We start from the raw sequence: 72,089 nt of genomic DNA, 5'->3' as shown, positions 1-72,089 counted from the left end.
AGATTTATATGATTCCTGGTGTATAACCCCTTACCTGTCGGCTGTGTGATTTTTCAGTGCTCCTTCCACTGTAAAAGCTAATCACAAGGTTTATTGCCCTCGAGGAAGAGAAGTAAATAAACCGCCTAGAGGTAAGAAGTTTACAAGATACGGAAAATGAGGGTATAACAAGACGAAGATCTTATCGGACCAACTGTGCAAGGCAGCGAAGAGTAAGACGCAAAGGAGGGGAGATGTAAAACCTGGTTCTCGGAGAAGCACCGCATCCACCTCTGTGGAGAGCAAGAAGGGAGGAGGAGAAGGGGGAGGGCGGTGAAGAGGGGGAGGAGGAGAAAAAAAGAAGTCAAAACAACAAAGGAGAGAGAAGAAAACAAGAACCCAGATAGTACAAAGTGTCAATAAAGGTAAAAGGGACCTTTTGTCCATTTTCTGTTTAGAAACTGCTTAGCAGGGTGCCCTCAGGCTGACATTGCAGGCATGGCGGAAGACGTTGGTGATGTGCTATGTTCCATTCTTAAGCACACATACCAGGGCTTGCGGGGAGCTGAGAGTTGAGCATCACAATATCTGGAAAAGGCCGTGAAGGCCAGAGGTGAGGGACCCTGTGACAGAGACTGCGGGGCCCACAGAGTAGGCAGGACAAGATTTGCACGCGGAGAGAACTGAGGTGAGACCAGCTTTGCTGGGTGGAGCGGGACCCACGGAGTCCCCTCTCTGCTGAGAGGAGAGACCCAGGCACACCAGCCACAGGCACTTCCTTGGCAGGCCCAGCGAGGACGAAGAGCAATGCCCACAGATGTGCAGCGTGTCTCCGTGGGAGGTCGTAGGTGCCCGCAGAAAGGACAGCGTGCTATGGTTTGTTCCCCGCTGATGCTAGGGGAGCCGTGGAAATAAACGAAGGCCAACTAAGTGAGGGAAGCAAATGATAATTTCTCAGAGCTTGACGTAGCAAAGGAGTCAGCCACCGCAGGCAAAGGAGGAAAGCTTTATAGTGAAAGAAAGAGAGGGTTCAGATGGGCCCAGATTGGAGGCTGCTGGCATGGAAGGGGAGGAGCAGAAATGGGTAACTATAAGTGGGGTATCCTACGTGATTGGTTAGGGTACATAGCTGACTCTCCAGTTGGTTCTAAATTTGAAGCAGGGACAAAAACGAAGGAAGCTTTTGGTTGTTAATCAAGGTCTGGCCATTTTGTGTAAGAGAGTTAATAGAAGCTGTCGTTTCGCTTCTTGGATGGCCACTAGAAACAGTGATGGGGCTTCCTGCCGGTCTCATGGAAGCGGCTGGCTTCCCGAGCTGGTTGCTGGAGATCAGGGGCTGGGCTCCTGGGCCGCTCGCTGCAAGCTGTGGCTCAGGGTTCCAGTTTTAACACGTGGTTATTGTCCTTTTTTATAGTCAGGCTCTCAGAGCACACGATGGTCCCCTGTCACCTAGGCGGAACCTTGGAAAGAGGAGTGGGGAGGGAAAACTCAAGAGCAGAAGAGCAGCCCTTTTGGAGGGTTCAAACTTTGGACAGATTTGAAATGAGACAGGGTTAGCTCATCATTAACGAGGAAGTTTAATGTTATTGTCGTTGTTGTTGTTGTTGTTTTCTTGCCAGCAACGGGATTGGATCTCGTGAAAGAATTGGATTTGGAAAAAAGAAAACATACTATTTTGTACTTCCAATATGTAGGTTGCAAATTTCACCCCTTACTGGTATTGATGCGCATACTTTACAAATTAGGAATCAAACACTAAGAAATATTCAAAATGATAATAAACATCAAAACCATGTATTTCAATGTGTCACTTTCTTGGAAAAAAGTAGGTCCTTCCCAGGACACTTGGACAGAGAAAGTGGCAGTTCTGCCAAGAGAAGGCCAAGTCGTGATGCAGATAAACACAAACCCAACAGACTATGGGTTGGGAATGTGGAGAAAATACTTACCTACCCGAAGGAAACTCATTAATAGATTTTCCTGGATTGTGACATTTCAGATGTGTTCTCACAAGGACACATACAGCAATTCAAGAATTCCCGCATTTGACCCAGGCGACATGGTCCTCAAACCCCAAAGGCTGAGTAAGCACACCGGGATTAGGTGTGACTTAAGCTAGGAAGTCACTCAGAAAAGCCAGAATTAGAATTTGGGGCCAGGTCACCCAAGTGGGCTGCTCTAGGCAAGTGTCCTCTGTGACCGAGACAGACAGGCAGCCCGAGGACCAAGCACCTCTGCCGCCCTCCTGCTCCACAGGTCCAAACGCCACAGCCGGTGCCATGGGAGCAGATGTCACAGAAGTAAAATGAAATAAGCTGCTTTGGGCTCACTGCAATGAGTTAGAAAATACAGTGAGATTTCATGAAGCAGCTTGTATTCCAGAACTCCACATCACTTCTCATTATGAACATGGGATAATACAAGTTGAATATCAAGTAATGAGTGTTCATTTTGAACACATCTCTGGGATTCTGATTCTTTAGAGCCTGTCTTAAAAAGTCTTCCACTCTGACAGCCACATTCTCAAATGTTCCAATGCCACCTAAAAAGTCTGTTTCATAAATTTCATATTGATATTACAATAGCAAGGCAGAATAATTTTAAGGGTTTTTTTCCATTTGATAATTGCCCTATTGCTTTTGAAAATAATGACTCTCCATCTTTTCAGTGTGAGATGCATTCATTTTATTACATTATCTAAATTTGTATAAATATTACAAGGTTTATGCAGCCCCTGGTAAAGACACAAAATGTTCCTGTTTCACTCAATTATACTTTTTTCATATTAGTTTGCACATACAGTGACATTTTCACTCATTTTCTTGTTCACTACAAAATAAGCATCAATGTGTTGCTCTTAAGTGTGATATTTTTACATTTATAGTCATGATTTTTCTTTTACTCTATCAAGGCTGGAGGGAGATAATTATAATAAATATTTGACTGCTAAATTTTCTGCTGTGTGCCACTCACTGTGCTTATTATCTTAATTCTGCAGGGTGAATGAGGCTCGGAAAAGGTAAATAAGTTGCTCAGGATAACATAGTACTAGTAAGTGGGAGACAAACCAGGTTTATCTTACACACTGTATCTTACTCCCACTCCAGGGAAAGTTTGGTTATCTCCATTTTCATAGCAAGTTAGCACCCTGATTCTTCCCCTTCTTGTCCTCTCTTTTCTGATTCAGAAAGCTTCTTTTCAAGAGCATGGACAAGGAACCCAGGAGTTCTAGGTTCCAGTCCTGTACCTATATAGATACCAGCTGTTTGATAGTGGGTACACTAGTCATTGTCATTCACACTACCTTCAGTGATAAATAATTTCCTAAATCTCAAGGACTCAGCACAATAAAAGTGTAGTTCTTGCTACCATCACAATGTAATGCTGATATGGCGGCTCTCCTCCAAGTGGTGACTCAGGGATCCAGGCTGTTCCCCTCTGATGGCTGCATGGATGCCTTCTCATCATCCAGGTGAATAGGAAGAGAGAATGTGGTTGAAAACCACTTCAGATGTGTACACATTAGCCACAAGTAATCACTTTTCATCAGCCAGCAATGTCCAACCTTATTGCAAGGGAGGCTGGGAAAATGTAGATGAGCATGTAGACATCAGTGGATATCAGTTTCTGACACATGGAACTACTTTTTATTTGTTTGTTCGTTTAATCTGTCTAGGTCCTATTTTCACTTATACAAAGCATAGATAAAGCACTTAGCACTCTACCTGGCATATAATATGCATATACTCAGTGTTTTAAAATGTAACGTAGTACATAAATATGTATATAGGCCCTCAATGGAGACAGAAAACTATCTTCCTGAGGTCTTGAGAAGAAATCAAGAGAAGAAAATGAATTTTTTAAACCAAATCTCAATAAAGAAATATGGAGAAGTCATATTTTAGAACTCCTTATGCAAAATTCTCCTTATAACATTACATGCAGGAAAAAAATCAGAATCTCGGCTGGAGAATAAGTAAGCTCTTAGAAGGAAGAAAGGAGGGCTGTGGAGTGGGGAGGAAATACAGGGTGCCTGAGGGTGGGTGTATTAGGAGAAAGAGAAAATTATTTGTTTTTGTTGTTGATATTCTTTCTTCTCAAGATTACAAGGCTGAGGATAGTAAATAAGCAGAGGAAAATCCACTAATAACTATGGTGTCTTTCAGAAAATACCAATTAGAATTGTTTTTATTTTTAGGTCCCTGAATCTTTTTTTACATCAGGAATCAGTTGTTTGTTGAACAAACTAAGGAGATACTTGTCCTAGCTTCTCAAATCTCCCCTCTGAGTTGTATCTTTCAACTGCATATTTTACATATTCTGACATTTTGGAATAATTTTATTTTTTAATGTCTTTTTATATCTCAGTCTCTTCCTTTTTCTTCACATTTCCTAAATCCTGGAATATATTCCTAGGCTTTCCACCTCTGTAAATGATCCTTGTGTTGATGAGCATGATGTGGACTCTACTTTGATAAAGTTATCGAAACACGCCTTTTCTATGGCTAAAAAATATAATGTACATTTCTAAAGAGTCTACTTTAAAACCACAAGAGTAGAATAAGTTGAGAAAAAATTGCTCACATCTCAATAGCCTCCTTCTCCTTTTATAATTAATAGACATTTTTGTTTGCTTCCTAATTATTTTGTTTTTAAGATTAATACCTTCATTACTTTTGTGTAATTATGCATTCATTATAAAACAAATCACAATATATTAAAAATGTACAATAGAGAGCTAAAATACTCATGTTTTACCACCACATTATCATTGAGATGTTTTTCTATTCTTATTTAAAATAAACAGATAAATTGATTTAACACACACACACACACACACATACACACACACACACACACACACACACAGACTCAAATGGCCTTCTAGTCTACTTGCTACTTTTCAATTAATGACTGTATTTCATCAACTCTAAAGCACACTCTTTTTCTTATGTCAGCATCTCTGAAATTGGGACACATCTTATAATAGAAGAGTATCATATCACTGTGGCCTGTGGCAATCCTGATGTGACATCCATTGCTCGACCTGCATGAACTTGATTGCTATTCCCGGTGGTCTGACTGGCCAAACACAGCTTTTCAAAACTCATGTGTTGATGAAGATGAATCAGTTGTTTCCTAAAAACCACTCCTTGACACCTTCTGGTTAAAAAAAGACACAAATGTCCCCAAGTGAGTGACACACACTGATTACCTCTGCCTTTTTTTCTCTGCATATTCAATATTTCCAAATTTTCATACAATAAACAAATATCGTATTTGTTTTTAGGAGATAGTATAAATCTATAAAGTTTCTGGATGGCTCTGGGTTGATGGTAGCCTCAATTTTTGCCTCCCAACTATTTTCTGAATCATGGGCAATTTCTCTATGGTTTAAAAAGAAAAAAAAAATGGAGGGTGGGTCTGAGACACAACTTCTCCCTGTGTCTCCAGGGAAAGTATGCATTGCAGCCTCAGGGGAAGGCATCCCTTCATGGAGGCTCAAGATAAAGACTTCTTACTTTGCTGAGGCCTTGGTTTGTCAGGACCTACAGCCTTTTCTGGGAGAAATAGATTTTGCTTACTTTCCAAGAGTTCTGGGAACAAAAAGATTGTCTCTCAACAATCACTGTCTCAATATTTTCTTTGTAAAGTGGACATTAAATTATGTCTCTTGCCAGATTGTTGAAAGAAAATTTGAGAATGAGGATTCTAGACTACTTCCTGGCATGTAAGAGGTTTGCACTTGTTGGAGTTTGTTGCCACTAACAGCCCTTGTTCTGTTTGCCTGTGCCAAAACTAAGTCATGTCAATGGTGTGTGTAAAATCTAATTAATGCACACAGTGCCCTGGACAGCATATGCACTCAGTAAATATTTGTTGAATGAATAAATCAATATACATGAGAATGACTGCTAGGTGCTAGAGGCTTTTTTTCTATCATATTGACTGGCCTATTTACAATGAAGTGATCTTTCTGGTTAGCTGTCTCCATAGAGAATTCTATTTCTGTTTTAATTGAAGAGTAGTTGTAAAAACTAATTGACTATGTGCATTCACAGAAAACTAGTCCCACCTCCCATCAATTCCAAATACGGGGCAATGTTTAGAGGTAAAGCTCAAGATAAAGGTATATAGCTTGTCAGATATGTACTTGGGCATTTTTTAATGAATCTGACTATGGCAAGACAGTAATTAATGCTATAGAATTCAGCTCAATAGAAACTCAGTTGAAAAATGAGAACAACATAATAGAGAAGTCTATTGAAGAAATGATTAACGAAGGTTGCTGTTTTTAAAAAGTAGTTCAAGGCACTTTTCTACTTGAAGGCAAAGATACAGGCACATTGTATTATATATAAACATAAAATTTTTCCAAGTGTTTTCAGAGCTATATCAATATGATATATTAGATGCATATAATGCTTAAGAAACATGCTAAAAGTTATTCTGAGGGCAGGATATTAAGATGAGACAAAGAAAAATAAGTAAATTTGTAAGTTTATAAGCATAATACATTTATATATTTAAGGGATAAAAATATTAAACATGTCAATTATTAAGCCAATTACTTAAAAACATAGTATAAGGAAAACAAGTTATAAATGGATATGAGAGAAAACCTTTATTAATTTCCAATTTGTTATTTTTTATAATATTATAAAAATTTACCTATTCCCCTCCTTAGGAAAAAAGAACTGGAGATGGAAGAAATAGATTACCACTAACTTAAAATGAGATAATTCCACAAACATATTAGTTACAGAAAATTATGTTTTATTGAAAAAAATGTTATGTCAAATAGCATAAAAATATGTAGGAGACAGACACTTTAACATATAAAAAAGATAATTTTAAACTCAATGTAGACTAATTGGTAAGCAAATAAAACATAAATATGAGTTTATATAGTTCAAATACTAATATTTTAAGAAATTGATTATTATTTTACACATCAATGGCATTCTCCTGTCGGTCACTTGTAATTTTGTGCATCTGTGTGTGTATCATATTACTAAAATATTTTACAAGAAATGAAAGTATTAGGAAAAGTAGAAACAAATCTAGATGCAACTATTTTCATATAAAAAATGAATCAATGCTTATTTTATACAGTATTTCCCAGATTCTGGTTTACTAAAACAGCATCGGTTCTGTGAGGGAGTAAAAATAGCTTTTTCTACCTTTCTAAGTTCTTCGGGATAGTATAATATCAAATGTACATGAGACAGATTAACAGAAGATAACTAAATTTGTTGTGTACATACAGACGGGGGCTCCATAGAAACATGGGAGTGGAGGATAAATCGGGCAGTTGAGTCTTACATGCCATCTTGAAGTAAGGAGAAGAGCAGGGTAAGTTGTGGTTTGGGACTTCAAAGAGGAGAAAGGTAATTCATGTGGAGATAGAAAAGCAAATGTTTGGTAGACAGATGTTTGCTGGCCATCTTTAACAAACGCTGTAAGGATATTTAGCAAAGACATTGATCAAATGGGCCTTGCTAGGTCCTTCCCGGTCTATCACACATTTGTTCATATTAAACAACAGTTATTGATGATGATACCTCCCTTCCTGGAGCAGCTCCTTGATCTAAATTCTTCTAGGCAATTAGAAGGAAGGTAAAAGGTTGGTTTCCACTCCCCCCTGCCAAGTCTTTCATTTCTTACAAATAAACAGCTTAAAATAATTAATATTCCAAAACAGGCATATTTGGAGGTGGCAAAACTCTGCTCTCCCTGCCACCCTGGGTTCCAAAATGTGTTTTTCTAGTTTCATATTCAATTTTTTAAGTAATATTTGTAAGTTTTCCTCCAAAATGAAAGCGCATGCAACTCCGGTTCCACTGACACGTTTGGCTCCCCCGCCTTGCCTGCTGAGGATGCCGTGAGCATGTCAGAGCATAACAGTGTGTTTCAGTCCACAAGCTGCAACAACTCTTCTTTTTTATTACATGGTCAAGTCAAAATTTGAAAAAGGCAATATTCAAGTCTTTCTTTAATAAGACCTTCTTTTACTTAGCCCTTAAAACAAAACAGTATCAGACACAGACTTATCTCATTGCCTCACGCTCACCACACAGGTCATGCACCCTCTCTTCACCCCCCAGGCCCAGTGGTCGACGTCCTGCCAACGTGGTGCTCTGCCCCTGTGGTCTCTCTCCAGTAACGATGACCAACACTGCAGGACTTGCAGCCTGCCCTACATTGTCCACTGATTGATGGCTTGCTGTCTTTATTTCTCTCTCGTAGATATAGATAGATAGATAGATAGATGATAGATAGATAGATAGATAGATAGATAATAGATAGATAGATAGATAGATAGATAGATAGATAGACAGATAATAGATAGATGATACATACATACATACATGATAGATTTGATAGATAGGTAGATAGATAGATAGATAGATATAGATATAGATATACACTCATGAACAAATTCTTATATTTACAAAGTTCTTTCTCACTCAGTCAGATTATAAATTACCAAAACAGAAATTTGAACTTTAGCTTCTTTAGTGTCTTATATTTATTAAAACAATAACAACAACAAAAACACTACTGTTAATTTTACAACTTGATAAATATAGTAATGTTTTTCCCTGCCAAAAAGAAAAAAGCTTCTATTCGTTGATAAGTTGTTTCTGGTTGCCAATATGGGGGTGGGGAAAATGAAACCCAGGAAGGGGATAAAAATGTGTGATGAGCGGATGTCAGTTTCATGAATATTTTTTCACTCATCAAACATTTATTTAATGCCACCAATGAACCAGGAATTGTGGAGGGTTCAGGGGTGAAATATCTATACTTGCATGTACGAAATTCATATGCTCGGATTCTCTTGAGTGAGAGCAAGAAATCAATATTTATAACCTGGTGGGATTAGTGCTACATTACGTGTTTGCACAGAGCGTGATAGAGACTTAAAAGAGGGAAGAAAAATGAGTCTGACTGGGAGGAAGTGTTCCGAAGAAAAACTCGTGGAGGTGACTTCTGATCTGGATCTCGAGGATAATTGGAGTTAGCTAGTCTCACGGGGAACAAAAGGGAAGATCATATGCTTGAGAACAGAGGTAAGAAAACACAAGATGTAGTCAGAGATTCACAAGTAGTTCAGTACAGCTGGGGATTATAGTATCTACAAGAGAGTGAGAGGGGAAAGTAGGAGGGGAGTGAGACAGAGGTCAAATCGTCGCATGCCGCGGCATTTAGAGTTGACCTTCTAGAGGATAGGAAGCCATTGGAAGATTTTTAAATAGGGCAATGATGTCATTATGCTATTTTAGATCATTTCGACAACCGTGGCAAGAGTAGATCAGAGGAAGGGGGAGTCAGAAGGCATGGAGATAATTTAATAATCCAGAATAGAACTGATGGGGTGGGGGTGGGGGTGGAGGTGTTAAACAGGCAAGAGCAGCAGTGGAGACAGAGAGGAGTGAGCCAATATAAGTAACGCGAGAGTATGTAATGGATAGCACCCGGCGACCTTGTTCTGGGAGGTGAGAGGGAGGAGCCTGGGTTGACAGAATGGATGAGAGTGCAATCCATCAAAGGAGAAACTCAGAAGGAGTGCCGGGAAAAAGTTATGAGGACATGAGATTTGCAGTGTGAAGACTGGAATGGTCATTTGGCAGTTCATCAGGATATTATATGTGTCTTGAATACAAGAGAGACCTTTGGGCTGAGTCAGCCACATGTGTACGGCTGCTAAGGCCAAGATGTGAATGAGATTTCCCAAGAAGATTAAAAAGACTGGGGACACGAGGGCTAAGAACAAACCCTGACTAATCCTATCATGTAAGATGATAACTAAAGAGAAGACTAGAAAATGGGTCAACCACCATGAAATAATGGCGGGGAAGCCAAAATGGGGAAAAGAAAATAGAGAAGGAAGAAGTCAGTCATATCAAATTGGCAAATTGTGCAAAAAATCAGGATAATCTAAGGACAAAAAGATGCCTGTTTAATCTGGCGGTTATGAAGCCATTGGTGACTTTGGTGGAGCCATATAAGAACAGCGGTTGGGAGAGAAGCAGGACTTCCGCAGGATGAGCTAGAATCAGAAAGAGTGGACTTACACTGCCCTTTCAGGAAGCGTGACCAAGGAGAAGGCATGTGTCATCTTCTGTGGCGAGCAGCCTCTCAGGAGACTTCCAATGAGCCCCAGATTCTGGTACCCACACCCTGTGTAATCACCTTTCCAGATGTGGGCTGGACCTGATGACCTGCTTCTAATGAATGGAATATGATAAAAGTCATGAGTTGCCAGTTTTCAGATTAGGCTGCCGGGAGACTGCAACTTCCGTCTTGCTTTTTCTCTTTGTCCCCTACTGCTCTGGGGGAGCCGTCGGCCACGTTGCGAACTAACCTATGGAGAGGCCTATGTGACAAGTAGCTGAGATCCTAAGTCCGATAGCAGGTGAGGTCTGCTTCTCACATGAGGGAACATGGAAGAGGCTCCTTTCTTGGCTTCAGATGAGAAGCTCCACATGTGACACCTGGATGACAGCCTTCTGAGGAATCCTAAGCTGTATCTGGATCCCTGACTCACAGAAGGTGTGAGATAATACACTTTTTGTCTTGTTTTGTTTTGCTTCAAGCCACTAAGTTGGGAGATGATGTGTTAACAGCAGCTGATAATTAATATATCGTTATGGTCTGAATGTGTGTGTCTCCCCTCACCCCCAAACTCATATGTTGAAATCCTAATGCTCAATGCGATGGCATTAGGAGGGGAGGCCTTTGAGAGGTGCTTAGGTCATGAGGGTTGAACTCTCAAGAACGGGATTAGTGTTCTTATGAAACAGACCCCACAGAGCTCCGTAGCCCCCTTAGCCATGTGACGACACGGTGAGAAGTTGGCAGTCTGCAAACCAGAAGAAAGCCTTCATCAAAGCACAGCCTTTATAACCGTGAGAGACAAATTTCTGTTGTTTATAAGCTTCCCAATCTCTGATATTTTGTTATAGCAGCCAAGAGTAAGACATAGACTTTCTGAGAAAAGAATATGATAAACATAGAATGGCTAAATGTATTGGATATAAAAGGGCTCCAAACAGATACTTGGCTGAGAAGAAATGAGGTGAAGAGGTTAGCTTTAAGGAGATGGAGATGCATATTTTTCTTGATCTTGAAAAGGGAGAAGCAGGTAGACAGTAATTATTTTCTAATGGGCCCTTTACTTCTTAAAACAAAGTGGGCATCTACTGAGAACAAGAAAGTTGTAGAGTAAGGGATGTGTGGGAACTGGTACTCCTAGCCACTGAGGGGAGGGTAAAGAAAAAAAAATAGGTGAGAAAGAAATCAAAGTACAATTGAGCAGTGATCAGGAGCTATTAAAATTGAAAAGAAGAAAGAATGGGAGGATAAAAGAGGGGAAGAATGAGAGGGCTGACGAATAGATGGATGGAAGAGTATAAGGAAAGAACATGAGAAAGTTGGTTAGGCAGTGAAGATTATGGTGCAAATATTGGAGTTAGCAATTCCTGCAGTGTAAAAATTCTAGATAAGGACAAGAAACAGAGCATGGTAATGACATTGAATTGATCAAACAGAATGGAGATGAAGGCAATTGGAATTCAAAATTGAGAAAGGATATTTGAATTATCGATCCACTATATGAATAATGTTTTTCCATTATGATGGCAAAATTGACAGTGCAGAAAAATATTAATATAAGTAATATTTTAAATATTATTTGATAATAATAGCAACAGTTACTAGTTATAATGTGTCTATGACATGCCCGTCACTAGGCTGGGAATATGAATTTAATTCTTCTATTCTCGTAATGGCACTAAAGACTATATATCTCCTTGTTTTGTAAGAGCTGAATACTTCACCCTCCATCAGACAGTGTACCCAAGGCTGCTGGTGATCTCCAAACATGTATTCTTTCTTTCTGATATAGCTATAGATTATCTGGCATGCCCACTCAGATAAAGACTATATTTCTCGGCTTCCTGTGATGATGCTGTGTTTGTGGCTGTGCTTCTAGATTCCAGCCAATGGAACATGAATGGAAATAACGTGTGCAGTTCCCTGGTCATGTTCTGAAAGGTGACTCGCGTGTACAAACCTTCCCCTCTTCCCATCTCAATGGGCAGGAATGTGAATGCGATGGCAAGAGCCAGAGCAGCTGTACTGGACCATCCCGTGCACACTGCTAATTGAGAATGGCACAATTGCAAGAGAGGAGAAATCCAGGCCCCAATTTTGTGTTTGTTCAGCAGAGTGTAGGATCAATACCCTTCCTCTAAAATTGGTTCAGATGTCAAGTCCAATGAGGTCACAGACACACACACACACACACACACACACACACACACACACACACACACCTACAGGACATGAAAAGGTTTATTACTCATATAATGGGGCCTTCTGGGGAGAGCAGGGCAGACACTTAAGTAGGTCCAATATGGCTTCAGCAAAAAGAAGACTAAGTGGCTTTGTTTTGATTTTAGGATTAGGACTTGGTTCTCAAGCTGGCCAGAGCTTGTATGGCTTGAACATCCTGCTTGTGCCAAAAGGGGGCAGGGCGAGTTGCGAGCTGAGGCTTTCTTACTGGCTTGTCCAGATATGTGGCAAAGGAGGAAAAGGAAGGGGTGGAGCCTGAAAGCTGTCGGTCACACATCTAAAATGGAATTGTACCCTATTATATCCTCATCTCTATTAAGCTCCATGCTGGCCCTGCACCACCTACTCAGATATTTCCATGATAGAACTAAACTTCAAACTTATTTAAGACATAGTATTTGGGGATTTCTTTGTTACAGGAATCTAAACTCTAAACTCTACTTAGCCTGATATAGTGAGTGATGTCATAAAACTGTGAGGGGTGAAGTCCTTGAAATCTATGGGAGAGAGATGACAGCTATGTGACAGTGATCAAACGAGAGAGGAAGAAAGTGAAGGTTATAAACACATGTCATATGAAGGGGTGGGGAGAGAAAGAAGGAAGGAAGGAAGGAAGGAAGGAAAGAGACAGAGAAAGAGGGAAGGAGGAAAGGAAGGAAGAAGAAAGAGAAAAATCTTATAAAGGATGTGGGTCCGATAGTAGGCCTAGGAGGGAACACACTCTAGCCCCTGTACAAGCTGCAGATCTGATGTGTGGGGAAAGGGACAAGTGTCCCTTGAGAAACTGGGACAGAGCAGCCGGGAAGCAGGACTATACAATTTTACTTAGTCGAAATGTTATAATTTGTATAAAATTTACACATTCACTTGATAAGAAATTCAAATTCTTCTTCTGGGGTTCTGAAGAACTTGTTTCTGCTGTAATTATAGCACTGAACCAAATTGTATTATGCCTTTTCCGTTTTCATGTTTTCCTTCCCCATCGACTGAGAGGCCTTTCCAAAGCCATGCAGTCTTTTTCATATTTCTATCCCCGGGGCGCAGTCTGGGCCAGACACAAGTAGGCATTCTGCAGAATGTTGCTGAGTGAATAAATAAATGAGAAGCTATTGGAAGATTTAAGACCTGTGCTAAATAGGCCTCATAGCCAAGGAGTGACAGCAGAAATAGAAGGACAGAAGCACATCAGAGGCAATTAAAAGAAACAACCCTCAGGACATGGTGACTGAATGAAGGGGCCCATCAGTGAGAACCACAGCATCCGGACTGAAAGATGCGTTGGGCTACACAGGCGCATTGATTCAACTGGGGACAACAGGGACAAGCAGATGTCTAGGTCTCCGTGCAGGAACCTCGCCACTTCCTCTCGACAGCTGGTGTTTGTTGGGTCCTGGGAGTGGAGTGAAGAGCAGGAGTTGGCGGGGGGATCGGGGGGAGCAAGAGATAACTTCTCATACTCCAACATGAGAAGAATCGTAATGTTCAAAAAGGCACGGTCACCTGCAAGCCCATTAACAAACGAGAAGGTTTAAGAAACAGATTAGTATTTGAAACTAGACTAGTTATTGATGCTCTGGCAATACTTTTAAGGAGGTTTCTTATTCTCGAGGTCTGTGAGATTTGAATTAAAGCCTATGTCATATGCAAAAATGTAGTTAACATCACTTATAGGACGCCTTCAGAAAGCATGTGTATAAAGTTTGCTACATGAATGTGAAAGAATTTTGTGACCAGCTATTTCAAGGATACCATCGTCTGGATCTCAACTAAAGCAGAGACAAAGGCAAAGGTTATAAACACAGTCAGAGTGAAGTGAGTATTGAAACTTTCCAAAATAACATGGACTAAACGAAAGTTACAGAAGGAGCAATGTCAATATGAGAAATATGCTGGTAATAATAAAACTGATATTCTGTACCAGAGGGGGAAATACTATCAACATAGTCCTTTAAGAATGTAAAAAACCCAAAACACACATCTAGATATTTCGTAGAAATTATTTTATTCTTTCCTAAGGGAAAGGTTATTCATAAACATTGAGTGGCTGGCACATAAGGAGATGATATGCTGAATGTTTCTGAAATGCTTTAAGTTAGAAAGAACAATGATGCTGTAAATAAAGAGATGCATTTAGTTTAGCAGATGACTGAGATTGATCTACGCTATACAGTGGCTCAAAGGAAAGATGATTGGCCCAGCCAGACACTGACCACAGGAAAAGCCACCTCTAAACATGGGAAGCTCTAAATCCTCTGTTTCTCCTAAAGACCAGGAAATGCTGAACGGTATTTGGAGGGAGCTCAGTCGAGCTGCCTACTCAACAGCCTGCACTGTTAGCAATGCCCAGAAACGTTCTTCACAGAGGATAACCGGGGTCTAGAACCTTGCCCTTTGCGTTAAGGTTGGTATCTAAGGAATGCTGGGAAAACACTTAAGGAGGTGAATATCACTCTTATCATTATCTCAGAGAAAGGATAATGCTGCTGGGCATTGTTCTGCAGGCTTTTATTTTGGCCGAAGCTTGTTTCCAGGCACCAGCTTTTTACCATTCAATCATCCTAGTGAGATTAATGCCTGTCAGATGTCTGAAGGCATCTTTAATCGAATCTGAATCCGCTTACCTTAACTTACGGACAATGGTAAAAATTCCCTGGAAAGAATGAGTATAACAAGAGAGTATCTATAGAAACAGGACGACCATGAGCACAAAATATGTAGACAATTGGACAGAAAGCCCTCTTTTCCAGTTTTTTTGCTTTAGGCAAGCTTGTTTTCCAACTACTAAATCATACAAATATCAACAGTAAAACAATAGAGACTTATGTGGAGATGATTTTGAAACAATGAAATGTTTCAATGCATTTCCCCTGAGCCAGTTCATGTGAATGTGGCATCATGTGTATGCATCAATTCTTCTAAGATATGGGGTCAGAAGTAATTGAGTCTCACTTCTGTCATACAGTAAACCTTATAAGGTGTCCATGGGCTTCACCAGCCACAATTCGTTTGTTCTAATCTTGTTCTCTGGGGGAGAGAACGGCTACTCACAGCTGAGCCAGAGGTCTCAGAGGGAGCAGCCAAAATGGAAAACTCCACATCAGCAGTCTAAACACCAGTCCAACCTACCATGAAGAATAATATTTTGACTTAACTGTCAATCAAAGAAGTAATTCCAAGGTTCTGCATGTGTTTCCTGGGCTTTTCAATGAAAGAAAGGTTATAGTTAGGACATGCGTTTAAATGGTGGTGGAGGAGAAACCACTAATAATTTTGCCTGCCCAAAATCAATAGCTAATGTTTTAACCATTTTCTCCCTTCTTGCTCACTTTTTAGCGTAAGAAATAAACTCTGCATATAGTCTTCCCTATGATTAGGAAAGTAAGTCAATAACCCCTTTAGAAAATGTTGGTAGGAAACCTGTCCGCTCCAGAAGGCAATCAGAATTCAAGCTTCTATCAAGGACCCCTCTTTAGCATCTTCAGATCCTATTTTCTTGTGCCTATTACCTACAATTACGAGAAAACTGGTCTCCATTTGAAAGTAAGTTCTCAGAATTCAGGGTATGTACCATTTTTGATGGGACAGTAATTTCTCTAACAAACTATATTTGATGATGTATATCAGGGGTCCCCAACCTCCGGGCTGCAGACCGGGACCAGTACCAGTCCACAGCCTGTTAGGAACGGGGCCGCATAGCAGGAGGTGAGCGGCTGTATCTGCAGCCTCTCCCCAGCGCCAGCATCACTGCCTCAGCTCCGCCTCAGACCATCGGGCATCAGATTCTCATAGGAGCACCGGTTCCTGGTGCCGAACAGGTTGGAGATGCTGATGTATATGAATAGGTCACAGAACCCTAGGCTGTTACTTCCAATAATAATAAATGATAAGCTGAGCATGGGGAAGGGTGGAGAGACTCACAAGAGCACTTCTGCTGACACTTGTCACCTCAGACTTCGGGTCACAGAATAGCAGTGTCACATAACTCTTGCTTTTGCTTTGACCCTCTAAGGTTTAAAGGCTGTTTCTTGAGGCATCTTCAGCATTAAGAGCCTCCATTTACCTGTTTCCACTAAGATGCTTCCAAGTGGTAACGACGTTGTTTTCTTTTCTGTTGAGGAGACCAGCCGTGTTTTTATTACAGGAGAAAGGCTGCTGCCGAGCTGTCGGAACACCAACCACACAGAACGGTAATGACGAGCAAAGTCAAATGGACCTGGCTTGGAGATGGAACCATCTATCCCATCACTGGATGCCCGTCTGTTTCTGTTTTGAAATCTCATTAAGTCTGAATGGTTGTTTTGCATCTTAATCTATTTCTGGTCCAGGTGAAGGTCATGAAGGGGTCCCTTAATCTCTACTTCTTCAGGCCAAGCTTCTGCTAAACTTCAAAGTTCCACCATCTTCTTGCACACGTCTGGGGGGCTTCTCATCTCATTCAGAATAAAATTCAAAGATTTTCTCTGGCTTCTTTAGCCTCCACACTCTGTCCTCCCACCTCACATGTATCAAATACTAGCTCACTGTGTATCAGAATAGGGTTGTACAGTGAGAAAATGTAACTAGTAAACTTTGTTGATAACTTGCCTAGAATTTCAACTGAATGGTATTGTATCAAAAGAGCTCATTGCCAGGTAACTCTCAGCATCTTACACCAGGATCTGTCTCTCAGCCTCTGCTTTTCGGGTTCCCTACCTCCCTTTGTACCTTGCTCCATAGTCTGCTGCCTACTATCTCAGGGACCAGAGTGAGCCTGTATTAGAATGGTTTCTTCCCAAAACAGGAAGCAAAGAGAAATGTAAAAGGAGCAAAGCAAAGAGCTGATGATTCAGGATTCATCGTCACCAGTAGAGGGGGACAACTAATGTGGGGAGGAGGCATGAGACGCGAATGTTAAATTGAGCTATATTCAGAGCCTGCCACGTGCTGATCTATGGAACAAAGGTGGATTCCTGCTGGGATTACTAGCAAACTACTCATAACTGAAGGGAAACAGAGAGTTTTTAAGTCCTAGCTACACAAAATAAACCCAGCCTTTCTTTTCCTGCAGGCAAAAACCATGGGGAATCTATGGAACGGAAGGCTGGGGATTGCCAGCAGCCTTTTGTGCTGCATACCCTTGGCTTTCACACTGTACGCCCATACCATCAAAGGAAAGTAGGTAAACAAAGTCTTTAAACTGTAATTCATAGAACCTAAGGATGATACATATGACTGAAGTCTTCGAACACTTGGAGTCTGTCTTTTTCTCTCTTTTCTCTCTGTCTCTCTCAGCTCGTTCATTCTCTTTGAACAGAGACCATGTCTCTGTCTGTGGAGCGTTATTCCTTCTCTACTAAACTTTCCTGTTTCTCTGACTCTGGTGTGCGCTTTAACTCTTTCGCGCGCTTAGTGAAGAACCCCGTCTCGGTGCAGAACTTGCTCTCCACGCAGGGGTACCCCCGCCCCGCGTCGGCGCCACAGAGCGTTGTTCTTCGTGTTCTACCCCACGAGTAGCCCCAGCGTGTCTCAGTCCTGCGCCTACCGCCTCTCCACGTCTTACAAACCTGCCCGAGTGCTTATGTGGCAATAGAAGTACTTGGTTATCGCGCATGGAATTATTTCCCAGAAGTCTTACACTATTAATCAGAGATGTATATGCCCATAGAAAACATTCTGGCCGTAACACAGAAGAAAAGCTGTACTTTGTGAATCAGGGCATCCACATTAGGTGGGCCCTGGACACACGTTAAATCTTAATCACACCACTTCGAGAAACAATGGACAGACATGGCCTTTCGAAAGAGCAAATGCGCATTTTAAATGTCATCAAGCTGGGATGTTTCTTACTCCCTTAGCTTTTTAATCCACACCCAAGTAAACTGGTATAGCTCTTAGGAGACATGGTCCGTCCCCACCTTCCAGAAACAACATGCAGATTCTATTATGCAAATGACATGGTCCTGCTTGAATGAGAACAATTCAATACATTTTTTATTTGAAAACCCACATTAGTAGTTTGGGAAGACATTTTATTAGCGACATGAGTTTTACTTTAAAAAAAAAATTAACTATATTTTGCCAGGGCCCAGCAGCTTCAAATTTTAATTTAACCATTTTCTTTGTTAATTTTTCCAGAGAAATAATAATAACTACCTCTGGAACACCTACTATGTGCCACACTTAGTTTTCCCTGTTATTCTGTTTATCCACATGTCAGCTATAAACTAGCATAAGATCACACAGCGGGTAGGAGCTTCCTCACTCACAAATCACCCAACTCTACAATCTGTGATCTTGACCCCTTCTCTGAATCTACCAGTTCTGGTTAGTTATTCTGTGTTGCAGAACTTTAAGGCTTTCATTAGCTTTTGAGCAGAACTAAAACTGTTTTTAGAAAATTTGGCTTTGACCTTATCTCCAAATATCTTCCAATAGTCTAGCCAAGTTGGCGTGGTCTTCTAAATGGGCAAGGATTTTATTTTAAAGATTTTTAAATTTATTTTTGACACAAAAACATCACCTTTGTTTTTTATGTGTTTAGAATCTCAATTATGTGAACCTCTTTTTGATCAAAAACAGAGAAAAGCTCTACCTTATGCACTTGCTGAGAAGTTCAATCTTTACTTACTTACTGTTCAAATCTTGACAAAAGCCTCCCCAGGAAAGTGAGATTTCTGATGCTTTAACTAACTAATAATAATTTACTCTATTCCTAAGCACCGTCCCCGTAATAAGTCAGAGCATCTAAAAGCTTGAACTAGTATCATGTACTTTGATGTGCCATGGAAATACTTTATCATTTGTACGATTTACTATTAACCTTAATTATATTAGCAAAGTCCCTTGTATAATGCTTCTGTATTCTTATGTGCCTGTTAATGATTAGGTCGTTTATTCATTCATTTAATAAATATCTTTTCTAGATACTATATCTATTACTAGGGCTATAAACACACACAAAAAATAGACACATCTTTTACCTCCTGGAGTCAATAATCTAATTGGGAATAAAAAAAATAAGTAAAATAAAACATTGTAACAAATTATTTAAGATTATGTAACAAGAAAACATCTTTATACCTGATAAATTAATATTTTTTTTTCACTAAATAAAAACTGTCGAAGTCATCTCGAGTTCTTCTTGTCTTATATAGTTATCTAACAACCACATTTTGTGCTCCTGTTCAGCAATTTATCTAAGCTTGGATGTTCTCATACAAGTATTTTTCATTTCAGCACGTCTTGGCTCTTGTTCTTTTACCTTTGTTTTAATTGTTTTATAAATTTCAGTGGCTACTTTTTAAACAACTCTCCTCCCTTCTTCCCCCACCCCTCCCATACACATGGGGTCAGGTGAAGCCCATTTGTTTAGCCAAAGCTACAAAATGCTTTGAGAATCAAGGTGGCCGCAGGGCAGAGTAGATTAGCTTATTTCAGCCTGTCATTGGCCACCAGCATCTCTGTTGGAGGCAGAGTTACCATGACATTGTCCATGCACAGAAGAGGCTCATTGGACCTCTTTTTAATTTGGGCTTTTCATTCCTATCCTGGAAAAACTTAAGAGTGGACACTGTGTGTTCCACTTAAAGAATTTATTTTCTAAACAAAGTTTTTCAACTCATGAAGAGATGGCAGAATCTCAAAAACACATGTAAAAAGATACAACTAAGAATAAAAGTTTCCTTGTAGAAATATTCCACCTTTTGTAATGTACAGTACATTTACACCCAACTCTCCCCAAAAAAACTGCTCAAAAATTACCAAATACTCATCAAAAACAAAACAAAAACATTAAAAGAGTATTTGGATCTAGTTTCTTAGAGTTCATCCTCCTCACCTCCCCTTCTTTTTTTTATAGTAATTTTACTTGTTCCATGACATCTAAATGTTCAAGCCATCGCCCTGTGTTTCCCCTGATTCGGGGGAGGAGAGCAGCACATGGAAGACCCACATGGAGAGAGGGAGAGAGAGCTCACTTAGGAAAGTTAACGGAGTCCCAGCTGTGTCTCACTAGTCTCTGATCTTTTGGGCTGGATGTCTGTTTTCATTAGGGTGTTAGGTTTCAGCTGAGGCAGGAAAGAAGCAGCCTTTCTGTTGGGCTATTTCTCTGTGAGAGCTGGGGCTTACAGAACACAGGTAAGAATTAGAGGGAGAAGTCGGAGGGAGAAATGTTTTCATGAAAGACTTTGGAGCCTGGCGCCTACGGGCACAAAGATGGTTCCCTCAGGGGCCCAGAATCAGACCGACTGTGGCTCAGACCACTCTGGGGACCCTCTTGAATAGAAAAGAGTGGTGCCTGGAGGAACCCTGAGAGGCAGTCGTGGCAGAGGCCACCCCCTCTCTGCCCAAGACATGGAAACAACCCAAATGCCCTTCGATAGATAATTGTATAAAGAAGATGTGGTACGTACATAAAATGGAATTTTACTCAGCCATAAGAAAGGATGAAATACCGCCATTTGTGACAACATGGATGATCCTGAGCTTTTCATGCCAAGCAAAATAAACCAGACAAAAAAGTTGAGAACCATGCGATTTCATTATATGGGGGATATAAAACTGAAAGCGATAAACAAACAAAAATTCATAGGCACAGACAACAGTTTAGTGGCTACCAGAGGGAATGGGGAGGGAGGGTAGAAAAGGGTAAAGGGATCAAATATATAGTGATGGAAAGAGATTTAACTCTGGTGGTGAACACAATGCAATATACAGATAATGTATTACTGAATTGTACACCTGAAACCTATATAATTTTATTAAGCAATGTCACCATGATAAATTTAATTTAAAAAAAAGAATTTTCAAAATGCTTAGATTTAGAGAATAAAGAGTTCTTGAAAAATAAAAATATAAAGAAAAATTTCGATAGAAGAGTTGAAAGCTACAATTTAATAAATATTCCAGAGAGGAAAAAAACTCAAAGTGATACCAAATATAAGAAAACAGAAAGTTAGTGGGTCAGAACTCATATTACTAGACTAACAGAAACTCCAGATGGGTAAAAAAAGAGTGAAACCAGAAAGCAGGAAATAATTAGATAAGTGTTTCGAGAAAATTCCTCAGGATTGAATAACACAAATTTCAAAATTAAAAGTGCCTTCAACAATAAAATAATTAAGACTCATATCCCTGAAAAGACGTGTTTTCATAAAATTTTACAATATCGAAGAAAAAATAAAATGACAAATTGTTATAAGATTCATCATGGCGATCGCATCATAGGCATATAATGTCGAATCACTATGCTGTACACCTGAAACTGACATAATATTGTATGTAAACTATACTTTAATTTTTAAAAATGCCAAAAGCTCTCAGAGAAAAATATAGTAGGCCATATTTAGAATCATGAGTAAAAATTACAGTGTGCTTCCCAAAATGAGTAACAGAAATTAGAAGACAGTATAGCAAGGTCTTCAAAATTCTGAGAAAAAATATTATTTCCAACACAGAATTATATACCTGGGCAAATTATCAATCAAGGATCTAGGTTTTTGTTTTTTGTTGTTTTTTTTAAAGGTATATTAAAACATTTTGAGACAGTTAATATTTCAAAAATATTACTCTTGAAGTACCTTACCTGATGGAGTTACTGGAGGATAAACTCCACAAAATAAGGAAGAAATTCAAAAAAGAGGAAAATTGGCTTTCAGCATACAGTCAGTTGAACACAGAAGAAGGGGGTTCCAGTGAGGATCATGTGTCCTAAGCCTAAGGAACAGCCATTAAAAATGACAAACAGAAAAATAGAGCCCTCTGGGAGTCATCTTGGTAAGTAAAAAGAATAAAACACACACACACACACACACACACACACACACACTACAGTTATATTTCCTGTAGCATTGAACCTAGTGAGAGATTTGTACTTCTGGCAAAAATGAAATACTCCTAGGGCATTTTTTTAAAGCAAAAATAAAAAGGAAGTATGTAACATCTTCAGGCAAATAAAAAAATTACAAGAAAGAAAATATATACACAGATATCATGTGGCTGAGGCATGACTAATAAAATAAACTAATGGAATTTGTAATATAGCTATCTTGGGAGCATGAAAGAATATATCTTCTTCGAGAAGGATAAAGCTGTACATGTAAAAAAAAAAAGATAAATCCTTTCTAACCGCAGAAGAAAATTAATGGATAATATGTAAAACAACTTAAAATCAAGAAACAGAATAATCGAGTCATTTTTCTGTGTATAACAAAGTACTAGAAGAAACTAAAAAGTTGAAAATGGTGGTGTGGGGAATGAAACAGTTCCGTTGAGGCAGGATCAGGAGCTGACATTTTTCTGTTAAATTCTGTAGTACTATTTATCTTTAAAATTATGTACATGTATTAATTGGATAGAAATAAAACTTCGCCTCTTTCACATTAGTATATGAGCTATCAGGCAAATCTTTATCTTTTGCAAAAGCCTAAACTCAGTAAGGCTTTAAACCTCAGTAGAGCGTTTTCACGTTTCTAGTAAAAAATTTCTTCCATTTTTATTTTAAAATTTCTGCTTGAGACCAAGTCCCCATTGTCAAAATTAACTCGAAAACTGAGATAATTAGCAAAGAGAAAAGACTGCTTTTTCCCCCCTGAGGTGCTGTGATTCTCTTACCAATTTGCCTTTGCAAAATTCATCACAGAATGGTAGGAACACTAGAACATGGAAATACAACTTCTCTTGGGAAATCTTGGCCATCACAGAAGTGAATTTGGGGTTTAAGTTCCCCAGCTAATGGCCTCAGTACTCCATTCTAAGAGAAACCTGTTCTTTGACAAAAACAGTAGCAGAGCTGTGATGACCGAAAAACTTCTCTTCATTATATGCACTCCTGTTTAGTGATTGAGGTCAAGACATCAGGGAAACAGGACGAATTCCCCTAAAGCCCTGTACATGTTGGATCTTTTTAAAGATTTGTCATCTAACTTATTAAATTCATCTGGGATGAATGCTTGCCAGAAAAAAAGAAACCAGCTACAAGGTGGGAAATTAGGGTTGAATAGTGACTGTGTAATTATTTCTGTATATATGATAATTTATGCAGATAACCTCTCTCAATCTTTTCAATGACCTCTACTTTTAAGTTAACGTGGGTCATTTTGAAGTAAGAGTCTATGTAACTAAAATCTTTATAGAAATGAAAATAAATAAATGTTTGAGTCTAATTTAAATATCAATGTATTTTACTCTGCTTTCAAAATGCTAACCCAAGCCTTAAAAATCTATTATTCATTTCCAGTCTGTAATTATCAAATAATTGTATTCATTATTCTTAGAGAAATTTCCAAAGAAGTCTCATTACAAAGGGAAGTGTTCAATTTCCCAATTTCTTTTTTTATTATTTGAAAAAATCTCTCTTCACAAAACAATCTAATACACATTCTGGTAGATAAGTGTTATGTTGGACCTATTCAATATTCTTTTAATTTTTTAAAGTTTCCTCATATATCTGCAGAACTCCTTAATGCCACACCCTGTGGGCCATAGAAAATACTGAAGACATCAATACCATGCCCTATCTGCCCCAGAGTACAATGCTGTCATTCAGATTTGAAGGCAATAGGGATGAGGTGTATACGTCCAGTTAAAAAGACCAATGCACAAGCGAGAGCGATTCACCCCACACTTGGTCCGGGCGAAAGCCAAGCTTTGATTCACAGCTGCCAAACTGCTTGCTGAGCCCACAGGTGTTTGCAGTCGGTGCTGAAGCCTTTGCTCAGAGGCAGCTCCCGCCCCCTCACAGACGCCTGATCTGTTCCCAGCGGTGCACAGCTGTATGTTGTTTACAACAACAGAGCCTGAGCCTCCCCTGCGGGGTGGTCTCCCTGACTGAGGGAGCCCCACTTGCTCTCACTGCCCAACAGGTGCCTGTCCATGCCCTTGTCACTCACCTGACATCACCTCCGCATGAGCCGTGTCAGAAGACAGGCTGTGTGCCAGGACTGAGGTTTTTATTCCTAGCGACGTTCAGAAGTTGCACGGATGAAATTATGTGACACCCGGTCTGCAGGCTCCTCGTGACCTTTTAAGTGATCGTTTGATGGCGTCGCTCCCTTTGCCATTGGCCAGGTCCGGCGTCTGGTGCCATGGTGACACCATGTCGGCATTCTTGATGACGGTGTCTGCGTTTTGTTTTTCTGGCAGTCAGGGAAATTTGAGTTTTGTGCTCCAAGAGCAGACAAGTGTTCATCTTAGTTTGCCCATTAAAAAATTCTTAGATGTTGTGGTAGATAATATTGGCCTTTTAAGGTCCACCGTACAGCCATCTGTAACTTAAGTCGTGAAGTAGTGCACAGTCCCATTCCAGGTACAGAGGGCTCGTAAGAACCACTCGGGCAGGCAAGACAAGTCAAATAGGACTTCCAAATATGTTATCTCAGTCTGTCTTGTCTTTTTACTTTTTGAAGCAAGAACATTTTTAATTTCGATGAAGTCCAATCTACCTATATTCTTTTTGTTGCTTGTAGTTTTGATGTCCTATGTAAGAAGCCATTGCCACATCCAAGGTCATAAATATGTAGCCTTAAGTTTTCTTCTAAAAGTTACATAGTTTTAGTTTTTACATTCAGGTTTTTGATCCATTTTGAGTTAATTTTTGTACATGGCATGAGGTAAGAGTCGAAATTAATTTTTTGGTATGTGGCTATCTATCCGCTTGTCCCCACACCATTTGTTGAGATTAAATAACATTTTTTTAAAATAGCATCTAATTTTCTCATAGAGAAAATAAAAATTAAAAAGCCAATAGGGATCTGGCATTCAAATTCATTTAGGCATTGTCAGAGTGCTGAGTTTAATCGCTGACTTTCTATAAAATATACAGACACGTGAGTATAATTAGTATAAATATTCCAAGTAAATCTTGGCAATATATGTACCATGTTCAATTTCATCAAGTTAAATTTAATAGGCTACAGTATGATAACATATTATAGAAAAGCTCTTTCTTTCCCTTTTTGTATATTACTCTTTTAATTCTATTTTATGAATGCCCCGGGATTTATAAATATATCAAAGATAGATTTTGAGAGGAAAATGTTGCAAAACACTTATCTGCATCACATGAATGGCTTTATATGAAAATGAAAGTAAGACTATTTGCCTGGCCCCTTTTCTTCATTAGATGCTTCCTGGCAGAATGGCGATGTGAGATACTGGGCTGTTTGCAACTGTGGTGGCTTGAAAATACAAAGTTCACTTGCTTTTCTTAAGTATCTACCAAGAATTGGGCAATTTCTCCTTGAGCTAATGTCACGCAAACTTATATTGGCAAGACCTTATTCATGCTAAAATTTCTATCATTTACTTTCTATTTATTACAATCCGAGTCAAGAGCCTCGGAACTTTCACCTAAATAGTAGCCAAACCGAAAGACACAAAAGCTTTGGGTTTAATACTAGACCTAAAATGTTCAAAGTTTCTTCCTTCTTACTTGTAATACCTATATGCAGTATTGGACATTTGAACCAGCACTGGAGCTTAGCACATTCCCAATACCAACATTTTTATTTCTCTCTCTCTCTCTCTCTCTCTCTCTCTCTCTCTCTCTCTCTCTCTCTATATATATATATATATATATATATATTTTATTTTTTTGCACTTAAATGTAAGGCTCGGCATAGCCATTTGAGATCCAATGATTCCTTGGCACTTTCAACATAATTTATATCTTGGACATTCATTGCCTAACTTTTACATAATACATTATGATACTGTAGCCCATTATAAACAACTTTATGAGATTGAGCTTGGTAAATATGTTGCCCAGTGTTTATACACACGCATACACACATACACGTATATATATACGCATTTATATATATATAAATGTGCATATATGTATATATATACACACATACACACACACACACACTCTCTAAATTAAACTTACAAGTCTATATAACACAAAATGAATCATTAATTTATCAATTTTATTGAGGTAAAAAATACAAAGTGGGCACATTTTAAGTGCAGAATTGGATGAGTTTTTGCAAGTTTAAATACTCGTTGACAAATGTAACTATCGGCACAATTACAGCGTGGAAGATTTCCATCAATTCAATAGTGTTCTCAAGCCTCTCTGCAGGCACACTTGACTCCCACTTCTGGTCCCAGAGTATCACTGACCTGCTTCCTGTCACTGTAGGCCTCTCCTGCCCTTCGAGAATTTCATATTAATGAAATCATACAGTATGTTCTCTTTTGTGTCTGATTCTTTTACTGAGCAACATGTTTTAGAGATCCATATGTACCGTGCCTGACTAGTTCATTTCTATTTATTGCTAAGAAGTAGTATTCCATCGTATGGATGTAGACCCACTTTGTTTATCCCCTCGCCTGTGGCAGAGCATTTGGGTTGTTTCTAGTTTTTAGCCATAATAATAAAAATGTTATATTTGTGTATAAGTCCCTGCTTATGTTTTTATTTATCATAGGTAAATACTTAGGAGTGGAATTACTGGGTCAGGTGGTAACTCTGTGTGTGTGTGTGTGTGTGTGTGTGTGTGTGTGTGTGTGTGTTAAAGATATCTGCCAAAATCTTTTCCAAAGCAGTTGTATCATTTCATATTTCCACCAGCAGCATATGAGTTCCAATTTTTCCACATTATAGGCTATAGGGAAATTAATTTTGTTTTTGCAGAATTAGGATTAAAAATATGAAATCCTGAGCTAAGAACTAAGAACTAGTTTTGGCCAGTTACTTTACAGATATATGGGTAGTAAGAGAACCCCAGAGAGAATTATCTAGCTCTGGACACGTGTGTAAACTGGACACAGAGTATAAACTCTGGAGACAGAGGACTTTGTCTGGTTACCGAAGAGATGTATTTGTATTTTAAAGTTCGAATGAGAACCCAGAATTCTTTCCATCCCGCCTTCCTCTTTCTGTGAGAAAAGGAGGGGGTAGCTGCCCCTTTCTTCTGCATACAAGCAAGAGAGTCGGTTTCTCCACCCCTTGCCTATGAAGTGTGGGTTCACTTGTGTAGGGGACTTTTTCCATCTGACGGGGTAGCGGGACCTGATGCAGTTATTATTATATGAATAGTAAAACAAATTTGTCCTCTGATCCAGAACATTTTGTGTGAGTATTCAAGGTAAAATTAATGAAGATCAATATTCAAAACTCAACCTATAACCTCACCAACACCTGGTATTATCAAGATTTTCAACATTAGTCATTCTACTGGATTTTATGTGCATTTCTCTAACGACCAATGATGCTGAACATCTATTCATGTGTTTATTAGTCATTTGCATATCTTCCAACATTTCTGTTAAAATATTTACCCATTTTTATTGGGTTGTTTACTTATTACTGAGTTGCAAGAGTTCTTATGTCACATCACATATAAAAATTAATTTAGTATAGAATATAAACCGAGCCATAAAGCTAAAGCCATAAAACTGCTACAGTAGAAAATCTTCACAATCTTTGCATTGGCTATGACTTTCTTAGGTGGGGCACACAAAGCAGAAAGCAATACATTTTAAAAACACTTAAATTTTAAGTCCATGAAGAAACAATTTTCCCCAAATATAACATCTTACCTATTCAAATGCACATTGCCCTTAAGATGACTCACTCTGCTGCCGGTGGAGGCCTGGAGGGTCTGCCCAACCAGGGAAGCGCACATGCTGACTGGCCCGAGGTCACTTCTGTCTCATACACAGGCTGAGGGCGGAGGATGTAGTCCGAGGACCTAGAGTTTTCGAACACAATCTTTGGTTTTAGTCTACTTTTTAACTATGCTTTATTACCTCTTCCTTTCTCTGGGGTGATCATCTTCTTCAGGGTTGGCCTAGTTTCCATTAGGTTTTAAACACGTCCTAATTAATTTTCTCAGCTGTACTTATACTGAGATCATTCTCCAGTGTGACTTGTAAGGAATGCCGTAGTTCTGAGAGAAGACATGGCCTTCCTAAGAGGAGAACATGACAGCAATGAGCACCATCTCAATTATTATCAAGAACTGATTGCCAAGAAGACGGCCTATCACACAATCGAAAGCTGCTGTTTCTCTTTCCCCTATACATATTTAAAAACTCTTTTATTTTTATTATGACATGTCATAGACACACATAGAAGTATGAAAATAATCTCATAGTACCTTTGTGCCTACATGCTACCTTTAATAAATCTATTTGAAATGGCAGTTGCTTCCTCCCATCCAGGGCCTTCGGTACTCTTTCCATTCACTTTGCTTAAGCAGTTTTTAATTTCTAAAGCTGAATACAATTTTCCTCCCAGCTTTCTTCTCCATTGTTTTCAGCACTGGGGTCTCTGACCCCATTTGTCTCTGTGCTGAATTTGAATATCTCCTAGTCACTGATAGTAAGCACCCCTATCATTTTCACATTTGCAATCAATTACTCTCATCCCTAAATAGTAGTCCTAGTACTTGACAAAAAAATAAGTTATAAAAAAAGAAAGTATGCTGAAGGAATCCAGTATGCAATATATAACACTATAATGCTAGTCAAAGATTGCGTATCCACACAGTATATAATAGATGCATCAAATATCCATTAGAAGAAATGATACAAAAGGACAAAAGTTATACTGTTTTTTGAACACAGTGTTGGGCACAGAGCAGGCCACCCCATGCTATCCCACTATGTCATACTGATAATTTTGAACTGAAATCACTTGAGAAGCAGCAGGGGCACAAAGAGCTCTCCGACTCTTCCCTGTCCCCCTCAAAGCAAGAAGTAAATCTCCATGAAACAGGTGCCCTCCCCAGCCCTGAAGGACTGAGGGGCAATTTCATCAGGAGAGGTGTAAAATCCAGAGTTGAAAAAGCCCGTGTGAACGAACATTATAATGTTTCACTGATTTACAACCTGAGCCCAAACCGTGCCCAGAATCCTCTCTAATGAGCACCAAATTTGTCCCATCAATTTCTCACAAGTTTATTGTTTTTCTTTGTCTAGGAAGTATAAAAAGGTGTCTTGTTCCATCATTACTTTGAGCCTCATTTTATGATCTGAGCACCTTATTGTGATTCTTTCATGCGCATATATTAAATTGTTTTTTTTTTCCTGTTAATCTAGTCTCGTGTCAATTTTCCAGCCATAAGAACTAAAGAAGAGTAGAAGAGGGGAATTTTTCACCTCCCTGACAATAGTTTTATAAATTTGTCTAAAATAGATAAAATCTTATTACAATAATATTAAGTACATCTTAAATACTTTCAGTGTGTTGGAATTCAGCGACATAGAATTTTATTTCAAATAAATGAGCCATCTTGTAGGAATTGAAATATTTTGTAATCAAAAGGTAATTTTGGAATGGCATTTTATCTATATTAAAATAGTTCATATTTCTCAGACTTAAGTTATTTATCCTGTGAAATGATGTGCAAAAAAAAAAAAGATGTTTTGTGCAGCAAAGGGCAGTTAACTTAAATGCAAAGCTTATGAACAATACTGAAACTGGATCATTTAAAGATGATGAATGTTTGACACCATAATGATTAATGACTGATGAAAAGAAATGACCCAGCAATTAAGAAAAGAAAAATGCAAATTACCAAGGCCAATGAAGAAATGTTTAGCCTCACTAGTAAGTCTGGGAAATCAAATTAAAACAATGAGATACCATATTACAACTATTCGATTAGAAAAGACACAGACACATCCATTAAATATGTTTTAGAGGGATTCACACCAAATTGTTAATACTGTCAGATAAATGGAATTTAAAAAGTAAATAGTAAATTAATTCTATGTTAGATATTTCTGAAAGTTCCCACCTGTCATGTAACTTAAAATATAGAAATATGCTAGAAAAATAAACACACACACACACACACACACACACACACACACAAACTTCTTCAAGTTGTAGTTATAAACTACACTTCTGGTTAAACTATATTTCTGGTGTACAATTTGGTAACTCAAAAGATTTTAAATGCACATATTTTTAATGCACAAAAACTTACTTCTGTGAATTTATCCCACCAAAGTAATTATGATTATAGGTAAAGATAACTATGAGAAAATTTATTTTAAAAGTTTTATGACACCACGATATCGGAATAATTTAAATATCCAATAAACAGTAAACAAGTTAAATAGATCATAAGGTATCTCTATGATACTGTACTACACAGAAATTACAAATTATGCTATAAAAACATATTTTATGGCATTGGAATGTTCATGAGATATTGTTAAATAAAGAAGTAAATTATAAGGCAGGGTCACAGTGGAACCAATTTTTGTTTAAAATTACGCAGTTACGATTTTCTATATATCGTGTATGGTGGTGGCATTATGAACTTACATCACAGTATTAACAGTAGTTATGTCTCATTGTTAAGAAAACATGGATAGTTTTATTGAAGAATGCAATTTAGAAAGTGTTTAAATAGCTCTTAAGATTTAAGAAAACATTTGAGCCAGAGAGAGCTAGTTCGAGTAAGAGAATGAAAGATTTTTTTTTGTCATATGCATCTGTAAGGGAAAATGCATAGCCTTAAGAAAGGGGTACTATAATAGGCAGAATTCTAAGGTAGCCCCCAATGAATCATAACTTTGCGTAAGCCCCTCCCCTTGAAAGTGGGAGAACTGGCAACTTGCTTCTAGCAAGTAGAATATGGCAAAGGCGATGGCACAGTCACTTCTATGACTTTGTTACCTTAGGGAAGACTCTGTTTCAGTAGATGGGAGCAAGAGCTTCTCTGGACGGCTCTGAAGAAGTCAGCTGCCACGTTGTAAGAGGTTCCATGCAAGGACCATGTGACAAAGAAATCTGGAGGCCTCTGGAGAATGACAGCAAGAAATTAGGTCCCTAGACCTACAACCACAGGAACTAAATTCTGTCAACAACCACGTGAGCTCTGAAGAAGGCCCCCAAGCTCAAGAAAGGGACACAGATTGGCTGACTTTCTGACTGCAACCTTGTGAGACTCAGAGCAGAGAACCCTGTCAAGCCCATGCTTGGCTCCTGACCCACAGAAACTGGAAGCTATGTCACTAAGTTTGTGATAATTATTTTTGCAGCAACGGAAAACTATTAATAAAACTTAGTGTAAAAATTTGTTACAGAATCTTAATTAAACTCAGTAATTTAGTCACTTCATCCATTTGTTCAACAAATATTTGCTGAACACCTATAAATCCCATGCCCCAAGCCAGGCATTGAGTATAGAAGGCCCGCAGCCGAGATTACAGGTGGAGAGCGAGGCGGGCAGAAGAGAGCCAAGCACGGTGAGCACTATAACAAGTGTGAGGCAAGAGTCATCCTCAAGACATCTGCACCACATCATTAGGCGCCTCATACTGACTGGTTAAGAACACAGGCTTTAGCTCTCACCTGACCTGAATTTGAATGCTAGCCCCATCAGTTTGCGACCTTGGGCCAGTTGCTTAAAGGAAAGCCTCTGCTTTTTCCATATGTAAAACGGTTATAATGAGACCTAACTTATGGAGTTAGTGTGTAGACTAAATTAAGGACATAATGAGTGCTTAGTGAGTATGAGCTATTATAATTATTATTTTGCCTAGAAGAGATGATGCTTGAACTAAATGCAGAATAACATAACACATTTGGGGAGCTGCTAGCATTTCAGTGTGAGATACATCTACTGAGTCCTTACATACATGTGTCAGTCACCCTACGGGAAGATAGATGTACATGTAATTCATATTTTATACGTATATAAAATTATATCTATTATATATTAAAAATTGTATATTTTTACATATAAAAGTATGCAAAATTACATATACATATACATATATACGTAAAATGACATATATATTACACATGCGTAATCCAAGGCAGATTATGGTAGGCATCAGCACTATTCACCAATATACAATTCCCTACTTCCCAGAACAAGGGATGACTACATTCGCCTACCTCTTTAAAATGAAGCATAATCATCTGAGTTGCTTTAGCCAATTAAACATGAGTGGAAACAACAAGTCTCTCCTGTATGGAAGTATTTATTGCCAATACTCAGCTCTCCTTCCCGCTCTTCTCTTGCTTTATTGACTGCAAAAGCCTAAATGACAAGATTAGAGGCACCTGATCACAGAGCCATGGCATTGAGAGCCGCTGCCTTGCAGTGGTCTTTGGGGAAGCAATAAGCTTTTGTCGTGTTTGGCCATGGGGTGTTCTGTTTGGTTTTTACCTTGGCCTTACCTCGCTTGTTTTGACAGACGCAGATATTGTTAGGAGAAGCAGGGTGATCCATAACAAAGAAGACGAAAAGACGTGGCGTTAGTCAAGGGGCTGAACGATAATGACGGGGAAACTGGTAACCGGAGGCTACAAAGATGGTTCCTTCTGTTAGGCAGGAGAAAAGCCCTCGGAAAAGTCTAACCTAAACTAACTTTTTAGAAAAAAAAACATGAACAAAATGAACTTGAAGCAACAGGGGGAGGGGTTGAAACAGAGTCAGTCGTGTGTGTTGGCTACAGCTAACTGTGCGTGACGTGGTGCTCTGAGAAAGAAATGAGCTGAAGAAAGCAATGCCCAGTTTGCAAGCATAATATGAAAACAAAAAATGGAGAGGGTCTAGAAATTCAGAGAATTTAGACATTGAAGAGGCAACTTTTTCTTAACCGCGAAAGAAGAAAATGACGATTTTGAGCGAAGATGCCCCATTTAAACTGAACCCGGTATCGGGACCAAATTCAGGATTACGTCATCAGACCCATTGTTAACATCTCTGGATAAATTAAGGAACCTCAGGGAAACTATTAAATTAAGATGTAGCAGCTCGTAAGTTTTTTCAGTTGGTTAAGATGGCTCACGGGAAGGAAGCTATGGGCAGCTTTTCCACTTGTGACTGATCATCTCAAGAAGCTGTAATTAACTCAAGGAGGGGTCAAGGTGGTAGCTCTGAGGGCCAGAGAGTAAAGAAACATAGCTCGTCTGAAAATTAAGACTCGAGTCTAGAGGACCGTATGCATGGCTGCTGATTATAAAACTCACTGAAAGTGGACAGATAAGAATCTAAAATTTTAAGAGAACCATACAGCAAAAGAATTGCCAGGATGGACTCAAACAAACCTTGACCTTCTGAAACTTAAAAAGATCCTTAGGCCTTCAGACATCAACTGGCAGGGAACAGGCTGAGAAAATGCTGCGGTACCCAGAGGAGGCACATTCGGACAAATCAAAGAAGGATAATGGAACGGATAAAGGACATAGAGGGAAGGGCCAAGAGCTACAGAAGACCACAGACAGACGGGCCCTTCCCAGGGAGTGGGATATGGCCCTAATCGTAGATCACATTCCCCATCTCCAGCGCGTGGGCCATTGCCACGTCCCCCCAGGATTTCAGTGTCGCCGTGTGCCAGCCATGAACGGGCGCGTCATTCTTCTTCTCTCTGGGTGGTGTCGTGGCCATGCTGGCCTGCTTCGTTGTTGACACTGAGTGTGTGGGGACAGACCACAGACCTCATGCACGTTTCTGTCTCTGCAACACGGGACAGCGCAGGACCAGCGTGACTGAAGGCCTCACTGGGAGACCCTGGATTTGGAGTGGGATGAGGCGACTTGGTTGAACTTTTGGACTCTAATTCCAAAATGACAGGGAAGGGTGAAAGGTTTTTCTTTTCATGTCAGATGCAAATCGAACTTCGTGTGTCCTGCTAGACTTGGCTAGTCATTATGGCCGGCCACCAGATTTTTCCAGCTCTTCTTCAGCTGTATGGCAGGAGAGTGACACTCTGCCCTCCTGAAATTGGACGAGGCCATGCGACCTGCTTTAGTCAATGAAATTTTGTCCGCAGTGCTGCGAGTGGTTTCCAGACAGAATTCTTAAAAGCCGATACACCATCTCGCCTGCCGTCTGCTTTGCAACAAGCCGTGCTCCAGGAGGAGTTCCCAGCAGCGGCCTGGGGCCTGCGGTGGAGGGGGAATGCGGTTTAGCAGAGCTGGGAGCTGCCCCGTGGGAGACATCTGGTGTGAGCACGCTCTGTCCTATCCAGCCAACGAGATCCTGGGGTCCTCCCCCACGCCAGCCGGACTGCCCTGCTGAGGTGGACGCACTAACAAGCGCCGGAGGAGCTGTGTGACCTCACCCTCGCCTACCTCTCAAGCCACACCCATTCTCTAATGCGCATGCGTACTTCAGCAACACCTGTAAACTACTTTTCGAATAAAAGCACTGAACTGTATGGAGTGTGGATTAGAGGAAAAGAAGCTAAGGAGTGATAGTCAGATGACGCCTCACAAATACACAAAGGTGAGTGCAGAGAGTCAGAATAAAACAACGGTATTTAAAAGCCAAGTGGAGGAAGCCGCTGAAAAGCGAGGAGAGGCAGGACACAATCTACCTGAAAAGTCCAGGCAACTATTTCACAAGTGCAAACACCTGACTCTAGAACCCAGGAGTTCAGAAAGGATTCATTAATTAACTTCGTGATTCCAAAGCAGGCCATATCTTCACGGCATGATGAAATCAGCCATGACCTACTAACAGAGTTCTCTTTCTCTAGCCTCAATTTCAGCCTCTCTCCTCACTCGCTTATATTTGATTTCTATTCATGATTCAATTCCAGAGCAATTTATATCACTTACTAGGCCTACTGCAAGCCCCAAATTAATTTTGGTAGTTTGGGGTAATATCGATAGAGCCTTTTTTTAAGGGATTGGTTTATGAATGAGGGAGAAGCTATTTCCATGTGACTAAAAACCAAACTTAGATCAACAAACTCTAGCCCCTTGAGCATATCACTTAAGATCTAATAAAAGTGCCTTCAGCGGGTCTTCATTAAAAGTTGACATTCTTTGAGTGATATTTACTTAATGGTATAACCTGACATTCCCTCAGGTGATGTTTTTCTGAACTACCTCTGAGTTCTTCCAGTGTCTAATAAAAATGTTCTTTTGTGCTGCTCACTCCTGTTTATATTTCTAGCCCTGAATCTCACCCCAGCGAGACTCCAACCTGCTCCACAGATGTCGTTTCAAACCTTAGGATGTCGCACTATCATCTCGAACTCAATATGCACAACCAGGAATTCGTTGTTATGGTCTCTGTGTGGAGAGTTTTCTAAAGGATTGTTTCATGTCGTCTCACCTTGGGAAAGAGGGAATAAAAGTTACACCTAATATATTTTGACTCAGAATATTTGGGTCTAAGAAAATTAATTGCTTCATAGTGATCAAAAAGAACTAGTCATAAAATACTTTCATTCCCTTGTAGTACTGAAATGTGTGCACCTGCCCCAGCAAGGTTTTCAAAGTTGACCTAATAATAATTGCATACTCATTTTGTGGTTGTGTATGTGCGTGTGCATGTGTGTGTGTGTGTGTATGTGCGCGCGCGTGCGTGCTCACGCACACACTGCGACCAGATTCAACCCAGGTCACAAAGTAGAGCCCCTCTAGCTGACGTGCCTCCTCATCTGCTATAGTTCTGCCCCTCCGCTGTGTTCACGACCAACCCCTTCCACCCACGGGAGGAATATCTTGAACTGAGACCATCCTATCTTAGACTCAGAGGAACACAAAAGGCAAATGGACTGTGGAAACCAATTTTTTCCCCTCTGTCCACCACATTTAAATGAAAGCAAAGATAGTGACACTTTGTGTTCTATATAAGCAAAAAAAAAAAAAAAAACCTTTCCCCCCATATCTTTAGAATTCTATTCAATATGGATGTACTAGATGCCTAGAATGATTTTTTTTTTTAAGTGCTAAAAGGTATTTTGAGGTCAGGATATCAAAATGAGATAAACAAAATGAAAAATAAATTCTTAAAACTACAAATATTTTTATCTCCTGAATGTATAGTATAATTATGCATTTAATTAAAAATATTCAACATACCTTATTAAACCAACTGTTTAAGAACATAGTTATGAGAAAAGTGAGTTCATAATGAACTTGGAAGAGAGAGATTACCTTTTGCTTCTATTTTATTTCAATAGCCCCCATTTAGGGAGACTGGTCTGATTGCCCATAGGGGCAGGTTAGAAAGGACAAGCTAGTCTCCAGGCCAGCAAGTAACTTAACCTGCGCACTGTTCTTCAGGTAGACCCTCGTTCCCCACCCCCCCCCCACGAACACACAGTCCCTTTTCCTCCTGCCACCAGTCATGTTTTTTCCTTTACTCCTCATAAACAACCCTGCCCCAGTTATTTTCCATGGTTCCTGTATGAGGTCTGGCCTATCAGACATTCTCAGAGCTGTCACTTCAGTCGAGACTCATCTGCTGACACCCCGGTGCTCACACCTTCCTCCCACCTCATCTTCCTGACTCCTGCCCATGGCACCAGAGTAATCTCACTAAACACTGCATTTCCTTATTCCACACGGGTGCCAACTCGTTGGTTATCAGCAAGTCAGTGTGCATTTAAACGAGGGCCATTGAATGGCAAGGGGCAGGTTGAGGACATTTCTGAGTCTCCTGGCTACCTCGATAAGGATATTTTTACAGTGAAGATGGGACAGATGACCCAGCCTTGTCCGTCAGCAGTTAGCAATCTCAAGAGACACACACACCCCCTCTGCAGAGGCCCTGTTGGTATATTTCTGGTTTTATCTGTGTCTTGCTTTCCTAAAAATGTCATAAGCTTTCTGAGAATAGAGACTGTGCCTTAAGCTGTGAGTACATCTTCCATAGTGGCCAGCAGGCACGGGACAGAGTGGCAAGATCCAGCTCCCTCTGGGAACTTTGTCACCATGGGCAAGGTAATTGATTGCTCTGAGCCTCATTTCTTACATGTAACAGAGACTAAGCACACCTGCCTCAAGGTAATTTCAAGAATTAGCCAATGCTGCTAACATGTTTACCGTGGTGTCTGGCACCTAGTGGGTATTGAATAACTGTAATAATAATAATTATTATTATTATTATTAATTATTATTTGCTGAGTAGAATACAGCTGCGTTGGCTAAAAAACTTGAAAAAATGCAGTGAGCATTTGCGGGTCTGAAATTCTGCCTCTGAGACAAAGAAGCAGGTGCCACCAGCAACAAAGGCCCTAAAACCAATCGCCACGGCCCGAATGTAATCCAAGCCTTTGACTGGGAATGGCAAAGCTTATAAGCAAAGCAGCTGGTTTTTAAAGAAACCCGCAGCCCCTGCACAAGTCCCGCATCACCGTGCCCGACCACGGAGCTGTCCTAACAGAAAGGGAGTCCGCGTAGATTTCACCGAGCTCCTATTGTGGAGGATTGAAACGCGTTTATCTTGAAACGCATCTTAATCCGCTCGCTGTTCTCTCCTGCGAGTACCTCGGGATTTGATCTGCTCTTCTTCTCCCGTGGCGAAAAGGTGTGACCTCAGCACCTTGAGATAAACCCTCAGTGTGCCCCGCAAGGGAAGAGAAGGTTCCAGTCACCCCTTCCCCTTTTGTAAAAAGGTCACTTAATTAAAAATGTTTCTCTCCTACCACTAGATGGTGCTAGAGAGCTGCTTGTCTTTTTTTTTTTTTTTTTTTTTTTTAATTTTGTTTTGCTTACTGCCTCTGAGCATTAAACCAAGAAGCTGATTACAATAACATGCTTTGCAGAAATGGGATTTAGAGAGACCTTGGTCACTCATTGGAAAGTCAGGAAAGTGCCATTTCTTAGATGTGTCAGCACTTCCCTTCGGCCTTCATTTATATAAAGTCCTTTGCCCTATCCCAGATAATGGAAATATTTAGTGATCATAAGATGATTCATGCTCCATTCGGCCCTGCGTTGGAACCTTAGAAAGGCCTGGGAGAGATGTACAACACAATGACTTTGAATTGAAGGCAGCCAGAGTGAAAATGGGCTTTTCCACTGTTCTCAGGAGTCTCATCCTGCTGCCTCTTTATTTAAGATGTTTCATTCCTCTTGCCTTAGACTCCCAGAACAGCCCAATGACTTCCATTTTCCACTCTTTTCTGGGAGATACAGACAGCAGTGGCTTTTGGAACAAGACAGTCATGGCAGAAGTGGAGAGACTGGAGAATGTGACCTTCTGTGTGACATCCGACCTCTTTCTTCCCCCAGCTGGTTTCAGAGAATTAAAAGGCAGTTCCCTCCCCCACCCCCAAGCTCTGTAAATATTAAATACTGCTAAACCCCAGCCTCACCTGGGATGAATGGAGTGTAAGGAGTGGGGTAAGGGATGTGGTACTTGACTTTGCCACCTGCAGTCGGGCTGTGAGAATAAACAGGAAAACCCTGGGTGTGGGTGCTATGCTAACCCAAGATTTGTCAGGAATAGTCCTTCAGGGATGGTTATTGGAGAGCGATGGCAGGATTCATAAAAACTATTTTAACTGAAAAAATATTTACCTGTGATCCAGACCTAACTTTTAATTCCAATGCAACCTCTATCTAAGTGTGGGAAGTTGGAGCAATTGCTTAATCTTTCTAAGCCTCGGTTTTTGTATATGGAAAAAAAATTACTTTTTTTTTCGGTAGGATTGTTGAAATAAAGTCTTTAAAGCTCCTGACTTTAACAGGAATTCACCCAAATGTTCCTTCGTCGTCCAAGTGTTTACAATGGGGGCAGTCTCCCACCCACCCACCCAAGTCTCTCCCTGGGCTAGAGTCTGAGTTCCCAGGAACTGGTCCCCAGCCACTGAATTACTGTAAGATGTCGGGAATCCTTGAATGCCAAACCTTTGCTTTCATCTCTTACAACAATAGCAGCGGTTTTCACATGCCCCCTGCTCACAGGCCCCGTCTGAAGGGGTGTCTTCAAATCTCAGGGGAGGTTACCGTCTGTGAGGCAGCTGCATGTCTATCCATGTTCATGAAAAAGTGTTTCATTCCCTTAAACATGATTTTTCTTTTGAAAATAGAAACAACTATGCCTCGTTGTTTTTTTTTTTCCCAGAAGTACTTCCTTAAGGCCTGTGACAAATCAAAGGGACGACATGAAACGACGATGTAGTCATTCCTGTCTGAGCTGAAGAAAAGGACAGTGTAATTACCAGGTTGCACCATAGAAATAATTGCTACTGAAACGCAGCATGGCGTTAAGCGAACGTATAGAATATTTGTCTCTGGGTATAGAGAACAACAGATCTGAAAAGCAATCATTTGAGCTGACTGTAACACACTTTAAACACATGGGGAAAGAATTCTTGAGATTTTGCTTCCTTCAGGAAATGTTAACAGCTACCTGCTACCAAGTAGCTGAAGTTAGCAAAGTCTTCTGTGAGACTTTTCTGGTTATTATTTAAAAAAAAAAAAATTGCAGGCACCTCAAAGCTAGTCACAGCTAGAGGAGCACAAATTGAAACAGAAGCGAAGGCGGGAAGCCTACAGAGGCAGAAGTACAAAGAATAACATCTCTTTACACCAATTTCTGATTTGTGCTTTCAAAGGACCTGAAACCTTGGAGTGTTTAATTTAAAAACTTCAAAACTAGAATAAAAATTTCAGTGTATTTGGTAGTGGATGTCTCTAGCATCATACTGAAAATAATTCCAAAAGTCATTTCAGGGCTCTGTGTGAAAGAGAGCCTGAACCCGCCAGTGATGCCTGCCGTGGGTGCCACAGGCAGAGAGGCAATTAAGATATTTAACACATTATTTAATAATTATCTGTTTACATGACAAAGTTTTGTCTTTATAACCCTAGCATCTGACAAAAGGTCAATGAAACCATATGTACTGACCAAAACAAACACACGAACAAACAAAAACAACAAAAATCAAAACAAAAATGTTTGCATTCTGGAAAGATAATACAGTAGGAAGAATCAGAACTATGTCTTCCTACCTATACGACAATTGCACTGGCAAAATCTATTTGACGTAACTATTTTTGGAAATCTGGGATTTAATGAAGGCTTGCAACTACCAGGGGAAAGCTTGTATAGTAAATTAAGGCTTGGACAGTAAGTTGCAGTTAATTTCAGTCCATTTCAGACATTAACACATAAGTAGCTGCCCATCTGCCACACCTTACCTACATGGCACACAGCTAAGTGTGCACGTGTCGCTCGAGCACCTTGCACTTGTCCCTGGAGGACCTTGTCCTCCAAATAGCAGAGATCTTGGCTCCGATCGCTAATTGGTGTTTCTGACCACGAGGTGCGGACAAAAAGCTGCCGCCATTGTTGTTGCAACTCCCCACATTGTTGAAAGCCCCTCCTCTTCTGGCTGAAGTGACTTACAAGTGATTGGAAGGACTTCATTTTATACTTTTCCCCTTTTCCAGAGCTAGGTATGGAAAACTAGGACATTCAAAAGCAATTCCATGAATAGAGGAAATTAGAAAGTTACCACGCCTGCCCAAGGGAACGCACAGGCTCGGAAAACGTCCAAAGAGCTTCAAGGTTGTACTCAGGCTTGTCTTCAGCAGAGAGACAGCCTACAGTAATGAAACAAAATAAAAATAAAAATAAAAATGGAAGACTTTGGGGGAAGCAGAAGAATCTAATGTCCAAAGTTACCATACTATTAGATTCAAATGTCTAGCTTTTTAACAAAAACTCATAGAGTATGCAAAGAAACAAACAAGTATGACCCATTCAGAGGAAAAATAAACCAGCAGAAAATGTCCCTAAGAAAAACTTAATGGCAAACCTACTAAACAAAAGTTTTTAAAAAAATTATCTTAAAGATTGTCAAGAACTGAAGGAAAGCATGGAGAAAGTCAAAATAAAAAAAGATATGTGAACAAAATGGGAATATCGATAAAAGAATATAACACTTAAAAATAAAACAACAAAAAAATCTAAGGCTGATGAGTACAGTTCTGAAACAGACACTTCACTAAGGGGCTCTAAAGACAGTGTGAACAGGCAGAAGAAAGAGTCGATGATGACAGGACAATGGGATTTATTGAGTCTGAGGAACAGAAAGAAGACAAAATTGAAGAAAAGCAAACAGAGCCTGAGGAACCGGGGGACACATTAAGTGGACCAACCAATGCATTTTGGGAGTTTCAGAAGGAGAAGAAGTAGAAGAGGCTGAGAGATCATTTGAAGAAATAATGGCCAAAACTAACCAAATTTTTAAAAAGCTATGAATATAAATATCTAAGAAGTTCAATGGATTCCAAGTAATGAGAAAGAAATTTAACTGTTTCACTACAAAAATAAAAAGGACAGTAATGCAAGAAGTGAATGACAAAAAAGCCATAAGGTGTATAAAAACAAATGGAAAATGACAGAGGTAAGTCCCATCTTATCAATATTACCTTAAATGTAAATTGTTTAAACTCTCCAATCAAATGACACAGGTTGGCATAATGAATAAAAAATACATGATCCAACTATATGCTGTCTACAAGAGACTCATGTTAGTTACAAAGAACTCAAAGAGATCTGCACTGAGACATATTGTAATCAAACTGTCCCAAGGCATAGTCAAAGAGAGACTCTTGGAAATAGCAAGAGAGAAGGACTCATCAAATACAAGGAATCCTCAGTAGTATCATTGCAGATTTCTCAGAAACACTAGAGGCCAGAGGGCGATGGGACAATATATTTAAAATGCTAAAAATAAACGTGCAAATGAACTATCCACCACAAATCTTGTATACAGCAAAAGTGCCCTTCAAAGGTGAGGAAAAAATTAAGACATTCCCAGAAATATAAACGCTAAATAAATTTATTGTCACTAGACCTGCACTGCAAGACATTTTAAAAGGAGTCCTGCAGATTGAAATAAAAGGTCACTAAACAGTAATTTAAAACCATGTGAAGAAACAGAGATCTCAGTACAGGTAAACATTTGGGCAACTGTAAAAGCTAGCAGTGTCCTAACAGTGGTGTGTAACTCCACTTTTCGTTTTCTACATAATTTAAGAGACTAACACATTTTTTTAAAAAACATTATTCTAAAAGCTAGCATAATTAGAACTGTGGCTTGTAACTACACATTTTGTTTTCTGTATAATTTAAGAGACTAATGCATTAAAAATATAATTAGTTTATGTTTTTGGATTCACGATGTCTAAAGATGTAATTTTCTAACATTAACAACTGAAAGAGATGGGGAAGGAGCTGTTAAAGAAGCAGAATTTTTGTATGTTATTGAAATTAAGATGATATCAAATCAAATTATAGTGTGTTAATTTTAGGATTTTAAATGAATCCCCATGGTAACCACAAAGAAAATGACTAAAAAATACACATAAAAGGGAATGAGAAGGGAATTTAACTGTTTCACTACAAAAATAAAAAAGACAGTAATGCAGGAAGCGAATGACAAAAAAGCTATAAGGTGTATAAAAACAAATGGAAAATGACAGAAGTTAGTCCCATCTTATCATTATTACTTTAAATGCAAATTGATTAAATGCTCTGATCAAACGACACAGGTTGGCATAATGAATAAAAAATACATGATCCAACTATATGCTGTCTACAAGAGACTCATGTGAGATACAAAGACACAAATAAGTTGGAAGCAAAAAGATGAAAAAGTATATTCCATGCAAGTAACAGCCAAAGTAGAATAGGAGTAGCTATACAAATATCAGACAAAAAATACTTTAAATCAAAAAGTTTAAAAGAGACAAAGAAGGACATTCTATATTAATAGAAGATGTAATACAGCAAAAAGACATAAGAGGATATGGTAGAAAATTTATGTATCTAAAAATAAACCAGAAAAATATATAAAGCAAAAACTGACAGAATTAAAGGGAGCAATAGACAGTTGTACAATAATATTTGCAGAGTTCAATATCTACTCTCAAAAAAGATTAGAATAACCAGGAGAAAAATAAGAAAATAGAGGACTTAAACAACACAATAAAACAACTGAATCTAAAAGATATAAACAGAACACTCTGCTCAGTGACAGAATACACATTCTTCTCAAGCGCATGTGGTAATTTTCTAGGATATATCATAAGTTAGGTCAAAAGTTAAGTCTCACTGGATTGTAAAAAGTTACCTATCATGCAAAATATCTTCTCTGAGCCCAAGTTAGAAATCAATAACAGAAAGAAAACTGAAAAACTCACAAATTTGTAGAGGTTAAACAATACATTCTTAAACAACAAATGGCTCAAAGAAGAAAAACAAGAGAAATTAGAAAATAGTTATAGAAAAAAATAAAAATGACATTTAAAAACTTATGAGAAACAGAAAACCAGTGCTAATGCGGAAACCAAGAGCTATAAATACTTATTTTAAAAAATAAGAAAGATCTCAAATCAACAACTTAACTATGAAACTTAAGAACTTGAAAAAGAAAGAGAAAATAAACTCAAAGCTATCTGAAGGAAGAAAATAATAATGATTAGAGCAAGAAAAATGAAATAGAAAGAAAACTAATAGAGAAAAATCAACAAAACCAAGGTTGGTACTTTGACAAAATCAACAAAGCATTAGCTAAATGGACTAAAAAAAGAGAATACTAGAATTACTAAAATTGGAATTAAAGTGGGGGCATTACTATGGATTTTATGGAAAAAATAAGAGAATACTATGAACAATCGTATGCCAATGAATTGGATAACTTAGAGGAAATGAACAAATTCCTAGAAACACAAAACCTACCAGGACTAAACCATGTGGAAATAGAAAATCTGCATAGACCTATAACTAGAAAGAAGACTGAAACAGTAGTCAAGAATTACCTGACCAAAACAACAAAATAAAACGAACAAAAAAAAACTAGAGCTGAAAGTTTCACCAATGAATTCTACAAAACTCTTAATGAAGAATTAACACCAATATGTCTCAAACTTTCCCAAAAAGTTGGAAAGGAAGAAATAGTTCCTAACTCATTCTATGTAGTCAGCTGTACTGTGATATTAAAGCCAAGACACTACTATAACAAAATGACTGACCAATATACCTGACGAATGTTGATGCAAAAATCCTCAACAAAATACTAACAAACAAAACTCAGCAGCATATTAAAAAGATCATATACCATGACTAAGTGGGATTTATTGCTAGAATGCAAGGATGATCCAACATACAAACAACAAAAAAAAGCCAATTTGATGATGCTCACCTATGCTGCTGCTGTAGACAATCTGGGCCTGGCTCTGCTCGTTTCCGTTTTTTTAAAGAAGCATTTCATTTCCTTAAACAGTCTTGCATACAGAGTGCTTCCTACAAACGTCCATCTAAGGAAAAGAGGCGGAACATGTGGGGAGTGGGGAATGTGAGAGGGAGAGATGGAAAACTTATGTCCACTGACTTCCTCCCATTATTAGTTGAGAGTTTTCCCAGGACAGTCCCTTTCAGACAATTTTCATGGCTTTGGAGAAGAACCTAGGGCAGAGGGAAAGAGAGAAAGAGAGAGAGAGAGAGAGAGAGAGAGAGAGAGAAAGAGAGAGAGAGAGAGAGAGAGAGAGAGAGAGAGAAAGAAAAGAAAAGAGAAAAAAAAGACAGAAACCCCCCCCCCATCCCTCCCTCCCTCCGAGAAAAGAAAGAACTCCCTTCTCTCCCGAACAGAAGAAGAGAAGATGTTTATCCAACAGTGTAATGCACTAGGGGAACTTTGCATGGGTCGTTGGCGATCTCAGGGGAGGGCATTAATCAGCCTGTGAATGGGAACATGTTAGGGAGTCGGAGAAAGTTAAGATTTAAGTAATGAATAGGATTTGGCAAGTGGAAGAGGAGAGGAGTATATTTTAGCAGAAAATATTCAAAAGCAAACACACTGAAGCAAGAAACAGCCATCTGCGTTGTGAAAACCCATTCAGAACTCCAGGGTTGGTATAAAATTGATATTAAGCTGAAGACATTTGAGATTCATCTCCAAGCTTCCTTTATCAGACTAAAAGCAGAAACTTCTGAGAAATATGGACTGAAATAAATTATCTCTTCAAGCTTGTACTCCCAGGAGAGAGACAAAGAGTAAACCTTCTCCATGGGAAGTCTTATGGCCCTGAAGATGATCGAAAGACCACTCGTAGCTGTAAAGGCAAACATTGTCACAAACTTTCTCATTTGTTCTATTAAAAACCTACCTGTCTTTTCTAAAGAAACCTTACATGGCAGCTGTTTCTACCAGCTTTGTCTCCCCTGGACTTAGGTATGTATGCCTTTAACTTTAGTCATCTAATTAACCAGATAAGACTTTTGTTAAAGGCATACATACCTAAGTCCATGTAAGGAGCCCTGTTTTTTATGCTGAGGACAATTGAATGCTAAAGAAGTATTAGGCACAGAGTTGACCTGGATATAAGATGACAAGGACAATCTAGGAGAAGACGGAGACCACCTCCATCTCCTGCAGTTGAGGAGGCAGGAGATAATGAGCTGAGCCGCTCTTTTAAAAGTAATGTCTACTGATGCATCATTAAAAAACCTAATTTATCGAGGGACAATTTACCTTATTAAGTGTTCAGGTCGATGAGATTTGACAAATGTGTGCAGCCACGTGACCATCACTGGTATCAACATAGAGAATATTTCCGATATAGGTTGAATTGTGTTCCCTGTGGGAGAGGGAAAATAAGCCTTTTTCTTCTACTCTTCTTGGTTCTCCAGGGGGACCTTGGAAGTTAGACTAACAAAATGCAGATTAACAGGAGAAAAACAAAATTTATTGATATGTGCAGCACACAACTAGTGAGAGAAAGTTCAGTGCAGAGTAACTCAAAGGGGTTAGAACCTGGACTTATATAGCATTTTATCAAAGATGACAAATCTGTGGGGAAGTAACAAAACAAAGGAAAAGGGCCTTAGGGTCTTAAAGGCAACCAGCTGTTGGGAAGGTAAATATCTGGGGGGAGTGATGGAAAACAAGAATCATTTTAGTAACGTTCGCTATGTCGATTCTTCTCGATGCCATCTCCTTTTCTGGTGTGGGAGGAGGAGGGGCGGCGCCTTGCAAGAGGACTTCATACTCTTTTCTCAGGCAGGTGGAGGGAGGCCACAGAACTCATTCTGTGTCTGCTTTCATGCAATTGTTTTATCCCAAAATAATCCTTCATGTCAGAACGGCATGTTTTGAGGTGGTATACTTTAAACCCCTTCATTCTTCGAATTTCACATTTTGAAATGCTGACTCCCAGTACTTCAGAATGTGACTTTATTTGGAAATAGAGTTGGTGCAGATGTAATTAGTGAAGTTAATGTGAGGTCATACTAGACCAATTTAACTGGTATCCTTATAAAATGGGAGATTTGGACCAAAACACATGCACACACGCACACACAATGTGTGAGATGAAGGCCGAGATCAGGGTGATGCATCATCTACAAGGCAAGGAACACCAAAGATTACAGGTAATCCACCAGAAGCTAGGAGAAAGGTCTGGAACATACTCCCCATCACAGCTCTCAGAAGGAACCAACCCTGCCCATACCTTGTTTAGACTTCTAAGACTTCTGGCCTCCAAAAATATGAGATAATAAATTTGTTACTTAAGCCATTAAATTTGTGGTATTTTGTCACAGCACTCCGAACACAATTTTCAACCCCAAAAAGTTTCCTCTGCCCCATTTCTGTCAGTTTTCACCCCCTTTTTGGCCCTTGGTGATGACTGAACTGATTTCTACCCTTACAGTTTTCCCTTTCCCACAGGATCATAAGAATAGCGTTGGGAAGCGGAAAAAAATTTCCCTACTTTTCTAAGTTCTTCTGGGTAGTCTAAGAAATAAATTGACATGAGATAGATTAACAGAAAAAAAAAATTAGTCATATGTGTGCAGGGGCCCACTGACAGCTGGGCAATTCTGGTTTATATGTCATTCTGAACTGAGAAGGAATGAGAATCTGGGACTTCGAAGGGGAGAAAGGCAATTCATATGGAGCTAGAAAAACAAATGCTTGTTATGTCATGCAGAGGCAGTGCGACACAGAGGGGTGTGGTCTCTAAGCCCTGCTGAGCTCCCCCTACCACACCTACCCCATGTTCTCTATCCATATCTCTGGTGATAGTGCTCTTCCTGGACCAGGCCCTTTATCTAAGTTATTTAAGGGGGAGGCAAAAAGTTCTTCCTGAGCCTTTCGGGCCTCCATTAACATCAGCTCAAAAGAATCCACGAGGCACATGCTGGGGAGACTCATTCTGAGTTCCCACAGTAGAATCGTGTAGTATGTGTTGCCTTCTGTGTTGGCTTCTTCTACTTAGTATGATACTTTGAGGCTCCAGTCTTGTCACTGTGTGCATCAGTGGTACGCTCATCAGTACTGTGTGGTATCCCACTGTATGTATGTGCCACAACTTGGTTATTCATTCACCAGTGGATAGACGTGTGGGTAATTTGTAGTTTGGGGCTTTACGAATAAATCTGATATTAATATTCACATAGAGGTCTTTGTGTGTGAGCCATATTTGATGTTTTATTTTTTTGAATTATTTTTTCTTTCTAACTGCAGTGTTCTATGCAGTAGAACGTTAGTGGTCCTGTAAGTCACTGCAGGGTAGGAGGACCCAGGAATTGATGAGGACCAGAGCAGGATTCGTCCCTCTAGAATCTCCCCTTCGCTCTCATTCCACTTGGGTATTCCATTCAGTTTCAAATGCAGTTTTCTGATCTGACGCACATCTTAATTCAAGGCACTTGTTAAAAATTACATCGGTTGCAAAATGGCAGGAAGAAAAGATCAAATCTCTTTTGGATTTAAATTTGGAATGAAATGGAACTTTTGTTTAAATTCAATAGAAGCAGTTAACAAAGGAATAGAGAACTTAAAGATGTTTTATTAAAATTACCCATAATGCTACTTTGAATGATTCATGGTTTTGAGCATTTAAATGAGTCATATTCATCCAAATGCCTAAACTAATCTCTATTGTAAATGAAGTACTTAGGGAAATTGTATTAACCATTTAAGAGACGTGGAAATTCTCCCGAGCTCAGGCTCTACATCTTTCATGAAGGAGGCTCCTACCTCAACTAATTTTCCATTTTCTGATTCTCTGAATTCCCTTTGACTATTACACTACTTCTCATTTGGTCTCCTAAACCAATATAAAGTGCTCATCTTTAATTCATTGTGTGTACATGCGTGCATGCATGCACGAGTGCGTGCATGCACGTGCGTGTGTGTGTGTGTGTGTGTGTGTGTGTGATTTATGTGTGAGATGTAATCTCCAAAAGGTTAGGGGCCAGTCACAGGGCGCTAGGACAAAATACCTTGCAGAGGTTACTTCACTCTTCATAATTAAGCAATTAGGAAGCACCTACCATCTGTTGAGTCCCTTCTGTGTGACAGGCACTATGTTGGCCAGTTGTTCTCATTTAATTTAATCTAATCCTTATAGCAACTGTACAGCATATTAAGGTGGCATAAGGTGGAGCTTGGAATTACATAGAATTAGATTCCAATTTTGCCTCTGCCACTTACTAACTATATGCCAAACAAAGAAGTCCTAGAAGATATTTGCAAACAATACCTCCAATAGGGGCTAATATCCAAAACATACGAAGAACTCATGCAACTCAAAACCAACAACAAAAATCCAGTTTAAAAATGGCCATAGGAGCTGGACAGACACTTTTCCTACTGAATTTATAACAAGCAATACAAGTAACGTGTTTTAGTCTGAAAGAGTTAACTTGGCTTGCAAATTAACCACAAAGGAGCAACTATAAGCTTTTGATCCTGTTCATAGGACATTAGGGATTCTAGCAAGTGTTTGGAGCTACAAATAAATAAATTTCCTGCTAAGTGAGCCATCTGGGATTGTTTCCAGGAAGCTTTTAAAAGTCAGAAAAGTTCCTTGATGGAACAGCCTCTGCATCTCTAACACCAGGTGCCAGGACATCACCAGGTGATCTCCAAGCTCAGTCCCAAATAATGTATACCACAACTTGACAAGCTTCAAAGCCAGAAGGATAATCGGCTTTCCCCAAAGCACCTGCATTTTAATCAACCAACATAGCCTCTGACCTAACACTGAGATTTCCACAGCAATGTGTCTTTAACTGTGGCCTCTTATCCCTCCTACATATACCTAAATATTAGAAAAATATATTAATTAACTTGACCCAAATACCTAACGATTCCTTCCTGTTTCAATCCTACTTGCCACCATTTTTTTTTTCAATATGTGTTTCTTCTGGTATATGTGTTTCTTTTGGTATAGAGAATTGAAAACCAAGTCCCTGGGAATTCTAGACATTTGATGGTGGAGCAATCTTATCTCCTCTGCATTATCTACACACCAATTTTTTAGCTTTAGTTTGATTATCTGCATTAAGATAAACGTTTGGAATTTTTTGAACTTCCACCTATAGACCACATTTCCACAACTAAAGGACTATCAAGAATCATTGGAAGCATCTTGGTGATTTCAGATGAAATGTTTATGCCTGAGTGACACAGGATAATTACTTCATTCCTAAATTTTCTGTAGTTATGGAAATATATATATATATGTATATATATATATATATTACTGAGGAAGTAATGGAACATTATTTCAGAATTAAGAAAAACTTTTTTTTAACCTACACTTGAGAAACCTACGAACATCAATGGCAGCTGGTACTTTAGTTAGTTGGCAAGGTGCATGCATGGTGATGCCAAGCTATTTTAGCTTCTATAGGTGTTATTGAGATGTTAGTACTATTTCCTGACAAGCTTGTCAGTGTTCTGAGTGAAAATCAAACATCTTACTGGAACACAGTTCATGGACTGTGTCAGAGAAACATTTTACCAAAGAGATACAAAATTTTAACCTTGTAAGATTTTGAAGGGTTTACTTTTCTAAGATTACGTCAAGGAACCCAACATACCTGGTTAGTAAATTAAAATTTCCTGTCAAATCAAGTATCTTGTATCACAAAACTACTTTGCTAGATACAAGTAGTAAAATTTACATCAAATGAATAAATAATGTATTAGAGAATGGTTTCCTGGGAGTCTCCCAATGACTGACAGGTTTTAAGCTTGCAGGCTAGCGGATACCTTGTGCTGTTGATGTTTCTGAAAAACAGGAAAGTCTACGGCCATGCCACCCTGAACAAGCCAGATCCCGTCTGATCTCAGAAGCTAAGCAGGGTCAGGCCTGTTTAGCACTTGGATGGGAGACCACCTAGGAAGACCAGGTGCTGCAGGCCTAGGAAAATAAGGGATTGTAAACTGACAAGGTCCTTGCAATCTATGAGGTCAACCAAGGGTTGCCTCACCTAAAAAAATAAAAATAAAAAACAGGAATGATGCCACAGGAGAATTTTAATATGCAATCTAGTCTCAGTCCCTGAGCTTTTCAAAGAGTGAGTCCAATGATTGGAGAAGTGCGGAAGCCAGCACATCAATGCATACGAGATTGGATTCTATGAATCCTTGGATACATTTCTCCCTTATTTGTGTATTATACATTTATGTGTTAATATATAATTGCATATGCTGCAACATATAAAAATAGTATACGATTTCAATTTTGTTACATATAAATAAAATTCAAGAAATTGGTATGATGTAGATGGTAGAAGAGTTAGACTCAGTCTATCTAATATAGTGCAATAGAAATGCAATACTTTCAAAAATGGTTTAAATCTATCCCATGTTAGTCTCACAAACACAGTGTAACCTTAGCCCATTTTAGAAAGGCAGAGACAGAATCTCAGGAATATGGTGCTAGTCTTCAAAGAAAACCTGTTTATGAACCCCACCTCCTCAGTATTCTGGGCTTGCCCTTAGACTCATTCTAACTAATGGAGTATGGTAGAAATGAGGTGTGTCTTGAGAGGGTAAGTGGAAAGAAGTCTTGCAGCTTCTGCCTTGATCTCTCAGAAACTGGGGGGGACCCACTTGGAACCCCAGAGTTGGTATAAATATTAAGCCAGTGATTCAACAGATGGAGAAAGAAGCCTCTTGAAACTTCGTTTATCTAACTAATAGCAGCAGCTTCTAGGAAGTGAAGCTGCCATGAATTTCCTCTTTGGGGTGGGTCTACTCCCTGGAGGAAGAGCTACAGTAAACTTCCCCTCCCCAGGAGTTGTATGGCCCTGAAGAAAACCAAAAGACCATTCATACTTGTACAGACAAACATCATAAACTTTCTTATCTCCCTTTTGTTCTCTTAAACTCCAATTGTCTTTCCTAAAGAAGCTATTTGTTCTTCCCATAAGATACCTCCCTCCCTTTTCCCTACTAAGTTAAGTATATTAATTGCTTCTTTTTTTTTTTTTACTTATTATTATTATTTATGCCTACAGCACCTGGCCTTCCTGGTTGGTCTCCCATCCAAGTACTAACCAGGCCCAACCTTGCTTAGCTTCCAAGATCAGACACTGGGCTTGTTCAGGGTGGCATGGCCATAGACCATGGACTGTGGCTCCCCTGGGGAGCGAACCCAGGACCTTCTGCGTGTAAAGCAGACATGCTAAGCACTACACTATGGAACCACATCTTAAATTTCTAACTTTAATAATAATTTAATCAGCTAGCTACTTCTTTCGTTGGCTCCTGCATGTAGTAACATTTCAGTCTCTTGTCAGTTTCATTTCCAAGCCCTAGACAATGAATCTAGGAGAGGAGAAAAAAACGTTTTCCTCCCTAGCAAAACAGTCCCTCTTGGAGCCTGAACCTCTTGGTAGAAGTTCCATTGCCCTGAGATCTTCCTGCTGTGAAGAAGTCCAACCTAGTCAGGTGGACAGAGAGAAATGCTAGCACCCAGGCTTGTGGGTAAAGCTATCTCAGACCCTCCAGAGCAGCTGCCAGCCGATACCACCAAGTGACCCCATTTTATTCCATGTGGAGAAGAATCTCCCAGTGGAAACAGGCCTGAATTCCTGACCCATGAGACTGTAAGACATAATAAAATGTTTGTTGTTTAAGCCACAGGGTTTTGGGTAGTTAGGTATGAGGCAATAGACAATTGTGTCAAGGAATTTAGTGACATTCACCAGACCCATGGTTTCTCAGGAACCAGGCCAGAAGGAAGCCAAGATCTTTACCCTGAAGTTCCAGAAGGAGCTTTCACCTTGTGGCACTGAATCTGCTTGTAAGAGTTCAAAAGCAACAAGTCATCTATGTTCCCAAGACCTCTGGCCACCACCCCATTGATAAATTCTCCTGTGTAGTATTCTGCTTTTATTAGATAAATATAACCATGATAACCATAATCTTATCTATCATTTTATACCATAGTTTGAATGATTTCACAGATCTTCCCTTGGAAATAAACTTGATAGAGGAGAAAGAAAAAAGGTAGTGTGATTCGGGGCTGGGGTAGAATTAGCAAATGAAAATGCAGGATGGTCAGTTAAATCTGAATTTCGAATAAACAATAAATATTTTTCTAGTGTAAGTATATACCATTCCATATTTGGGACATACTTATATTTTTTAGAGTATCAGGCATTTATCTGAATTTCAAATTTAACTGAGATCCTTATATTTAATTTGGCAACTCCTAGTTGGGAGAAGTTTATGGTCAAATGAGGCCGGGGCTGTAGAGAAAAACATCTTTGTGTCATACTATTGTTTAAGGCCAGCCCTTCACTTCACAGACATTTATTCTTCCAATAATTCACATCCTGATCTTAACATACAAGGTGTGGCTGCTTCAATGCAAAGACATTCCTGTGGCTAGAAAAGAACCCAAATCCTCTCTTCCCTAGAATTTGGTTTGGCAGCTTCTATTCTACATATAAAGATCAACATACACCATTGAACATCAAAGGCCACATGTTTAGCACTTGTAGCACAGCTGGAATTTCAAAAGCAAGAAAACAAACAAACAAACAAACAAAAAGTCACAAAGCCCAATTACTTGACCCTCAAAAAGATTTGAACGATTTCAAATTGACTTAATTAGAACTGTGTGTAAATTAAGATGTGCAATTTGAAAACTGGGTGGAATCTAACAATAGGAATATATTTGAAAAAGGGATTCTGTAATAAAACTGAAAAGTCCAGTGATGGAAAGTAACCTCACAGAGTAAGGTTACAGAAATTCCTGCAGGTGACGGTGAGTATGTAACTTTTTTAGTAAAAGGTTTATCATTGCCTTAAGCAAGCCCTGTCCATTGTTCTCGTACCATCTGTCTAGGTTAACATACCTTGGAAATGCCAGAATAATTCTCTTTTTCAGACCCCTGGGAGGTATAACCACCCTCAAAGGACCACATAATCTTTTTAACTATCCTGTAATCCAATCCCTGCCTTTTCTCCCACTTTCATGTAATCTTCTTTAGTTCCAAATGCATACAAGAAACTGCAAACTGTTCTTCTCTGAAGCATTTTTCTCAATCTACTGAGATCTTGCTTCCATGGGTATACTCTGTTTGGCTCAAATAAATTCAAATCAATTCATAAATATTCTCTACAGGTTTGGACATTCTTACATCAACAGTAGGAAGGGGCTGCTGACCAGCAAAGAAGATGACAACAGAACTATGAAAACAATCATACCAGTATTAACATAAGAAATGTCCAAACCTGGAGAGAATTTTATTGAGTTTATGTAAGCCAAACTGATGACAAATGCTAGGAAGTGAAATCTCAATGGATTGGGAAAATGCTCTAGAGAATGGCAGTTTTGTAGCTTATTTTATCCATTAGAATCAAAGGAGGAAGAGAATGTCAAGAGGGTTACATGAAATCTATTGGTGGTAGATTAGGGAGGCAGGAGAAAGCAAACTGGGGAAATCTCTGGGATTGGATAAAATGTAAAACAGAGAGACACATATTTCTTTTACATTGGTGGGTATGGAATAGTTAATAATTAACATTTACACATAGAGATGGTATTCAAGGAATAAGATAACAATGAGGGATTCTGTGGTCTCATTGTTGCAGAAAAATCAGACCAACGAGAAATCAAGAACCACCCAGCAGTTCCAGAAAAGCTAGTCCTCTGAAGATCTGGGGCCAGAGCTCAGGGGTAACCTTGCTTTTATAGGACTTACTTACGCAGTTACAGTTGACATGAGCCGATTGGTTAATTTGTCCTCAGGCTGTTACAGAGCGCGGGAGTTGCTATGGGCTATGGGCTGTTACAGATCATGAGATTCAATACATCTATTATCTAGACAGAACCAACAAAGGGGGGTGTGAGACTTCAGTTGAACTCGAGGTCACCTTGCCCTTTGGCCTATGTGGCAAGCATGTCTGCAGAAGCAGAACTAAGAGCTGATTACAAGGTTAGCCATTTGAGTGGAAAATTCCTCTTCATCATGTTCTGGTGCAGTAGGTTGTGCCCCAAGGGGTCTAACAAACAGATTACTCTGACATTCCAAGGGTATGTTATCCTAGATGCAAAAAGATAATAGACAAGCTCACTTAAGGTAAAAATTGACCTTTGTCAAAGAAGCTTCAGGCCTAGGCTGTGACTACCCACCATGACCTGCTTTTAGAAATGTTTATGTTTATACCCTTCATACCCTATATGATTAATTTTGGTCTCTAAGTTTGTAGGGTTTGCCGTGCTGGCCTCCTCTGAGATTTTCAGGTTTAGTACGTGGTCCCTTTTTTATCCACACCAGGAATCCCAAAAGCCTTTGGACAACAGTACCCCACCACCTCCATCCACCATAGTTTTGTCCCTTCAGGCAAAACTAACAAAGTCAAGTACGAACAGTCAATATATCGTGGTGACCTTAAATCAATGAGAGATTACATAATTCAAAATACATTAATTTCCCCTCATCTGCAAAGGTTACGTTTCAAGACCCCCCCCCCAGTAGATGCCTGAAACTGCTAATAGTACAGACCCCTATATCTACTGTTTTTTCCTATGTACACATGCCCATGATAAGCTTTAACGTGTAAATTAAGCACAGAGATTAACAATAAGTACTAATAGAATAATTACAACAATATACTGTAATAAAAGTTGTGTGTATGTGGTCTCTCTTCTCTCTCTCTCTCTCTCTCTCTCTCTCTATCTATCTATCTATCTATCTATCTTCTCCCTCTCTCGCTCACTCTCATAACCGATCTGATCACCAAAATGGCTGCTAAGTGACTAATGACTGGGTAGCACACACAGCGTGGAAATGATGGCACAGGGATGAGTCACGTTCCTGGTGTGACAGAGAGGGACAGCTCAAGATTTCATCACACTACACGGAATGGCATGAAATTTAAAATCTGTGAATTGTTTACTTATGGAATTTTCCATTTAATGGTTTCAGACCATGGTTGACTGTGGGTAACTAAAACCACAAATAAGGGGGAACCACTGTATTCAGCTGAAGAGAGAAGAATAGTGTGCTGCCATTTGGTGGAAAGAAACCTTGAAATTTTCAAAAAAGGTTGTGGGGTGGCTGATGCTCAAAATACGAATTTCTTCATTTGGAAAATCTGACATGTGAATTCCTTAAAGAAGGCCCCACTGAAGCGGGTGTTAACGCTAAAGAACAAAATTCAGCCGAGGAAATTTTGAGCTCTGATTGGCTTTACCAATGAATCCATGAATGGGGCAGCATCCCATCTAGCACATAGAAGTGTCCTTCTAGGGTTTGTACCATGTGAAAGATTCTTACAGGAGGCAGAAGGATGTGTCAGGGGAGTTATCAGCAAAAGAAGAAAGAAGATTTTTTAGCCTATTTTTCTTGTTGTTGTAGTTGTTGTTGTTTTTAAACAGTGTATTAACTTGCTTGGTCTAAGACTGTGCTTTGGAACTCCGGTGCACACATATTTCTGTGACATGGTGTGATATTCTCTTAGCACATGTTTTAAGGTAAGTTAAAAGAGAGAAAGATAGGGAGAAGGGAGAGAGGGAAAGAAAAGGTACAGGATAATGCCAAGAGCGTTATCGAGAACACTGACATTGCCAGCAAAATGTTAATTGTGAGATGACCACGTCAGCAGGAGAAGTATCGTGAAAAAAGGAAGAAATGCTTCTTATACTATTGCTTAAATTACCCATATGACAGGAAGATGGTGATCTGGAATATTTCCTGCCTGTTACTCAGGTGTGACTGCAGCACAGGAAGCACAGCCTCAGGTGACAAGAAAAGGTGATGAATGAGTGAGGGCTCACCAGCAGGCACACCTTTTCCTTGGCTCCATATTTAAGAATAGGCAAGGGAGAGTGATGCGAAGCTAGTTTTTCTCTCGTGATTTATTACATTGCAACCTACTAACAATAAACGTGATCCCAAGAAGCTTTTTTCGGGTTTTAGAAATCTTTGCCTTTTTTCCCCAAACCAGAATATCCATCAAATTCATTTAGCTACTGATGACCTCGCCACTAATTTGAGTACAGTTGGAGGAAGCTGAATTTCTGTGTCTATTCCCCAGACCAGCAGCATCAGGGTCATCCGGAGACTTATCTGAAATACAAATTCTCACCCCTCTCCCACACCTACTGATTCAGAAACTCTAGCAATTGGTACCAACGACCTGTGTTCTATCATCTATGTCCAGGTCACTCTGATGCTTGCTAAGGTTTGAGAATCACTGATCTGGGAAGTTAAGTCTGACTGATTTTTCTGGTATTAGAAATTTCATCATCTTTACAAAGATATGAAAGAATTTGTTTGGTTTTTTGTTTGTTTGGTTTTTACCTTAAACTTTCTGTCTTCCTTTTCTTATTTAGGTGTATTTTCTACTTTTCATAAGAATTACAACAGAATCCATGACACAAATCATACAATTAGCAGACAATAGTGGCAATTGCTGAGTGGGACTATATTTATCAAGAAAGGCTCTCGACATTATGATTGGTGGCTTAGACCTCTGACTGGCATTGTCTCTCCTCCAAGAGCACTCCTAATTCCTCCCCAGGAAGGGCTGCCAGATGTAGCCAACAAAAATACAGGATATCCAGTTAAATTTGAATTTCAGATAAATAATTTTTTTAGCATAAATACGTCCCAGACAGTGTTTAGAATATACTTATACTTTAAACATTATTCATCGTTTATCTGAAAATCATATTTAACAGAGTGTCCTGAATTTTATCTGGCAGCCCTAACCCCAGGACAGTGAAGTGTATGAGTAAAGAGGAAGCTCTGAAGTTTAAAATAATTTAATATATACATGTACTTCCTCTATGAAGTAACAGAAACTAAATGGTATTCCTACCATATGCTTCATTATTTATGAATGATTTGCAAATAGGTGGTTTTGGAGGTGGAGTACTAAACTGTTCCTATATCTTTCCTCATCATAGGTTGCCAAGTTACTTTACTCATTGTCCTAAGGGGGAGGCAGGCCTGGGGGGAGGGAAGAGGGATGTCTACCTATATGTAGGAATACCTGTAGCAGCCCAGTATATACCCCAAATGTGCCTCTTTGGCATAGAGATTATTTTGAGCAGATTATTTTGAGAAATACAGACACAGGAAAAGCAATGAAAAGAGTTCGAGTTACACATTTGTAAGGAAAATTTACTTTTATAAGAGAAATCATCATTTGTAAGCGTGTCTTCCTCTCTGTACCAGGAAGAGGAGGAAGGGTAAATCACAAGAGACTTATTGGTGGAGAAGCAGTGGATTAAATCTTTCTAACAAATCTTACTCTAGTTTGGCTACTTTTCCTGGTCACCTTCTCATAACTTGTCTCCCCAGACCCTTCTTCCATTTTAGCTATAGATGGTATTTAAGTTCAAGTTCTAGGCACCTCCTTGAGTTTAGTCATCCCTGAGTTTCTTTCGCACATATAAAAGAGGTATACATGTCATGCTAATACATTTCTATTTATTTTTTTCTTATTAGTCTGTATTTTGTCATAGGGCCCAGCCAGAACATAGAAAGGTAGGAGGAAAAGGTTTTTTCCTCCCCTACACAGGTATGTGCACATACCTGTGCATGGCTTGGGGTAGAAAAGAAAGCACTCGAAGGCCATTGCCAATTGTATTATTGGGGTCAGTGCTAGAATGCCCAGCTTTCTCAATCATAAAATAGGGAATTACCTCATAGGGCTTCTGAACCTCAAATAAAATAATATTTTTGAAAGGACTTGACAAACCATGAAATAAGATTCAGAATGATATAGTGGAAAGTTCATGGGCTTTGGCATCAAATGAGACCACAGAATGAATCTCGGTTCAGAGACTTTTAAGCTTAGTGAGTTATTTAAATCTCTGAATTAGTTTCCTCATTTGCAAAGGAAGGATAACAATGTCTACCTCCAAAGCTGTTATCAGGACTAATGGAAATCGTGTAGGAAATGTTACAGGAACAAAGGAGGCACCATAAAAAGTACATGAACCTTTTATGGGTTTAAGTTTCGGAACTTTGGGTAATATAAAACTCAATCTCTCTTTTTTTGCTCTGAGTTACTAAGTACCTATGATCAGATTTTAATAATACCAGGGTCTGATTCTATTCTTTAAAAATAATTAAAGGCAGCATAGATTTCTTTTTTTAATTTGCCAACCAGATTGCTGAATATGATGCCCTCATTAATGATTTAGAGACCTACTTAGAATGTATTAGAGTAAAGTGACCAATTTAAATAATTGACGGTCTGCTCAGATTACTCTCTTATACCCATGATAGAAAGCAACCCATATTCTCATTCTGGAAGGTTCAAAGCTAAGGGAATTTTATTCGAATAAATTAAGAAGGAAAAAAAAAAAACCTAGTCTCCATTAATTTACAATGGAGTAATTTATTCACTAATATATATTAATTTCTATATGGAACTAAATTAAATATATAAACATGTCCATGTCTTGAGGTACAGCAGGATGATGGGACAGAGTAAGAAGCAGTTCCGGTCAAGTTCACTGTGAAGGATCGTTTGTTGTGAATGGTGGTGTTAACTACCAAGTTAACTACGCAAGGCAGTTACACTGAATTAACTTGAATTACATATTGTAGACATGTCTCACCATTAACTGGCCCATCCCCCTTCATCCCATCACCCTTAATAAAAGGAATTTTTAAAACTAGATTAGTAATATATGTGAGAAGCATGCTTTTGTGCGTGAAATATGCTAGAAAATGCAATATTGAAGACAATTGCACCTGCCTTATGTCTAGTGAACATTTTCTTTTTCGGATTCAAATTTTGTGATCACTTGACCATTTTAGTTTTTTTTTCTTTCTTTCTCTTTCGTCCTCGTCCTCTTCCTCTTCCTCCTCCTCCTCCTCCTCCTCCTCCTCCTTCTTCTTCTTCAGAGTTGGTCATCAGGGGGGTGAAAAAAGTTATAAAAACATAAACCCACTGAGTTCTGAATGTAGATGTGAGGGGTTTAAAAAACAGGCAGCCACACCGCAAACCTCACCTGCGGCTGCGTGGAGAGCCCCGGAATGCCCATTGGTCACCCCCCTCACCATCGAGTACCACAGAGTCCAGCCCTGACAGAGCCAGTAACTATGTGACTCAGATCATTTATTTTTCTTATTCTGAGTCTTAGTGTCCAATGTAGGAAATGAGGGATGTGGAGGACTTGGGGCCTATGTTAATTCACTAGTGCCTACAGAGCACCACAGACTAGGTGGCTTAAATGACAGACATTTATTTTCTCACAAATCTGGAGGCTGAGAGTTCAAGATCCAGGTGTCAGCAGGGTTGATTTCTTCTGAGGCCGCTCGCCTTGGCTGGTAGACGGCTACCTTCTCCCTTTGTCTTCATGTGGCCATTTCTCTGTGTGTGTTCACATCCTCATGTTTTCTTGTTATAATGACATTGGTCATATTGCATTAAGACCTACGACTGAAACCTCATTTTATCTAAATTACTTCTTTAAAGGCCTTACCTCTAAATGCAGTCGAATTCTAAAGGACTAAGGATTAGGACTTCAACAGATGAATTTGGAGAGACACAATTTAGCCCATAGCAGGGCCTGACTCACCATCTCTCCTTACTTCCTTAGATTCTGATAAATAAGTAACATCCAGCTTTCCCACCCCCCACCCTTCCCTGGTTCCATTTTCCAGGGGCTGACATTGCTGAGCCTCCTCCCACCAAAACCAGCCTCACTTGTATATCATCTCCTTAGAGCCAAAGTATCAGCTAACCTTGTATTAGTTACCTATTGTGACTATGACAAATTACCATAAACTTAGTGGCTTAAACTCCAACACATCTATTATAGTTCTAGAGAACACAAGTCTGAAATAGGTCTCACTAGGGCAAAATCAAGATATCAGCAGGATAGTGCTCCCTCTGGAGGTTCTAAAGAATCCACGTCCTTGCCTCTTCCAGCTTCTAGAGGCTACATGGCTCACGGACCTTCCTCTATTTGAAAAGCTAGTGACTTCTGATCACGTCTTTCTCACACTGCCTTCTCTAGGATTCTTTCTTTTGTCTTCCTCTTCCACTTATAAGGACCCTTGTCACCACACTGGACTAATTAGAATCTATATTTTTTTTCCTAGGGCTGCCAGACCAAATGACCACCAATGAGGTGGTTTAAGCAACAGAAATGCATTCGCTTGTTATTCCAGAAACTAGAAGTCCAAAAATCCAGGGGTCAACAGGGTCTGAAGGCTCCTAGGTGGGAAGGTCCTCGGTTGCTTCCGGTGATGGAGGGCCATCCTTGGCCTTCTTTGTTTGTAGACACACCACTCCAATTTCTGCTTCCCCCTTCCCATAAGCTTCTCCCTTCCATTTCCTCCTTCCCTTCCTCCCTTGCTTCCCGTCCTTTCTTCCTTTCCTTCTTTCTCTCTTTTTAACTTACACTCTAGAGGTTGAGAGCTGAAAATAGTTAACCACTTTCCTTCCTCCATCAAGTAGTATGCTGATAGACTTTTAGAAATAGATTTTTTATTTTTCACAGCAAATACTAATAAGAACTATTGAAAGAGGACAAAATATTTGAGCAGCCTGTTATTGATCATGTTTATGCTAACATCATACTTAGCTATGGTGATCTGGAAAAAAATCCTAACACATAAACGGTATGTTTCTGAATTTTGTAGTATATAATTCAAATTTGTTTTTTAAATAGATATATTCCTGGATGGAGGCCAGTGTATTCTGTGACTGTGGAGGGCAAGGTGACCCCGGCACTGCAGCCACCATGGGCCACGCCTTCGGGAAGCTGACATGGTACTGGCACGTGACCACCTACAGCTTGTCGCCCTTGAAGCAGTGTGTCTTCCCGCACTTGAGCAAGGGCAACTCCAACATGCTGCACCTCACTCAGGCGTCCATCCTTTGTGCCTCACCACCATTTGTAGTGTTTCATCTTGTCTACGCATGGGGGACCCAGAAGTTTAGAAAATCCCAGCTGCCTATGGAAATGATGAATAAGCAGCTCATCTGGACCATGGTTCCATCTCTGGAAAACCCTTCTCCGGGAGAGGAGTCTACAGTGCAGCATCTCAAAGACATGATAAACTTCTTATGGGCTGAAAATAAAATAGATCTAGTCTTGGAATTTTGTGTGAATACATACGTTTGAAATGGCACCAGATTTTAAATAAGTTCAATGAACTTTCTATACTGCAAAACTACTTTGGCATGGGAAAAATAAATAATTACTTTTCCATTTACTTTTAGAATAAGTTCTATAATTTTATTCACTGAGTTAGTTAAACATATAATGCAATATATATATGTATATATATACACACACACACACATGACTTGCTGTTGAACTGTACACTTGAAATTTATTGGATTTTGTCAATAAATCTCACCATAATAAAAACAAATAAGTATTAAATCCACGAAAAAATAATATAACTTTATAATTTGTAATAAGGAAGAGAGATATGGATGAGAGAAATATGACTTATATTTTCACTTCTGTCACCAAATGAACTTTTCTAAGCATCAATATTTTCATCTATAAAACAAAGGATTCAACAATATGACCTCTAAGGTCAGACTGGCAACTTTGAAATGTTATGCATATTGGCTACTAATACATTTGCAAAATGAAGTAAAATACCCCTTGAAGCCATCAGCTAATTTCTCAGCAGCAACTTTACAGACTAGATGGGGGGTGGGAGGTGGGAGGTGGGGAGGACATCTTTAAAGTGCAGAAAGAAAAGAACCTACGACCCAGATTAATTTCCTTGGCAAAGTTATTATTCAGAATTGAAGGAGAGAGAATTTCTCAGGCAAGTGAATACTTAAAAAGTTCATTACCATTAAACCAGCTATACAAGAAATGTTAAAGGGTCTTCCTTAAGCATAAAAGGAAAGCCCACAACCAGAAATAAGAAAATATGAGAAAGAAAAAAATCTCACAGGAAAAGCAAAATATTTAATAAATACGATGACTCAGACATTGAAAAAGCTACTCGGAAAGTCAAAAGATAAAAGTGCAAATTCATACTACAATGAGTAGTTAGTAGACACACAGCACAGAAAGATTTGAACTATGACATCGAGAATATAAAAGATGGGGGGAGTAAAACTGTAGTCCTTTTAGAATATATCAGACTTAAATGCCTATCAGCTTAAAATAGACACCTATAGATAAAGAATGATATACATAAATCTGATGGCAACCACAAAGCAAAAACCTACAAAAGGTATGCAAAGAATAAAAAGAAGGTACCAAAATAAAATACTAAAGAAAACCAGCATAAGAAGAAATGAAATACTGCCATTTGCAACAACGGGGATGGACCTCGAGATAATCATGCTAAGTGAAATAAGCCAGACAGAAAAAGTTGAAAACCACTTGGCATCACTGATATGTGGGATATAAACCTAAAAGCAACGAACACGACAAACAAACAGAGACTCATGGACATGGACAATATACTAGTGGTTACCAGAAGGTAGGGGGGAGCAGAGGGGAATGGGGAGGTAGATAGGGGTAAAGTGGCCAAGTATGTGGTGACAGAAAGAAATCTAACTATGGGAGGTGAACACACAATGCAATATATATATACCTTACTGCTAAATTGTACACCTGAAACTTATTGGAGTTCATTAACCAATGTCACCAAAATAAACAAACAACAACAACAACAAAAACCAGCAAAGCACAAGGGAAGAGATCAAGAGAAGAGGAAACAGAGGAGAACTATAAAGGCAACCAAAAACACAGAACAAATGGAAATAAGTAATTACTTATCATTAATTACTATAAATATAAATGGCTTAATGCTCCAATAAAAAGACTTAGGGTAACTGAATGAATTAATAACATGACCCATTTAAATGCTGCTTACAAGAGACCCACTGCAAATCGAAAGACATATACAGTGTGAAAGTGAAGGGAGGGAAAAAGATATTCTATGCAAATAGAAATGAAAGAAAGTTGAGGTAGCAGTAGTCATCTCAAACAAAATAAACTTGAAAACAAAAAGTGTAAAAAATAGTAAGGACATTATATAATTATACAGGGGTCAACCCAAGAAGAAGATATAACAATCATAAGCATCTATGTACCCGACATCAGAGGACCTAAATATACAAAGCAAATATTAATGGACTTAAAGGGAGAAAATGACAGCAATTCCAAAAAGTAGGGAGTTTTAATACTCCACTCACGTAAATAGATAGATTATTAAGACAGATAATTAATAAGGAAATAACATCCCTTAATGTCACATGAGTTCATATGGACTTAATTCATAGAACATTTAACCCCAAAACTATAAAATATACAATTTTTTTCAAGTGCACACGGAACATTCTCCAAGATAGATCACACATTAGTCTACAAAACAACCTTCAATAAATTCAAAAGGACTGAAATTATAATAAACATCTTTTTCTACTACAATATCATGAAACTCAAAATCAACTACAGAAAAGACTAATAAAGAAATATGTGGAAATTAAACAACACACTACTAAACAATGAATGGATCAAGAGGAAATCAAATAGGAAATAAAAAACTACATAGAGACAAATGAAAATAAAAGCTCAACTTCGCAAAATTTATGGGATGTAGCAAAGCAGGTCTATGAGGGAAGTTCGTAGCTATACAGGCCTCAAGAAAAGAGAAAAATCCTAACTAAACAATGTAACTCTAAATGTGAAGGAACTTGAAAAATAAGAACAAATAATATTCAGAGTAAATAGAATGAAGGGAATAATAAAGATCAGAGTGGAAATTAACAAAAAAAAATTTAAAACAGTATAAAAGATCAAGAAAACAAAGAGTTGTTTCTTCATAAAGATAAACCAATAATTTGCAAACTCATGAATAAAAGAGAAAGAACCCAAATACATAAAAAAATCATAAATGAAAGAGAAGTTACTACTGACACCACAGAAATAAAAAAGAATTATTAAAGAATACTACAAACAATCATAGGACAAAACATTTGACAATCTAGAATAAATGGATAGATTTCTAGAAGTATATAACCTTGCAAGACTGAACCAGAAAGAAACAGAAAATCTAAACAGACCAATTACTAGACATGAATTTGAAGCAGTTATCAAAAAATTGCGAACAAAAGAAGTCCCAACCAGATGGCTTCACTGGTAAGCTGTACCAAACATTTAAAGATGATGTAATACCTATCCTTCTTAAACTATTTCAAAAAAGCCAAAGAGGAAAGAATACTTCCAAACTCATTCTACAAAGCTCACATTACCCTGATATCAAACCAAGAGAAAGACATTACAAAAAAAGAAAATTATAGGCCAATAACCTTGATGAACAGAGATGAAAAAACTCTTAACAAAATATTAACAAACTGGATTTAACAATCCATTAAAAGGATTCTACCTCATGACCAAGGTGGATTTTATCCCAGGGATGCGAGGATGGTTCAACATCTGTAAATCAATCGTTAGCAAAATGAAGGATAAAAAGCACATGATCATCTTAATAGATGCAGAAAAGCATTTAACAAAATTCAACATCCTTTTATGAGTAAAATTCTCAAAAACTGGGTATAGAGGGAACATATCTCAATATAATAAGTTATGTATGACAAACACACAGCTAATAAATTCAGTGGTGAAAAGCTCAAAGATTTTTTTTCTCTAAGACCAAGAACAAGACAAAGATGCAAACTATCGCTTCAATTCAACATAGTATTGAAAGTTCTAGCCACAGGAATCAAATAAGAAAAAGAAATAAAAGGAATCCAAATCAGAAAGGAAAAAAATAAAATTTTCACTATTTGCAGATTCCATAATTCTATATATAGAAAACTCTAGAGGCTCCACTAAAAAACTATTAGAACTAATAAATGAGTTCAGTAAAGTTACAGTATACAAAATCAATGTAAAGCAATGGGTTGTGTTTCTATATACCAATAATGAATGATCCGATGGAGAAATTAAGAAAATGATCCCATTTACAATCGCATTAAAAAGCATAAAATACTCAGGAATAAATTTAACCAAAGAGGTGAATGATCTGTACTCTGAAAACTATAAGACTCTGAAGAAAGAAATCTGATAGGATATAAATAATAAGAAGGATATACCAAGCTCATGAATTGGAAGAATCACTATTGTTAAAATGTTCTAATTACCTGAAGCAATATACAAAGTTAATGCAATCCCTATTAAAATTCCAATGGTATTCTCCTCGGGATTAAACCAACTATTTCTAAAATTTATACGAAACCACAAAAAACTCTAAATATCCAAAGAAATGTTAAGAAAGGACAAAGTGGGAAGTATCTTACTTCCTGATATCAAAACTACAATAATTAAAGCAGTATGATACTAGTATAAAAACAGGTATATAGATCAATGGAATACAATAGAGAGCCCGGAAATAAATCTGCTGGAGCCAGCCAGCCTAGGTCCAACAGCACCCAAGATGGGGAGTGAGGATTAAAGAAAAAGACAGAGACAAGAGATAGATTCCGGAGGACTCACAGTCAATACTGCAACAGCATCGAGTTTATTTTGCGACACATACTTACCCTACGGAGTGCGTAAGCAGCAAAACACCTCTAACTAACAACCAATCACGGAAACTCCATAGCTATTCAAAAAACATTCCGTTTCCCACCCCCACACCAGGTGCACTTCCTCCTGAGTCAGCAGACTGCACAGCTGGCCAACTGCGCAAAAACATCCTGCTTAACAAACAGTCTTGTTTTCCTCAAAATGGCTCCCGACATAAATCCTCACTTATATGGTCAGTTAATCTATGATAAAGGACGAGGATATACAATGGAGTAAAGACTATCTTGTCAATGAGTGGAGTTAGGAAAACTGGGCAGCAGATTTATGTAAATAAATAAATAAATAGATAAATAAATAAATAAATGGAATTGAACCACTTTCTTATGCCACATTTAAAATCAACTCAAATTGGCTTAAAGATCTAAATGTAAGACCTGAAACTATAAAATTTCTAGGAGAAAACATAGGCAGTAAACTTTGACATTATTCTTACCAATTTTTTTTGACATGTCTCTAGCAAAGATAATAAAAGAAAAAATAAACAAATGGGACTATACCAAACTAAAAGTTTTCTGCACAGTGAAGGAATCCATCAATAAAACAAAAAGACAACCTACTGAATGGAAGAGATATTTTCAGATGATACATCTGATGAGGAGTTAATGTCCAAAAATATGTAAGAAAGTCAAACAACGAAGCACCAAAAGACAAACGGTCCAATTAAAAATTAGGCAGAGGGCCTGAATACGTATTTTTTCAAAGAGAACATACAGATGGCCAATGGACATATGAAAAGATGTTCAACATCACTAATCACCAGGGAAATACAAATTAAAACCACAGCGAGATACTACATCACACAAATCGGTATGGCTATCATTAACGAATCAACAAACAACAACTGTTGGCGAGGATGCAGGGGAAAGGGAACCATCATATAGTGTTGGAGGGACTGTAAATTGGTGCAGCCAACATGGAAAACATGAAGATTCCTGAAAAAATTAAAACTAGAACTCCCATATGACCCAGCAATTTCACTTCTGGGTATCTATCCAAAGAAATTCAAAACACAATTATGAAAAGAAATAGGCACCCCCATGTTCATTGCAGTGTTACTAGTAAAAGCCAAGATATGGAAGCACCTAGATCCCCGTTGATATATGAATGGACACACACACACACACTGAAATATTACTCAGAAATAACATGGAGTGGATCTTGCATTTGTCATGAAATGGATGGACCTGGAGGGTATCATATTAAGTGAAGTAAGTCAGGAAGAGGAAGAGAAATGCCATACAATTTCAGTGATATGTGGAATCTTTAAAAAAATGAATAAACAAAACAAAACAGAAACATACCCATGGATAAAGAGAACCAGCTGACAGTTGCCAAAAGGGAAGATGGTGGGGGATGGGTAAAACAAAAATAAATAACTTAATTAATTAATTAAAAGAACCAAAAGCACATTACATTGTTGTCTAAAGAGTCAAAATAGCTCTAGGTAAATATAAAAGCAATTCTTTAGGATTCCAATTTTGGGTAGAGCTAAAAGTACAAAGATTTGGCTGAAAGCATTATCTAATTTATCTTTAAAAAAACAGGTAATGAGATAAATTGTGGTATAATACTATAATGGAATACTACCAAGCAATCAAAATGAACTGGTGGTACAAACAAGAATATAGGTACATTTCAAAAAACATGTTGAGTAAAAGTAGCCAACGTCAAAAGGGTATGTACTGTATGGGTGATTCCATCCTGAAATTCAACAGCAGGCAGCACAAATCTATGGAGACAGAAATCAGATCAGCAGTTGCATGGTGGGGTGTTTGTAATCATCTTGAAGGTGCTAAGAAGTCGGAAATATTCTACATTTTGATAGATGAGGTTACATGAGTATGTACATTTTTCAAACAGATAAAATTATATTCTTAAATCAGCATATTTCACTGTAGGTAAATTATACTTTAATTTTAAATATCTAAAAGACAATAACCCAGAATTTATAAAAATATATGTTTTGTTCATACAATATTAAGAGTTTACATGGTTACTTCTGTTATCACTGTACTTCTTGGGTTCTTGATATACACTGATTTATTGAGATAATTTATGGCCAAGAACTATCAACTCTATTCTTTAAAATTTTAAAGAATATGTTGTTTTATTTTTAATTATAAATGTAATTCATGCTCATTGTACAAACTTAAAGACATAAAACAGCTAGTGATCTCACATTTATGAACAAATATCTATGTTCTATCAACAGAGAAAATGATAGCTGTGGATATTAGCAAAGACATATACCACTACCTTCTTGCTAGGAGTGGGCAGGGTGGGGCAGGAAGCAGTGGGATATATTCAAAGATGAGCATTCTTTTCACACATCAGCACTTCTCCACAGCCCTGAAAATGTCTAATAGGAAACAGAATTCATACCATTCCACTGTGACCTCCTCTTCAAGGGCACTGATGATCATCTCATTATTTGGAGTATGACCCAGTGAGCCTTAGCTGAATTTCACATTTGCCCAATAATTCAAAGTTGATAGGTTTTAGTGCCGACAGTTCCTCTTCCACACAAGGAAGATAAAAGGCTCGCGCTATCATCTTAAGCATCTGGCAGATGAGAGTGAGGGTAAGGAATAAGCTCATTGCATCTGGATGACTTCTCACACATTTCTTATTACTCTACCCCATCAGCTACTCGGCTCAATCCTGTTCTGCACCAACAGAGTGAATGTTGCATTGATTTTGATTCACATGTCCCAATGGTCTTTTACGTGGATCATTTGGATGGGAAGGAGAATAATAATTGGAGGGCCCAGACACAGAATTTGATTTTCTAAGATTTTGTTATGGTTACGGAGTCTGTCATCCAGTAGCAGCACCCTGCATTAATGCCCGTTAGGTTTCTAAATATGTACTATAATGTGATGGGCACCGTGCCTACAGTATTAGTGAAGTAGGTGCAAATGAAATTGCTGCTACTGTGAGAACACTGATGATGGAAGTAAAAATTGCTAATATAATAAGAGACCACCCATGGTTAAAGGCTAACAGAACAAATCTTTTCATGTGAAATTACATAACAACAGAATCTATTTGGATTTATCTTCAAAATGTTACCAGAGAATAGGCTTTAGAACTTTGAAAATAAAATAATTAATTATTCAGTATATCTATAGAAAATAGAAATTTCAGCCATCATCCACTGAAATTTTGTAAAAAACAAAACAAAACAAACAAACAAACAAAACATTTCAGAGACAATCCAGTAGACATTTCCACTGAAATTTGAAAGAAAGAGAAGTTTAGGAATGGCAGAGTTGTCCCAGAGTACAGAATAGAGCACTGTTTGTTTGATTTACTGTTCTCCAAAATGTAGTGGATCCAACCAGTGGAATGGTCTCTTATAGGAAGATAAATCACTTAAATAAAGACACTCAGATTTCCTACTGCCTGCCCCGTGGAACTGTTGTCAGAAAACATTAATGAGTATAATTAATTCGCAAAATCTTTCTTGATTCCCTCTATGTACTTGGCACTATTCTCAGTCCAGAGGTATGGTGGTGAGCAAGACAGATGAGATGACTTCTACGTTCTAGAGAGTGTGGATCAGGGAGGAAGGCTTTTGTCTATGAGTAAAACACGTTCCCCAAATACTGTCCACAAAGCAGTGCTGGTCTACAGTACCTATAGAGAGACCCAGAAAGGTTTTCTGGGATGACAGGAGTGGAGATAACAGACGGATTAGACGCTGGGGTGAAATATGAGGAGGATCAAAGATGACTTCTAGGTAACTGTCTTCACAATTCATGATAATAATAATAATTATATTATTATAGAATTAGGTTTCTATTATTCATCATATTTTGACCCAAGGAATTTATTATTTTATAGTTTTAATGATACTTTATCATTTTGAAAGCCTTTCAAAACTATACTGACATTCAAAATAATTTTTTTAGGAAAATACGGCTGGTATAAGTTTAGGAAAAAAAGAACATGTCACCATATGTTAACACAAAGTAGGTAACTTTAGACCAAGCTCTGAAAATAGACACTTTGAGAAAATCATCTAACATAATTTTTAGAATGTCCCTCTGAAATTCAAACCAATAACCCCATTATGAAGATGAAGAAACTGAGGCTCAGGTAAGTTAATTCTCTTTTCCAGGCTATACAGCCAGGTAGTAATACCAGGAATCTCTTCTAAGTCTCCCTAATGTTGGTTCTGCCTTCTTTCTACAGACCAGCTTACAAATTCTTAGGTGCTTCCTCCTGTTCAATAATGGCGTTACTTTCTTCTCCGAGCAAATATAACCTATCCTCAGAGGTTACCTAGGAGTAAGGTCATCTTTATTTACTTAAAAAAGAGATAGCAAGGCACTGAAAGACCGGACATCCATCAGATGGGTCCATCTGGATAGAAGCGTGGAGGGCAGAGGCAAGGCCAGGAAGAAGGCTCCGGGAAAACCTGGGCCCAGCTCAGGTAGCCACAGAAAGAAGATGCTGAGGAGCCACGGAGGGATGAGAGTCAGGCAGTGTTGTCTCTCAGGGGACCAGAGCAGAATCAGCTGCTGCTTTTTACATCCCAGGTCAGCCCTGTTTCAATAAATGAAGTAAACAAAGCCTTGAGGTCAAACATCCCAGAGATTTTGAAAATATTACTAAGTGTCCTCTTGAAAAAACTTTTACATTTAAGAGGACTGATTCACTACTAATGTCCTGTGTCACCTGAGAGAAAGCCCTCCCGTTGGGTTTATGAAGCTCCTGTTAGGCGACAGGCTCAGCGGTCAGTTCCTCTAGGGTCACAAGCACCCAAATGACGCCCCTTCCCTGCGGCTCAGATTAAATTTCCTATTAAGTTTGGGGAGAAAATCAGACGCATGTAAATTTAAACCTATTAGGGGCATAAATGAAGAATGGCCTATCTGCTCGTTAGTTCTATTATTAAACAAAACGAAAGATGCGGCGTGGGCGGCCAGCGTTACCCTGGTGACTTTCTTCCCTCTGTTCTGAGCTGGGACTGCGCAGGGCGCACGCAGCATCTGAGCCACGCTGAGGAGGAACAGCGCAGAGAGCGAGCTGCCCTGGCCACGCGAGGGACGTGCCCTCCCTGGGGCCCAGGGCTGACCAGATTAAAACCTGCACTCGAAAACCACACGTAAGCACTTAACCTAAGGCAGCCGAGCTGCTGCACATTTTCATAATTTTATAAAGGAATGGAGGCAACGGGCTCGTTTGAGGCGAGAAGGGACAGTGGCCTCATTCTCGCTTTCCGCTGCGGTCCCCACGGTCCACGGCATCCTCGTTTTTCTCGCCGGTGAAAAGAATGGTCCCTGGAAAGGCCCGAAAGGCACAGCCGATTCCGAGTGCGGCCGCTCAGACTGATGGAGAGAAGGGAACAGGAAATGCAGTTCATTTCGGGTTCCTGAAAGCTCGTCACAAACGAGGGCGCGAGGCGCTGCAGCCATCACGAGGGACGCAGTGTGCAATGTTCCCGAAGAGACGGTGAAGGTAGAAAGAGATCCCGTCGTTAAGGAACGGGAATGAACGCTCCCCGAAGGTGGGAGCCGGCCCGGGGGGCGCCGAGATGCTGCCAACGGTGCCAGGCCGCCCTCCTTAGGGACGTGCCGCCTGTCTTTACGCGTTTTAGGCCCCACTGGGCAGTTTGCTAATGCGGGCCTTGATGCGGAGGAGGCCCCGCATGGGGCCCGAGGGTGTGAGTCTCTGGGTTCCAGAATCCTGGTGTGACCCCGGCACAGGGCGCCGTGGGTGCCCCCTGTGAGTGAACTGCCTGCTACACCTGGGACAGGGGACGTAGGGCGGCAGCTCTGTGCCTGTCTCGCCTGCGATTATTAGAAAGTTTCAGTTTCAAAAGATTTTGTTATCTACTCAGGGCCACCGCCCCACTTCCTTCTACTGTTACTTATCCTGTTTTTTTTCTTAACCTCATGATGCACTTTTCCCCCAGCTGAAAATCTCTGAGATTGAAGTGGGTCTTACCGGGGCTGTGGCCTCGTTTCCTTCCCACTCCCTCTGCCTCCAGGCCCTAAGGCTGCGGAGAATGGAGGCTGGCGGGGGAGTCCGCAGAGCAGCGCCTGGGGCTGAACAGGGAAGGCCTGGGGCTGAGTGCCCTAAACAGGTGGAGGCCAAGACTGCAACCCGCAGAGCCATCTGTGACCGGCTGGTAACTGTCTTAGAATCGGGGAACTACGCCCGCATTTGTCCCTGGGCTTTTGTGTCGCTTTGTTTTAGTTTTGTTTTTCCCGTCATTGCTTTACTG

General features: G+C 39.1%; 2 pseudogenes; one reads left to right on the top strand and one right to left on the bottom strand.

Moving 5' to 3' along the window:
* The first annotated feature begins 50,094 nt into the window (after positions 1-50,094).
* Positions 50,095-50,213, top strand: LOC118609561 (annotated as a pseudogene).
* A 1,092-nt stretch (positions 50,214-51,305) lies between these two features.
* On the bottom strand, positions 51,306-51,421 carry LOC118609818 (annotated as a pseudogene).
* Between the last annotated feature and the right edge of the window lie 20,668 nt (positions 51,422-72,089).

This window comes from Rousettus aegyptiacus, unplaced genomic scaffold, assembly GCF_014176215.1.
Source record: "Rousettus aegyptiacus isolate mRouAeg1 unplaced genomic scaffold, mRouAeg1.p scaffold_m13_p_11, whole genome shotgun sequence".
Classification (NCBI taxonomy): domain Eukaryota; kingdom Metazoa; phylum Chordata; class Mammalia; order Chiroptera; family Pteropodidae; genus Rousettus; species Rousettus aegyptiacus.
Note: the sequence above shows the minus strand (reverse complement) of the source record. Positions and strands in the feature narration are given on the sequence as shown.